The sequence below is a fragment of the Camelus bactrianus genome, chromosome 17, assembly GCF_048773025.1.
Source record: "Camelus bactrianus isolate YW-2024 breed Bactrian camel chromosome 17, ASM4877302v1, whole genome shotgun sequence".
Lineage (NCBI taxonomy): Eukaryota > Metazoa > Chordata > Mammalia > Artiodactyla > Camelidae > Camelus > Camelus bactrianus.
Window position 1 is genome coordinate 15,427,691 of NC_133555.1, and position 64,742 is coordinate 15,492,432.

Genomic DNA, 64,742 nt, shown 5'->3' on the forward strand with positions numbered 1-64,742 from the left:
GGGGTGAGTTGTCATTTCTCTTCTGTGACCAGGTAGTTTGACCCTCATCTCTTTCCCCAAAGAAGACTGACTGTACCTCTCACAAGAAGGAATCCCATGTAAAGGAAGAAAGCAAATTTCACTTGGAAGAGAAAATAGACTTTAAATCTTTTGTCAATGGTTGTAGAAATTATTTCTCCACTGGATACATTCTAAGTGTTTCAGTTATCCATTGTAGCCCTTCAAGGCTGTTTTTCTGCAATTTTTTCTTCAACTTCGGTTAGGTTATTAATTGTCTTCAATGTAGGATTGGGCTAGTCATGAGTGATTACAAACTTGGAAGACAGACGTTTACACAGAACAGAGCTTGGCAGACGTTCTCTGTAGAGGGTCAAAGGGTAACTATTTCGGGCTCAGTGGGCCATATGGTCTTAGTCGTAACTCTGCAAGACAGGAGCCAGGACATAAAAGAAGGGGTGTGGCTGTGTTCCAGCAAAACTTTATTACAGACACTGAAACTGGATCTAAGTGTGTCTTTATGGCCCTTTGTTGCATTTCAAGTAATATTTCATGCATCACAAAATATTGCTTTTCTTTCTGTTTTTTCCCCCCAACCATTTAAAATGTAAAAACTATTTTTACCTCACGGGACACACCAAAACAGGCAGTGGGCTTGAGGTCTGCCCACCCCTGGGTTAGAAAAACAAAACAGATAATGCATTCAGAAGCAAACTTAACAAGAAAAACATGCAAAACCCACATGAGGAAATTTTTTTAAATTTTGAAGTCACAAAAGTAAAGTTGAACAGAGAGATATCATGTACTTGATTAGAAAGATTCAACATCATAAAGATGCCCATTCTTCCATAGTTAATTTAAAAATGTATTATGATCAAATTAAAATACCAACAGATTATTTTTCTGGAATTATACAACCTGATTCTGAAGTTCATACGATGTAGCTGAAAATACTGTGTTGTATATTGGAAAGTTGCTAAGAGAGTAGATCACGAATGTTCTCACCACAAAAAAAGACGTGGTAATGAGATGTTAGCTAATACACTACGGTGATAATCATTTCATTTTTGCAATATGTAAATGTATTAAATCAACACACTGTACACCTTAAACATCCACAATGTCATACGTCAGTTGTATCTCAGTAAAGCTTGGGAAAAAAATTAAGTTCACATGAAAAAACAAACAAGCAAGATTAGGTCTGGAAAACCCAGGAAAAGAGCAGTGAGGAGGAATCAGCTTTTCTAGAAAGTAAAATACACTACAAATATCAGCAGTTAAGCCAACGTGGTATCGGCTCACATGTGGACAGACAGAACAAAGCGAAGGTCCAGAAATACACCCAAATGCACCCAGGGATTTACTATGTGATAAAGGCAGCATATCAAATCAATGTGATAAAGGTGAACGTTTTGATACATGACGTGAGGCCATGAAGACACACTCAGATTCAGACTTCACGCAGCACACCAGTATAAACACCAGGTGGACCAAATACTCCATGTAAGAAATGAAGCCATGTAACTTCCAATGGGGGAAGCCTTTCTAAAAATCAATTTTGAAAGAGTTTAAATCCAGAAAATATTAAAAGAAAAAAACTCATAAATTCAGCTGCGTAAAACAATGTTTGGCTTACGATTTTTTTTTTCCAAGCAGAGATCAAAGGAAAAAGATAAACTTGGGGGCAAAATAAAAAAGAGATTGTAACTCGTATCATTAGAGTAAGGCTTAATTCCCATAATATATAAAGAGATTCTGGAGATTCAAAAAAAAAAAAAAAGGAAAAAAGAAAGAAGACCAACCACCCCATAGGAAAATGGGATAACGGGTGTCAGAGAACACATAAGAAACCCACATGGTTGGGGAGGCCTTGGGAAGCGGATTCCGTCCCTCACTGCTGGTGAGAGGACGGAAGGGCATAAGCCCTGGGGAGGGGAACTTGCCGGGAACTACCCAAATTTCCACACAGTTACCATTTGACTCAAGATCCCACTTCTGGGAATCCACCTCTCAGACACCGCTGGGCATGAATCAGATGGCTTATTTGCAAGGTGATTCACTGAGGCATTATGGTAGAAGGAAAAAAAGACTGGAAACAAGGGTCCATTGCCCTCCGGGATGCAGTGAAGAGGAGGACGATCTCGGTGTCAAGCATGGGGCGCGCACCAGGATCGATAAAGTGAAAAAAGCAAGGAGCACACGTGCATTTAGCAGGACACCTTTGGGTAGGCCAGGGAAATCAGGCCAGATTCTCTGAGAACCTTCAGATACCTGGAATGGCTTCCTCTCCTGCCCTCACACTAAGTCTACAGGCCTTCCAAGACTAGACGGCACCTAAGCATAATGGATAAAAACCATTGAGCTTTGGAGTTTTGACTGTCTACTTTCAAAGAGTCCCAGGGCAAGTTGCCTTTCTTTACATCTAATACTTCATCTGTAAAATGGGGATGATATTAAGCATCTCACAGGGTTGATGGGTTACATGAGAATGCATCCCATGTGCTAAGGATACGTGGAATATGAAGTGATCAGTTGGTGCTTGCTGTTATTACCCCAGGTATTGACCAGGATTGAAACCTTGAATTTGATTCCAGTAAAGCTGTTGCATTCCCCAGGGACAATCCATATTTTCCCCCTCCATGACTTTCCTCCTTAAAAAAATGTCAGGTCCTGGACTAGATCTAGCTTTCTACCCATAATTACCTTGAATGCTCCCAACAATCCTACCAGGTAGATACTATCATTTTCTCTTATAAATGAGGAAACTGAGGCTCAAAGAATTACTGTAACTTACCCAGGAACCTCAAGTGGGGATGGTGAAGTTGTGACTTAACCCATATCGCCAGCTCCCACGCCTCTGTACTCTGCCCATTATACCATGCTACCTCCCTGATTGTTCTGCTCACCTCTCAAGGCCAGAATGAATCCCACCTCATCTGAGAAGCCTCCCCGGACTGCCACGACGGCACTCCTGTATGTCCTGTGCATCTCTTCAAGTCACAAGCCACCTTGAGCTAAAAACTTGCATAGTTAATTGTTCTCCAGATGACTCAGTAGACTGAGTCTACTCTTGTAGCCCCCTCCAAATACACAGCAATTCATACAAGTTGCCACCTGAGAATTCTAGGTGCCCAGATTCAAAGTGGGATATATCCTGTGCATCCCTAAATGCGTATGGGAATTGTTAGTCACCATCAATTAAGCTTACTCTTCCATTCTGTAGCACTGCAAGCAATGGAAAGGAAAACAATCCAAAATGAAGACAGTGAAATACTGACCATGTATTTATCCCTCAAAGTCTCAGCAAACATAGATACCATTAAAAGACTTGCAAACCTCAACTGCAAAGATTTCTTGAAGCAAAGCATTATTGACCGAGTATCAAGTCCCATTGTACCACATTAAAGAGGGACTTCACTAGTTTAATGACACAACTTCCCACTTTCAGAAACACCTGCCTCCTATCAGGCAAGGGTGTGGTATTGTGCCTTTCTATGGGCCAGGGGGAGCTGGTCATACAGTCAGAAGTCTGTTACTGGGATGCACATTTTCTGTGATTCACAATCTTAACTGCCCAGGGACTCCCTGGCAAGGACATCCAGGATGTGTACTGCTCCCAACTCCACAAACCTAGCAGCAATGGAAAGCTTCAGGGATGGACTTGGAACCCTTGAAGTGGGCAGAAAGTGTTCCCAGGAACCAAGTGTCTGTGTACACGTTATCACAAAGCCCACCTGATTTGAACTGTTATCACTTGCCAAGCATAGGACCAGCTGAGATTATTGAAGTGAGTAGAACAGTCGAGTATATGCACTAGGGCAGAGGCAACTGCTGGCATTTTTGTGTATTTGTCATTACTTTTAGTTTACAAAAATGCACTGCCTTTGGGAAGGAAAACAGAAAGCTTACAAGTAAGTCCAAAGACCACATACTCTACTGCTGTATTTTAAACTTTAAACAAAACAAAAAACCCCGACAAATCCGTGGCTCTATCACTGTTAAAATATAATAGTGTACTCTTTATTCTAGATGCGCAAGTGGCCAGAGATGACGCATCTTATTCCTAGTCACTGGAAGAATCAGTCTATCATTAACTGAAAACTCTGCACTAACTATACATTTCATAAATAATGAAGTGAGGTAAAGATCAAATATGAGCAAGTTGAAACTCAAAAAATATTTAAATTCAGAAATATGCTGATCAGTACTCCTGAGTTCACAGCCTAAGGTGTCACTATTTACCATCACCTACTATGCAGCAACATGCATGAAGACATGGGAACCCAGAAAATGAAATCCATCCTCTTCTCTTAGGGCAACTCTACACTTCTTACCATGTAGTTCTCTGAAACTGACACTTCTAAAATGAATCTAATACAAATGTTGTACACCTGTGCACGCCAGCTAATGCCCAGTTGTGCCAAGAGGAATTTTTCCTTGATAAATCTGGATTTCTCAGTATCAGGTTTGAGTTGCCCAGCAAAGAACAATGATGCACTATCTCTGCAGAAATACCCTGTTACCACTTCAACAGAGATGTAATGAAGTCATGCATTAAGCTCTTCTCCCTATAGATCAGGAAATGCTTGTGGATCCGGACCTAAGGCGAGGAGGGGACGGTGGAGGGAGGGGGTGTGAACTGTCATGGCAAATAAAGTAATTCCACACATAAAAGTATTCTTCTAATTTATATTTTATTGCATTATGAAAATAATACATTTATTTGGCAAAGTAATCTAGGCTCCAGGTTGAAATAAAATTCTGAAGAAAGTGTACTGATTATTTTTTAAATGTGAAATATTAGATGTATTCTAACCAATACATACTAGCATTATTAGGCCAATAATCCAGTAAACCTAATCATAATAATTGCATATGAAATTACAAGGTGTTTTTGCATTCATCCATTTTATGATAAGCACAAATCTCAAGAGAGAACTGAGCTTCACTTAATCAAAACCAATGTAATTAAGAAACTCCTGTTTAAGACATTTTGAAACACTATCCAAAATTTTTATTTCCTTTGGTTCTACAAGTTGCATTTTCATCCTTACAAGTTACATTTCTCATAATCAAACATCTTAGCAGCTTTAGGTTCTGCCCCAAGTACCTTTATAAGTAAACTAGCATATTACAATTACATTATTTGAAAAATTGCTGATTTTACAAATGCAAAAATGCATTAGTACATGCCTATCTACACCAGCAAAACAAAATACTCTGAACCTCCATGCTTTAATAGGCTACATCTCTGACCCAGGATTTCTGGGCTACCTTTCCAAGTCAGAGTTTACAGCTCTGACGAGCAATTCCATTGCTCCATCCATACTTTTGAAAGGTGGAGTTACAATAAACCCTAAGTGGATTAAATTTATCTAGTAATCAACATTTAAAATATGACATTTTCCACTACTCATTTCTGTTCTCCTACATTTTCAGAACTGAAAAGATTTATATACTTTTAAATGTACAAGGTTGTTTTCATTTTCTTAAAAGGGAAAAGTGCGAAAAACACATTACATATGATTTCTCTTTCCTCATCAGCATTTCAAGTTCTTTTTACATGTTGGGTTCAGAGTCTAAAGTCTAACAGGTAAACCAATCTGCTCAAGGCCAAGAAAGAAAACAGTTATTTTTAATTATTGAGGTCAATTCTTCCTTTAGATTTTTTAACATGACTTTGTATGTGTGTTAAGAAAATGTGCCTAAAATTAGCCTTTTAAAAATACACATCTGAATCAGTTACTATTAGAACTGACATTTTCAAGAAGCACAGTCTGTGTAAGTGCACCTATGCATACTTAAGGAAATTTACTTCCCAACGGGCATCAACATCTTAAACCAGCTGAACAAGGTTTCCCAGTTTAACTACCGAAGTACTCCACCTATCCTAAAGAAAATATTCCATGAGCATTCTACATTATCTGTATAAACAGCAACAAGTCTGATCTATGATCAACATAATATCTAATAAATATTAAAACTATTAAACTATAGATTAAAATGCAGATCTCTCATAGAGTTGAGTGATGGCATTTTGGTACATTCATCATTGTACTTTATTTAATAAAGAAATACATTTGCTCTTGCAAAAATAGCAATTGCAAGTTTACAAATAAAACCACAGACCTCAAAGTCATGATGCTAAATCTTCAACTTATATCCAACAAAAGTAAATCCGTTTACAAATGGTCCATGGCACAATTAAAATAAAAAATATCAAAAGGTCACAGGATCTTAAAGAACAGGTTTATTGACAATAATTTCATAAATAGTCTAAAGAAAATTTCAAAATTTCTAAACTTAAAATGTTTAAAATCTGTTCTTATTGGCAAAAATCCCTCAACAAAATAAAAGACTAGGTCACTACAAATGAATGTCACATTTAAAATTTGCTTCATTTTAACATTTCTGTAAAATTTTTTAAAAAATTTACAACATGTGATTTCTTTCCTCTCTTGGATACAGTTTTACTTCAACTATTAGACATATTCACAAATATATCACCTAGCTGCTGTGAACCTGACAGTCAAGTCAGTCAGTAGTATTAATACCCTAGAGACAGAAATGGAGCCAACCCATTTTGGTATTTTTAGTCATAGCAATTGAAGTAGTCAAAATGCAAAACTTGTGGCTGCTGCCCAAATCACCCCAGAGCATATGATACAGTGTCAGAAAATGTTTGCATCAGTTTTTATAAGTTCATCTGTGTACTTCAGGTATCTGAAATTAAAAAAGGGATTCTTGTATATTTTGATAAAAATGTACTCAAATATTTCATAACATTAATATTTATTGCTTTATATGAATACTGTATTGAAAGCCCAAGCATTCAGTTTACACACAGGAAATTATACAATTATATACCGCTTCACAAAGGCAGTGAACACATTACATTCTACAAAACCTACTTTACAGAAATTTAAAAATTCTAAATATCAAAAGGTACAGCTGAAGAAACAGGTATAAATTTGGCAGCCAGTAATTTAGACAGGGAAGTTGCAGCTTGCATGACTTTAAATATGTGAATTTGAAAATATTGAGTTTAGGAGTAATCATTGTGCTTTGTGTTGATCTGAAAAATATAACACTGGCTGTCGAAGAAGCATGTTCAAAAATATTTAATTCACTTCAAAATGTCATACAAATTATGGTGGTTTCTATGCACCTCTAAAGCTTTAGTCATTTAGCTCCGGTACATTACTAAAGTAATATATTAATTCTTCCAGTACAGTGGTGTTTCATACCATTGACATTTGCATACTCTAGAATAATTTAGAAAGAAATGTGTAATATTCACAATGTTCAGAAAAGCAAGCAAAAGGTAAAGGAACCTGCCCGGTTCTTCTGAGATGGTCTCATGTCAGCTTTATAAGCATTCATTCTACAAAACAGTGAGCTAATGTTTGAACACAATTTCCAAGATAAAGCACATTTTCTCATAAATAATGAAGTCTTTTTCTCAGGCACCTCAGAAGTATACAAAAGAATTTTAGTTTGAACAGATCTCTTGGAATGTGTTTAACCTGGTATTTCAACAGACTTAAGATTTCCAGGGTTTCACAAGGGCCAGATTTTATCTGAATTACTCAGGAGAGAAAGAAACTGTCTTCTGAAAGAGGTGAACTCAATTACCAATAGAAAAAGTATCCACTGTATTCATCTCTTATAGAAACAGAAAAATAGAACATTTCCCCCCTTAGAATAATATATATTTATATGTATATATGACTTAAAGTTCCATTGTACATAGTCAAACAATAAAATCTGGAAACCAACATGAAACCCTATAATTCACATGTTAAAATGTGGAAACTATGACCAAAATATGAAAACTGCTAGAGCTGTCAGAAAGAGACAAGACAAAAAGCTTTCTTGCATATGTATTAACTAAATATGATAATCTTCAAAAAAGTTTTCAAAATTATAATTATCTTCCAGTTTAAAATTTTTAATTCTAAATTAAAAAAAAAAAAATCTATACACAAACCACTGATTTGACCAGACCAAAAAAAAAAAAGTCAGCGGTAAGCAGGACCCAGAGGAGCTGATATTCACAGTTCTTACATGTACAACTCTTTCAGGATTTACCCCATAAAGTACTTTATTTTACAACCTGCTTCTCTTGTAAAACTAAAGGTCCACTTTATTACATAAAAGTTTTATACAGTGTAAAACCAGAACTGTATGTAAAATACTGCATCTAAATGTTTCTAAATAGTTAGTCTTGTTCCATTGGTTCATCTGTGACTTCCGGGGCTTCGTCATTTTCCATGGATGATTCTGAGAGAATCTCTCCAGTTTTACTGGAATTGGATCCTACTAATTCCTCTGCTTCATGGCAGTCGGAACCACTACTTACAGGGCCTGTATTTTCACTACCTTCAGAATGTAAATCTCTCTCAACTTGAGTCAGATCAGATTCCTCCATTTGATTATTTTCCTCAGAAGTCTCTTCATTCACAGTTAAGGCATCATCAGATTCTTTTTCTTGATTTTTCCTTTCTGGGATCATTTCTCTTGATGTCATAAAAGACTCTAAAAATAAGCAAACGTTGTTGTAGTTAAATTTGATTTTCAAAATACCTCCACAGTTAAGTTTCACGAACTCTGATATTCTACAGTTCAAATAACATCCCCTGAAACAGCAGCAACTACACACAGGTGGGAGAAAAGCCCGACATCAGCCTCATAAGGAGTTCCACTACGTCACACTCTCTCAGGCAAAATGAAGTACAAGAATGTGAGGATCTCCTTACTCCACCCTTTTACAGATGGCCTCTAAATACCTTCTTCCTCCTCTTCCTCCTCCTCTTCCTCCTCTTCTGTACGGTGCTGCCTGGAACAACTGCTTTCTTTGTCTTTGTCCTGAGATGAAGACGGAGCTGCTGTTTGCTCTACCGTAACTGAAGAAATTTCACTGGAAGATGTCTGACTGGCCATCTCTCTGACTTCACTTTCTTTGTCAAACCTGAGTCTTTTTACTTCGTGTCCCTCAGCTTCCACAGCATCTTCGTCTGGATGTTTATTTTTTATAGGGCTCACTGAGGAACCTTCTGATTCAGATGTTGAAGAGTCACTGTAAATGTTTTTTTAAAGTGTCATTAATGATTGCTTTCTTCATCTTCTACATTTTCATTTTTAAGGACTAATAAAGTTTTAACTGTATTTCAGTATCAAAGTTAAATAATAACATCTGGGCAAAGAAAAACACAAGAGAATAATTTCAAGGAGACCTAAACTGTTAAATAAGTATTTCTCACTAGGAGCTAGTCAGTAAGTTACACAACCTTTCTGGTCAATTCTCCAAGTAAGTTAAATGTCCTCCTATAATAAAACTACAAGTCGTCCATAGGGACATACTCTAAGTCCTCTCACTCAGTTTTCTTTCTCTTAATGTGATGCAGAAAATTTGAGATGGGATATAAATTAAAAAATTATTCCCAAAATTTCAACTCACTTACAAATATCTTCTCTTTTTAAGTAACTTTCAAAAATAAGGGAAAAAAGGTATCATGACCACTTTACTTTCTTAAGACCCTATTATAAATAGAACCGCTCAAACCAGCCGTTTTAAGCCTTTCCTCTGACCATCGTCAGCATGTGCTAATGCTGCAAACAGAAGCCTCAGCTCCTTTAACTCCTTTTCCATCCCTCAAAACAGTAAATTGTAAGTAAATGAGTGCTAAAAAAACCCCATCAATAAATGTTAACTGTTCATGAAAACATTTTTTGTTTTTAAATATAAATCACATACAAACCTGTGATTTTTGTCCTCATTTTGCTTTAAGTTTGACTCTTTGCTGTCTGTGCTCTCAGGCAAGCCATTTGTTGTCATGGGGACTGACAAAGAAACCTTTGGTCGATTAAGTGGCCTGGGTGTTCCAGGTCCATTTATATTAGACCTATGGTAAAATAAATGAACATCGTTTTCCCATGTTTGTAAAAAGTCATCCCTCCCAAAGGTTGTTTATATGAACACAACACAGAACTATCTGCTATAGTTTTGACTTTCAGAACCATGGGTTTACCAAGTTAATTAATTTTGTTTGGTAAATCACATATCCTCCATCAAATGCCCAATTTTTTAAAAAAGTATATTGAACTTCCTACTCAAAATTAAGAAACCACAAACTCTTTGAATAATAAAAATCAACAATCTCACCTCTCAGTGTAACTTGGTGAATTTCCAGGAAACATAACACCATTCATTCGATTTAAACTATTGGAATTGTTCTTCCTATGAGAAAAGAAAAAAAAAACACTTTTATGGATAGTTCAGTTCTTTAATTCCGATGAGAATCATGGGTCTAAATGATCTTTTGTTAAGACCTGTCACAAAACCAAATGAAAGACTTCTAACAGAAATAACATAATTACAGGATTATCTTAGTATCTTATTTAATACAAGTCTAAAAACAAATTCATCATTACTTTTCTATCAAATCAGAGATATATTAACCATTAAACGAATGTTTCTCAACAGGGGGCAACATCCTCCTACAACCCCCCTTACCTCAGGCCACATCCCCAGGGGACATTTAGCAATGTCTGAAGACATTTTGGGGGCAACTGGGGGACATTACTGGCTTTCCGTGGAAGCCAAAGCCACTGCCAAACCTCCTGTAATCCCAGGACATTCACTCATAATAAAGTATCAGTAGTGCCAAGGAGTGTGCCCTAAAGTGCTACCTTAATTTACTATAGAAACCTTGACAACTGGAAATACTTTTTCCATCATGACATCACGTTGTTATCAAGTAGCTATTACAAACCTAGGAGTTATGCCCTTGAAATGCCCTGTAAAGGTAGCTAGCATGGGATCCCAGGGCACTGAGTGCCCTGACAGTACATAACACAACAATGTTAAGACTGTAGTAAATCATGAAGCTCTTTAATCCGAATCTCTTCACTGGAAAAACATACAGGTAAGGTTGTTGGTAACATTCTACTTTGGGGACTGGCCGGTAGGTTCACAAGTATTAATAAATGTTAATGCTTAATTACATATAAAATAAATGCAACCTATTTTTAAGCTTAATATATTAGAAATGATATAATTAGAATATAATAGAAATAGAGAAACAGAAAAATCTCTATACTTACTCTGAAGAAGGATAAACACAGCTAACAACCATCACATTCTGCAATAACAAAAACTGGTGATTGATATGAGGAAAAGTACTATAACGTGCAAGTGTAATTATTTGTTTTCAATTTCTCAAAATCACCTTGGTATTAAGTTAACATTTATTCCAATTTTACTAATAAAGGAAATGGTTAAAAATGAAAATCAAACAGCAAAAAAAAAAAAAAAAAAAAAAAAACTAAAATAGCAAAAGACCAAAAATCTAATACCTGAACTATTCATTTTGTTTTGGGTTTTTTTTCTTTTAACTTCACTCTAGTTACTTTGGAGTCCTGACATTATTTTATGTATTATTTAGGATACAATGAAACTATACTCTCTTATTTAAAATAGAATCATACCAAGATATTCAGAGATTTATTTAGGCCAGCTATAATGAATTTTCTTATAAAGTAGTCCAATCAAGTGTGATATGCAGCATCATATACCTAAGAGAATCAAACCTTTTTACTAGTATTAATCTTCCTGGTAATAATAACTTTGTTAATAGTCAGCGCTCATTGAAAATTTACTGAGCCAAAGTAAATGCTTTACATTGAATTCTCCTCACAGCCCTGATATGATTCACACTTCACAGATGAGGAAACTTGAGACTTAGGTTATGTAACTGGTCCACGGTCACACAACTATGACTATTATGGCACTGCCTCTTCATCCAAAGATTGCCATTTAAAAGTCTGTGAGCTGAAAATAAGTGGTGAAGAATAATCTGTTTCCTGTCCTTCAGGAATCTTACTAACTTGAAGGCACAGAAGCTCAATAAAACGTATTAATCCAGTCCTAAAGATCCATTGTAAATCACTAAGTAATGATTTTGGATTTCTTTTCCAAGTATAAAGGAAACTGAATTTGAATTAGAACCTAAAAGTGAACACTGGACTATGTTCTAGAATCAATCACCAAAGGAATTTACAAAACCAATGGTCCAATCTGGGTTCCCACAGGGCTCCTCCATTCATTCTTCACTCCAGACAAGTCAATTTCTTGCTTTTCCTTCCTTCAAACATTTTAACATCTTTGTTTCCCACAGTTTCCTCTGTCCAGCATGGCCTCCCCTTTTAGCATTCTCTATCCCACAAAAAAACTTAATGCTTCTCTCATTCTTAAACATGATCTACATCTTTCTCAACATCTAACTTAAATGCTTTTTGTCAGCAATTTTTCCAAGTTGTGTACTCCTGAACTCCAGAAATGAAAAAATAAATTCTGCTAACAAGTTTGCAAAACCCTCTATTATTAAGATATCGATTATAGAACTTCTCAGAACTGTTAATATGTTGAGGTATACTAAGAATTTCCAAGGGACAGTAATAAATTGCTTTTCCCAAACTTAATTAATCTCAAGCATTCCTCTCTCTCTCTCTCTTATGAAACCTTTCTCTGAAACTTCAAACACAACTCAAAAATCATTTTGGAAAAACTTCAGGTAGACTGAGAAACCGATTTCAAGAAAAGGTGCCTGAAACAGAGCCCACTCAATGCTCTTTTCTGAAACCTATTATGCTACAGTTTAATAGAATTCCAATAATAAAATAAATACCTTTTCTACTCCTCTGAGAAATTTGTCTGTTCCTGTATAGTTTCTCCTTGGATCTGTCAGCAATTCACATAGTCGCTGAATAGTAAAAGGTATACTGCAAAAGAATATAATTTTATAGTTTGAGGTGATTCATTATCAAGAAAATTAGGAACATTATTACTCTTGCTAGTTAAAGTTTTATCTAGTCATTCGTGTGTTAAACTACAAAAGAAAATGCTACCACAGTGGAATAAATCACTTAAAAACAGAAGAGACAATAGGCACACCTGTCCTCTTAACAAGAAAACAATGTCCCTCTCTTACCTTAAAAAGCAATTTAAAAAAACATCCAAAGTTAACAGAAAGCTTCAAAACTTAGAAAAAACTTTAATTCTTAATTCTAGTAATTCAGTTTTAAGTTTACAAGACAGGCAACACAAATAATAATCAAATCAGACTTTATTTGAATACAGAAACTTTCTCAAGTATTCTTTTGCACACAAAGATTTCTTCTTTACAGTGTTCAAATTACAAATGTTTTGTTATCAGACATTATAAGACAAACGATTCCACTGAAAAAGTTATTATAAATACGGTTCTGCTCCATAATTATAATTTTATATACGACCAACATGTTTCATCAAACTTAAAACACATATATTTTGTACAAATACACTCCGTATTTTGTTAAGTACTTGTTAACTTTACCAAATACTTCAACCAGAATCAAATTTTCACTTGATCATAGCAAATACAAAACTGACATAAATTGAACCTGAGATCATTTTATACATGCAAAATAAAGTTTTGATCTCTCATACTACGAGCATTCCTCAGAATTACAATATGAATAGCAAACATCTGAGCATAGACATGACAAATGCAGCTAAAAAGTGCAAACAAAACTTCAGACTTCAGTATTTGCCATATAAATCTATTTATTCTCCTCATAAAATACAATTACAAAGTCTCAAATTAATAGTTATCATTCACAAAGTTATTTATAGTTTACAGGCAGTTCTACACAAAATTCCCTCTTGCCCACAAGGTAAGGCAGCTACTGATTAATAGTGCAGGACTCAAATTCGGTTTCTCTAACTGCAAATCCCACGCCCTCTCTACTATTATAACACACATACTTAAAATACTATTTTCTAACTGGACAAACGATGTTTAGTTCTCATAAACAAACATGTTAGCTATTTGAGAGGCCAAGAATCAATCTTCTCTCAAGTAGTATCAAAGCCTAAAGGTCAGAAAACTACAGTTCTGCCTAAAGACTAGGCATTAACTAAAAGACAAAATGTGTGTCTGATATTCTGAATATTCAGAAGCAGATAGAAATACAAACTTCTGATATTCATCGTAACTGCTATAAGGAAAGTTCTTCTGTTTTTGAGAAAGAATAATACTTTTTGGTACTTTTTACTCGAAATTCAAAATAAAGGATGCTGCCATAACTAGTATCTTTGTTTCTCCAAATTGTATCTTTTTTCATATTTGACTAAAAGCTTCTTAATGGCAGGATCTCTTCACACACGATACTCAATATACAATTTATATACACCTACAACTGAAATGCAGCGCCATCATGGATTTCAGAGTATTCATGGTATACCTGCACCTTAGACCCTCTTTTGAGTTAACTACTTTACAAATCACACACACACACACTCTCTCCAATGCTATTCTCTCATTAATGATCTCAGGCTGATAGTGTAATCAAAACAAATAAGCAAAATAGCACCCATGTTAAGCACAAATATTTAATAGATACTTAAAACAGATACTGTCTTGTTATGTCTTTTCCTTCAACTAATTTCTCTCACACACCAATAACTAGTATTTTATCTTAAAATTAACTTTAAAACATAAGTATCTTCCAAATTTCAGCTTAACAGTGTTTTTACACTAAGTGTTTTGGCTAATTTTCTTTAGGAAGGTAGGTAGAATTGTAGTCAATTATTAACATTGTACGTGCAGGTGAATATTAACACTGCTTTAGGAGGAAAAATGTATTATGTTTGGATAACAATGTCAGCAATAATAGCCTATGATAAAATGAGTTTACATTCTTAAGACACTTTCAGAAGCTTTTAAAGTCATTTTACCAAGTGTCCAACAGATGGCACCAAAATGTTATACAACTCTCCCCGTCCTCAAGTGAATAGGCTTAAAATGCAAGCATTTCTTATAAGTGAAAGGATCCACTGGAAACGTTTTAATTTTGACAACTGGATTGAAGGCGTCTTCATACAGTTTGTACTTTTTAACCTTTTAAATAAACGTGAGAGCCTACTGTAAGCTAGAAATATTTACTCAATAGCAGACCTGACAGACATGTAAATAATTAGAATAAAAAACCCAATTACAATAATAAATGTTAATAAAGTTGTGTATACAGGGCTATGGAGACAGAAAAAACTGTGTGCCAGGGAATCAAGCATAAACGTGGGAACACTTAATCTGAGGTGGGTCTTTAAAACAGGTTTAAGAATAAACCAGATAAATCTGAAATGAATACTTGGTATAACTATATGAAAGGTCTGCTTTCTGTTACTCTTCAGTTACACATTAAGCACACAAGATAGTTTATTCTAACTCCTGAAAATGTTAATGTTTCCCCCCAAAAACATCACTAGCTAAATTAAGACATGTGCTAAGAAAAAAAAAAAAAAAGCATGCTACTAACTCTCAATAAAAAATGTGAACCAGAACCCTTAAATTTTGGAGAATGGCTAGGGGGTGGGGGAGATGTTCATTAGCATGTGTACAGTAAAGTAATTTAGTAGAAAAATATTTTTGTTTATTTCAAATAAAATGCATTGAGGTACTCTGCAATATATTACCTATACATTACCTTATCTGCCCACACTGTAAGATGAAAACTGAGATCACATAAGCAACTGAAAAAAATTTTTTTAAAGGATATAAGCAAACAAGAAAGTATGTCTACAATATCCAATAAAATTTTTTTAAAAAAATTAAGTATTTCAAATGGTCTTACTCAGAAACACTACAGCACACAGTCAATGAGTCCACTTTTAATGCACACGTCACCTACGAGGTAGTGCGCTAATACTAGCTAGCCCACTGGGAGACCTCCCCCAAGTTTACCTCCCTTAAGTCTCCATGTCCTTTTCTGGGAAACAGGGATTCTGAAAGCGCACTTCTCATGTGGTTATCACAAGCACTAAATACATATAAATCATGCATATAAATCACTTAGGGCCTGAAACATTTTATAAAGTGTTCGATAAATCTTAGTTCCTCTCATCATCCTGATCCCATCTGATGTTTAATGTAGACTGTGAGAAGGCACAAACCCCTGAAAGACCAACTACAATGAAACAAAACAAACAAAAAAATCTTTTAAAAAATATTCAATTCCAAGGAAAGTAGTTAACCCTAATGAAACAGCATCACGAATTTTTACATTAGTTATTTGTCTGAATCTGACTGCAATCTGTCCCCATCTACTGATTAAAAAAACAAAAATCATCTTGCATACCTAAGAGCTATGGGAATTCAAATACAAAGAAAGCTGAAAATCAGAGAAAGAAATTTTAAAAAATAAAGCCCTAAAGGTACAATTTCCTACATTTTGTATTTTAACCCAAGAAGGATTATAGTGACTTAAAATTTTATTATGTTTTTAATTTATCTTATCTGTTTAAAGATGTGATCAAGATGTGCCAGTAATTCTAGATATAAAGTAAGGTATTCAGCTGGAAAGAAGGCATGAAGAAGGAGGAAGAAGGAAAAGAAGAAATGCACATTTCATTTAGAGTCTAAGATTTTTTTTTAAAAATCAGAAAACCTATACCTTACCTCTGTTATGTAAGCAATGTTTCTTATAAAAAAATGATAAAAGGAGTATAAAATAGAAATGAAAGGCCATTAAAGTAAAAGGCCAAAAGAGATAACCATAAAATCATTCTATTTAAAAAATGCTAAAATAGCCAGTTCACTTTTGTTTATGTATAAAGATGTGATTTTTATTATGTTTTTATTTTCTGACTATTAATGGCCACAATTATACTATGTCTTAGTTGTTTACAGAATTACTTGAGTTTGACATGAACTATTCAAGTGGAAACTAACGGAAATTTCTCTTATATATCAAAGGTTAAATGGATGGAATTTTATTTACTCAAGTCTTACAGAAGTCAGAAATAGCACTGGAACCTTGTGATATTACTTAGAGCAATATGATCTTTCTGTATCAAGTTTTATTTAACATTTGTATAAATATACATATCATAAATATTCATATGCATGTATTTTACACCTCAAATCAAACGTTAAGAAATTCTGAGATTTACTGAAAACAGCACTGGAAAATGATGAGTAGAAAAAATTAAGAAAATGGAAGAATTAGGCTCTTCCAATAATGGTAAGTAGCCCTAAATTAGTATCTGTACCATATTCCCTTCTCTAGAACAAATCTACAGCAATTGTCAACATTTTTAATTAAGTTAACCACCTTCTGTAATACCTGAATTATTTTACTTGCATCAAATAAAAATACTAAGGTTAATTAGATTTCTGCTATTTCCTCTCTTTCAATTATCTAATTTTATTAGAAAGAACATCACATCAAACCGTATTACCCCCAGACAAGGAAAGGCGAAAGCAGAATACGGAGGGAAGGTTACTAAATAATTCCTGATTCTCAACTAGTTGTGCTAAGAAAAAGGAGTGAGAAAAACAAAACATCTTTCAGCTGATTCAGTATGCTCAAAAAATACTGACACTAATAATTAACAAAACATGCAAAAATTCTATTTTCCCCAACAGAGGAGCAGAAAGTCCAGCTAGCAATAAAATGGGTCAAAGGAGTAAAAGAACAAAGTAACAAAAGGTTAGAATCCATTCTCTTATCCCCGAATAACGTCGAGCTAACTGCACACAACACAAAATCAAAAAAGGAGTAAATGTTTTATAGATTTAAAAGTATTTAAAAAACCTTGTATATGATCCTCTTTTTTAACAGTATTAAATGGTAAAGTCTCAGGTGTAGAAACTTTAAAAACACCTGCATTTGTGCACACGTGCAGACAAAACAATCAAGTAAAGTTTCCAGGACTGAGCAAAATCCAGTTACTTATGCACATTAAAATAACTGGCCAGACTATCATGCCAAAAGATAAGCACTCCTCAGTTGTGACTGACTGTATCTGCCTTAGAAATGTTAACAGTGAAAGATTTTTAGGTACCAAATGGTTCTGCACCTTTCCTAGATCCCCTCATAAATACAGAGCCATGCCATTGTGGTCAACTACCCACAATAAGTGAAACGTACTGCTTATTTTACAAAGGTCTTGGGTCTAATAGCACTGTCAAAAGAGCAGAAAGACTTAAGTAATTTACATTCATTATTTTCCGATTTCAAAAATTCAGAGGATATAAAATGATTTTTTTAAAACTACAAGGAATGTTAAGTTATATTCTCTCTACTTCTCAGAATCTCTTTGTGTACCATTACAGGAATGAACTACTAGCTACAATTGGTTTCTGAAGTATATTCATGTTGTCTATGACAGAAAAAGGATTTTCATAAATGGCCCCAGTTTGAGTAAGCCCATAAACTTTTGTTCATTATAATCCCACATTGAGGGCAACAAATGCCTTTTAAATGACAATTCATCAAAGTTTCTAATTTCGTTAATTTTCAATTTTTGGTGTTTCTCACCTAAGAAAGTATAACTTTAGTTCTGGAGAGTAGCTATAATCCATCTTCTATAAAACTTTAAAGTTCAAAAATAATTTTTAAAGGACAAGAAAACATAAAATTTTTTAGAAAGAACTTAAGTATTCAACAATGTAATTCTATCTACTTACCATGCCCCATTAAACCAAAAATAGATACAGAAATGTGGTTTTATTCCTTTCATTCACTCATTCAATACCTGTTTGAGAACCTACTGTGTTCAGGCATTCACTGTTGTAGGCCTGGTAAGGAAAAGTCACCCCTGCTCTCCAAAATCTTACAGTTCAGGAAATCAAGCAAACGAATGAACAATTTCCACTTCAAAGAAAGAAAATTTATATGCTGACAATTCTAATTTTAGGAAACAGAAAGCTTTTCATGCTAGAATACTATGAAGCATTTAATATAGAGCTTTCACTAATTAAAAGCAAAAACAAAAACTAAATGAACTTACCAAAATCACCAAAAGAAAACCAAAGATACGAAACCACAATTCATAAAAGAGCCAATAAGAAAATGGATGTTCAATTTCACTTGCAATCAGAGAAATTCACGTACATACCCAGAAAAATATTGAAAAAATAAACTACCTGCATTTAGATACACACAGAAGCACAAATGAACACATTTTGTGAGGTCAATTTGGCAGTAACGTATGCATACACTATGACCTAGCAACTCCTTTTTTTCAAATTAAAAAAAAAAGAAGGCAATCTATACCCATATTCAACATACGACATTTATCAACACAAGAAGGTATGTACAAAGATGCTCACTACAAGCACAACTTGTAACAGCCAAAAAAATAAACGCCCACCACCAGTGGGAACAGAGAAAATGAATTATATAATCTGTTCATATAACAGAAAATAATGTAGCCATTTCAAATAAATAGACAAAGAAAAGACAAAGCTATACATGTACCGATATAAAGATTTCAAAGCTCTTCTAAAGGTAAAATACAAGTAGCATATAACATTATCCTACTTTCTCTTCTTTATATATATACCTAGGACAGTTGGGGATCTTTTTAAAACTACAAATGTACTTATGTCACTTTTACAATTTAAAAGATGATCTATTACAAATAGCGGGAGAGGTATACTCCCAAGGAGAAACCCTCAAATTAGAACTGAAAAAGAACAAAATGCTACTTCTACTCATCACTCTTCACAAAACATTTTTTCAAATGCAATTTATGTATATTCAAAATACAACAGTAAAACTGAAAAATACTATAGACATGTTTCAAAGTACCATGTATCACTATATAATGATAGACAAAAATGAGTAAATTAAAAATATTAATTTATCACTGATTAAGACTTGGATTCTGCTTAAGGAAAATAATTCAAAAACTACCTCTGAAAAATCAAATTAAAAAACATAAATTCAAAATATCTATAGTTCAAAGATGAAAAATGTTTTACAAGTGATTATGTTTAAGTATTTAGGCATTTAATTATCGTTCAAGTCATTTCAGCGGTAGGTCAATTACTTGTTTTACAAATTAAGAAATTATGAATATTTAGATTTAACACCTACATAACTATGTTTCATCCAACTTAATTTGAAAGAAATGGAAATGGCATTAGTAATTCAGAATCACCAGTGAAGTAGCTTCACATTCACAAAGCAGTAGTACAGTTTGCCTTATTTCACTGTAAGTCTTACTTTTAAATGACAGTCATAATTTACTGAAATAAAAGAAGAGTTACCATAACATCTAAGTATCTACCTCTGCACTGTTTAGAAATACCCCCAAGTATTCTTAATGCAAATTCAATTCAACAGTAATTATTAACATAAGTAACATACTTCTAATACACAGCACATGGCTTCATCTAGGCACGGGCTTTAAAAAAAATTAGTATTGATAAGAAAATATATGCAATATGGTTAAATAATTTTCAACAGCACAACAGAGTACACAGTGAAAATAAGTCTCCTACCCATCCCAAGTGTCCCAGGGCAGGTCAAAGGTAAGGCTTTAAACTGTCCCCAAATAAAAGTATTTCAGCAACATACCTAAAACCAAAGCTTAAAGATTTGATATTTTAAGCCAAACTGTTTATAAAAGCAGGGGAATGTGGCATGTAACAAAAGGTTAACTGAATTACACTATCTTGTTGCAAATCCCATGTGATTAAGTAGCTGAAGAAAAAAATGAGACCATTTATGCTACCTAAAAATATTCACAAATAAAAACTTCCCCTAAATGTGAATTCATGTTAACATATCCACAATTCATTAAATTAGATAGTCACCCAACACTACAAATTTTTAATGCCAATCTAAATACTGAACAACTTCACGAATAGTTCTTCCCTTCAATAAAGGGAACCCTAAAAACACAGTCTTAAGAAAGTATTTAAAATAACAGAGTATGACACACAGCAATATGTTTTCAAAGGTCAGTTCCATTTTTGTGGAGAGAAACTTTTCTGTGCAATGCTTTACAAAGGATTAAAATGGTTTCTTGTTGGAGGAAAAAGGTACTCCAAAAAAAAGTTTTTAAATAAAGAGTCATTAAGTAGAATCCTTTCATAAATTGTTATTTTTCATTAAAAAAAAAGTTATTTATATCAACAATATACAGGTTCTAAACAAAATATAAAGATGTATAATATCAAACATAAAATGGAAAGAAAATTTAAAAAATATTTTCTGATTCAAGTTTCCATTGTTATACACATTTAAAGTCTAAATGCCACTGAGCCATATAGGTGGTTCAAGTTTAAAAAAAAAATTTTTTAAGCCATATGTATTTTTGAATACTTGTAAGTTGGAAATCAATATACAAGACATAGAACTTATTCTAATGGATAATCAGTTATCAAACAAGACACATCAAAACAGAAAAATCTGTAATACTCTGCTAAAAATTAAACCTTTAAAGTAGTATTAAATGCATACCCATTAAATCCAGTGACAATTTTCAGTATTCTTTCCTTCATTTCATCAAAGGGAATATATTCGACATTAGGGTTGGGAGGACCTCTTGGTTCAGGAGCTGAAGTTCTGAAATCATCCATCACTTTCTCCAGTTTGAAAATAAAATAGCCTTTGAATTGGGACCACTGAATCCTATAAGCAAAAAAAAATTTTTTTTAATATACCATGTAGCTTTACAATTCTTCAGCATAAAGCACAAAAATACAGAATTTACCATGAAACTACACTAACAAAATTAAGATCTGGAAAAGTAGTAGTGAAAATATCTTTGTTCAGCAGCCTGCACCACACGTGATCAATCTGACTCACAAGTTCCAAGCTGGTTCTATCCAATTCTCCCAACACCTGACCCAAACAAAACCTAAATCTCAGACTAAAATCTTTAAAATTAACTACTCTGGCAGAAAGTTTACTAAATGCCATTTTCCATATATTTAAAACATTATTTTGTTTTGACTCTGTCCTTCACAACAAACCTAACCAGGGAATGTGTTACTGCCCACATTTAAAAACATGTTATTAGAAACTGGCCCAACTTTATTTTTATAATTTTAAGGGGACAAATCAGAATGACTTCATACCCTAAGCTCTTAATATCCAAGCTATAATACTTATGTAGACTAGTAAATGTTTCTTGTCTTTATCTTTAAGCAAAATAAACTTCAATCTCTCCTTTTTCTTTTACTTTCAACTAAAATTTTTAGTATTTTGTCATTTAAAAGGTATATATCATAGGATCTACCCAAGATATATCTTGCAAAGTAAAAATACATAACATCCTTAGGTATTTTCATATATGTTCATGAACTCAATATAAACATCTTTTTAACCCTGTCTCCTCATATTTTACCACTAACATAACATTTTGTGATACCTGCCTGAATAGCCTAAATTCAAGAATGCCATTTCTCTAAACACTACACTTGTTAGTGGGAGCAGATCTCTTACAGAGGAAAACTACCTAAGCAAGATAAGACTGCTCATCTGCAATCACTCTTCCATCCCATCCAGCAACCCTATAAAAACTAAGGCAGCAGTTCTCAAAGTGTGGCTCAAGAGATCAAAGCTATCTTCCTAAGAACAGAGTTGACTTTTTCACCGAGTTGACATTTGCAAAGACTGTAGGTGCAAAAACAGCAGTGGGTAAAAACGATGACACTTCTGCATAAATCAAGGCAGCAGTACCAAACTATATAGTAGTCATTATTGCCTTCTTTATCACCACAAACTCAGTTTTTAAAAACCTGTGTCACTTGAAAGTTAAATAGAACAAAACAAATTTACTAATTTAATTAAATCTCGACCTTTGAATACAAACACTACTTTAATAGCCTGTGTAACAAGATGAGATGTACATCTAAAGGACTTCTGCTGCATAACAAAATACTACGGACATCTCATGTAATTATAAGTTAAATATTGCTGCCAGCTATTTTTCATAGAAAGCCATCTTCACTTGAAAAAAATGTCACACAAATAACGCTAATTCAGAAAAGGAGAATTTGGTAGACCAGGAGAATTTGGTAGACATTTGATCAAATATGAATAAGTGAGTCTATCACTTCAAGAAAATCGACTGAAATATTTGTGGCCACTGATAAAATTTGAACTTCAAAATAAAAAATTTGAAGTCTAGCAATGTTTACTCCTCACCGTGAACCTGAAAGGTTCCTCATAAATTTCCAACACATTTTAAAACCTATCATTGTTGATATAAAAGATACTGCGTGACCCCTCCCCAAAAAAGTACAGGGAAGAAAAGAAACAGAACTTCATCAAAATAAAAAACTTGTGTATCAAAGTACACTATCAGCAAAGAGTGAAAAGGCAACCCCAAGAGTGGGAGAAACTATTTACAAATCATCTATCTGGTAAGATGTTAAATATCCAGCATACATAAAGAACTCCCACAACAAACAAACGAAACAACCCTGTTTAAAAATGGGCAAGGTACATAAATAGACATTTCTTCAAAGATATACATGTGGCCAACAAGCAAATGGAAATACGTTCAACATCACTAATCATTAGGGAAATGAGTATCAAAATCACAATAAGATAGAACTCCACATCCATTAAATTGATGGTTATCCACCCCCTACCCCCGAAAAAACCCCAAAACCAAACCAAACCAAACCACTACTGGCTGGAAAGGATATAGAGAAACTGAAACCCTCATGTATTGCTTGTGGGAACATAAAATGGTGGGGCCACTGTAGAAAACAGTATGCAGGATCCTCAAAAAAAGAAAAAAAAATCAAAGAATTACTATATGATCTAGCAATTCCATTCCTGGATACCCAAAAGATGTGAAAATAGAAACTCAATCAAATACTTATATGCAATGGTGGGAACTACCTCAATGTCCATCAACAGATAAATGGATACACAAAATGTGGTAGAGATATACAGATATATCTGTATCTATATATACACAATGGGATGTAGCCTTAAAGAGAAAGGAAATTCTGACACATACTACAACAATGATTAATCTTGAACACATTATGCTAAATGAAATAAGGCAGACACAAAAGAACGAATATTGTGATTCTATTTGTATGAGATACTTGGAATAGTCAAATCCAAAGAGCAGAAAGGCTCTTGCCAGGGGCTTGGAGAAGGGATGCGTGAGATGTTTAATGGGTACAGAGTTTCAGAAAACATATAAATGGCCAATAAGTCCATAAAAAAATGGTTAACACTGTTAGTCATTTAGCCATTAGACAAATGCACATCAAAACCACAAGACACCATTTCACACCCATGAAGGTTCTAATAAAAAATGACAGACAGTAACAAGTGTTGGGGAGGATGTAGGGCAACTGGAAACCTATACATTGTTGATGGGAATGCAGAAAGATGTAGCCATTTTGGAAAATAGTTTGGGTTGGCAGTTCCTCAAAAAGTTAAAAAAGAATTGATGTGTATGATACTATTGCATTCTGTTAAATGAGTAAATTATAAGGCAAATAAATTTTATTACTATTATTTTTAAAATTGGGTGAGGGTGATTAATTAAAGCTATGTGCATGATTACCTTTTCCCTCCTTTCCCTAGTCTATTATGGGAAGGGGATTTAATGTTTAACAAGCAGAGGCAGCACATTATAATTTATGACATGCCTAATATTAGTTTAAATAATATACAATTGTCAATGGTTACTAAAATTTATCTTTAGACTTCACTAGACTCCCTACAGGCATTTAATACATAAACACATCAGGGAAAATTAATGTAATAGGAGTCTTACACTTTTGATTTCTTAAATTAAGAATTCTTCTTGTAGTTTTAATAATCACCCACTAAGTCGTAACCCGTTTTACTAATTAGGATTTCCACATACACAGAGGTTTTTTTTTTTTAAACCCATCTTTCCATTAACTGCTTGCAAATCCACCCGTGACATCCAAACAACAACATACTAATGGGAATGGTGAGACAAGAAGTGATGGAAACTAGGTAAAGCAAACTAGGGGGAGCTTCAGACTCTATCTAGGTCAACTAGCTTCAGGTCAGACAGGAATTAAGTCCCATAAAATGAAATGAATTGTGTACAATTTATATTTTTAAGTTTAAAAGTATCAAGTAGTTACTCTAAATCAGATCTAAGAGATGTAATTTGAAAATTACTATGTCATATGTATGATTGAAGAAAAACACACTTCTATAAAATGTCAAAAGATAATGCTTTCTGATACAACACAACTATTTGGTAAAAACAAAAGCAAAAAACTTCCCTGAAAATTATGTAATTTGAACACAAAAACAAGCCATGAGTAAACCAACTAAAAATTTGGCAACAAAAATAATTTTCCTATGAATGTACTCATTGGATGAATAGAAACAAGGAAGAAAACCAAAAAACCCCTTATTTTTCAAATGAAAATTAAATTACTCTGAACAGATGCTCATGAAACAAAAACGTTTTCAACTTAAGGATCAATTCCTCCACGTTAAAACTTCCTCCCCAATTAAAATACATAGTCAGACTTTAAATCTGCTTTGCTAAAATTAACAAGAATTTACTGAAATTCATTACCCATTAATTTTTTTTTAAAGTTAACTTCACTTCCCTTCGCTTTTTTCTTCTCTTTCCCTTCCATTTTCCAATTTACGCAGTTTATCCTCTAGGAAGGCAAAACAATTCCTATCACTAATAAATATATCCTCCTACTAAACACCGTACTGACCTTTTTTCTCCATAGGAACTCAGAAGTTCACATTAAAACAAACATGTTTCCCTGACAATTATCAGGTTAAAGGTATTTTCAGAGGCTCAAGGGCAGAAAACCCATCCCTTATTTCCCAGCTGGTTCTAAAACATTTTAGTGGCCAATAGCCACAATCTCAACTTGTTGCCTCTTACAGTTCCAAATTCTATTAAGATTACTTTCTACTCAGCTTCATTGCTTTCCACATAAAATCAGTGCGAGAAACTAACACAGTAGGGCCCTAAGGGATAGCAGATACTGCACCATTTGTAAACAAGGGGGAATATGGAAACAATGAATTAATAAAAACAAAAAGACATTTAATGGGGCTGACTGTTGACAGAAGGTGACAGGCGTTGAATCAGGAGACTGTGTCACAGAATTCAGTCTTAGCTATGTGACTAGAGCAAAGACAAGTAAATTTAACCTGAATGGTGAAGTGAAAGATGGGCAAAAATAAGAATACAATTGATTACATAAAATCATGACAACATATTTAAGAACTAACTTTAAAATACAAATTACTAGCTTAGAAAACCTCTACAAGTGAGGTCCCAATCAGGACATTCCTTTTGTGTAAAAATACCTTATAATACATCATACTGTATTTTATCAATTAACTGAGCAAACATTAAAATGTATCAGTGGAAAAGAGAGCCCAGAAAAAGACCCATACATAAATAGAAACTTGATATATGAGAAAGGATAGACTTTTCAGTAGATAGTCCAAGAAATGACAGTAGTACTACTACCAAACTTCATTAGAGTTTAAAAATTTTAAAGATGTCTGTTTTTTCCTTTTCTAGTTATATAATTAGGATAGTCATTATAAAAATTACAAAACACAGAAACAAAATGAGAACTGTCCACAATGTGCCCAGTAATCATTACTAAAGTCCATTTTCTGGTACATTTTTCATTAATGTATATTTATTAATTAAAATTTGGCATCCTAGATTAATTCCCTACGTTTCCCCACCTCATTCACTGTGTGTATTTTGTCATGGGAAAGGAGTCTTTGAAAGTAAGATTTTAAAAATGTGTATCACATATTATGCCATTATTTAATAACCACTATCTTAAAAAAGAATGTAGGCTTGCTTCCTGTTCATTACAATTAGAAATAACTGTGGTTAATATCTCAATAATAAACTTTGTAGACATCTGTTTATTATCTTAGGATAGTGTCCTGTAAGTACAACTACTGAGGCAAACGTAAGAAGTATAAATATTAAGACTTTTGATACATATTTTCAAAAGCCCCTCAAGAAATGCTATACCACTTCATAGTGCTATCATTATAGAAATACCTATTTCATTCCACTATTACGTGCTTTCAAAACTCTTGTATATTTAATAGTACAAAAACACTTTAATTTGCCTTTCATTCATTGCTAGCGAAACTGATTATTTTTACCTATGTTTACTGGCCACAAGACACTTCTTTTGGTTTTGAATAGGTCCTTTGCAATCCCTTATTCTGGGGTTCCTCAATTTTGGCACCACTGACGTTGTAAGCCTGGTAATTCTGTCAGAGGGTGATGTCCCGTGAACTGTATATAGAAAGTTGAATGGCACCCCTGATCTCTACCTAGAAATCAGTAGTGGCCAACCCTCACTCCGCAAAAGGTTGTGGCAATAATAAACGTCTATAAATGTTCCCCTGGGAGACAAACAGCATCCCCAGTTAAAAACCACTGCCCTACTCCACCCCTTTAAAATGGTCTTTTTCTTACCCTCAAGGTATCATGGAAAAACAAAAATTACTACTAACACAGGTATGAACATAACTTTCAGGTTCTCATTTTGTACCGACTGCTGCAAAAATAAAAATTATTGTTTTTATATAAAGGTTGAAGTGACACTGAAACATCTATCTAATTGTTCCTATTTTGAAATTATCTTTGAAATGTTATACATTTCCTTGCTCAGAGACTCCTATCTGAGGATGGCATGGTACCTGCTCCAAAGCAGTAAAATTATGACACAAATTCTGAAGGGAAAGTATCTGCCACTAAAAGTGAATTTTTCAAATTAAGAGTGCTAAAATATCTGATGATTGTACACATAAAGGATCCAATCAGATGAAAAAGAAAGCTTCAACAGGTAACACTAACATTCAGATAGTAACTGCACTGTAAACCTGGGTTTCTTCTTGAGCAACTTGTATACTGATGATAAGGATTCTAACATGTCTGAAGAGTCAAGTTACATTCCTCCACTCAATCCATCTCTCTCTACCAATTAAAATAAAACCAGGACCCTTGAATTCTAAATTGGCTGTCTTCAGCTTGAGTCATACTATTAGAGGAGATGTATCTTTGGTTCATCTTTGTTTGGTTCAGCCGTCTATGCGGAAGGGAAGGGTTCATGTTGGTATTAATAAACTTGAGAATGATTTTCAATAAAGGGTCAAAAGTTAGCTAAGAGTTAAGCATAAATCAAGTTAATCAGAACACACTATTTCTTGAACTTTTTGTTTTAATTGGTAGGAAGATCTCAAAATATTAAAAATAGAACTACCAAGACAATAGAAGAATGGATCAAGAAATGTAGTGTATGTAAATAATGGAATATTATTCAGCTTTTAAAAAGACAGAATTCTGTCATTTGCTACAACATGAATGAACCTGGAGGGCATTATTCTATTCTAAGTGAAATAAGCCAGGCAGAGAAAGACAAATACTGCAAGGTGTGAGTGAAAAATATTGGGGGGGAGGGTATAGCTCAACTGGTAAAATGCATGCTTGCTTAGCATGCGTGAGGTCCTGGGTTCAACCCCCAGTATCTCCTCTAAAATTAAATAAATAAACCTAACTACCACTCCCACAAAATAAATAAAATAATTTAAAAAAAAAAAACCAAAGAAAAATATTGCCTGCCATATCAGTAAACAAAGGATGCTGCAGCCATCAAGTCATCAGCTACTGGGAACTCAGAATAGAGACAAGCAGACAGCCTGGCCTCTGCTGCCACCCGCAACAGTGAACCATGAGGGAACTCAGGATGGTAAAGAACTGATGGGCTAGGGATACTGGCTAGCATACCCACCTAGACAGCTAGTGGATGTCAAAGGAATGATATCAATGAGCCCAAACTTTTGTACCTTCCTACACATAGAAAAGCACTAAATTCCTTAACTTGAGATATCTAGTTTTCTTTATTAAACAGTATTCTTTTTAATGTTACAACTACCTGGCCTTTGCTGCAAAAACTCCTATATATCCTGGCTCCTCCCCTGGCATCCTCTCCCCTCTCTGAAGCAGTCTCTCAGAGATATCAGAGAGGCTATATCCCATGCTTAAGTCCTCAGAAATGTTCGTAGAATAAAACATAACTCTCAACTTTAACATTTTGCATTTTTTAAGTCATCAATGGCATCACTTGTATGTGCAATCTTAAAAAAAAAATCAAACTCATAGAAACAGAGAGCAGAAAAGTGGTGGCCAGGGGCTGGCAGTTAGGGAAACAGGGAGAGGCAGGTAAAGGGTACAAATGTGAAACTCTGAGATGAAGAAAGTCTGAGGATCTCATATATGACAAGATGACTACAGTTCATAACACTATTATATAACTGAGATTTGCTGAGAGTAGAGCTTAACAATTCTCATCCAAAATAAGTAAATATACAAATGTGAGATTGCAGATGTGCTAATTAACTAAATAGAAGGAATCCTTTCACAATATATATGTATATCAAATATACAATATATACTATATAGTATATCAAATATACATCAAAATATACAATATATATGAATATCAAACCACAACATACACTTCAACTATCTTAAAATTTGATTTGTCAATGATACCTTAACAAAGCTTGAGGGGAAAAAAGGAATGCACTGAGCTCAATAAAACGGTTAATGTTTCAGGGAGAAAAAAACTAGTGACAGTTATCAAGTAGGATTAGGATTTTTTTTTTAAGATGAAACAATTAGAGGAACAGAAATGTCTACTAAATCTTCTCAGTATCTGCATAATTCTGCACAAAAGTACTAATTCAATAATGGCACCATTTAGCACACTTTTTAGAAAAGAGGGTATACTCTTTAAGAAACAGAAAAGAAGCAAGCAATCAGCAAATCAGGGTAGCATGAGAAGTTCAAGGTCTAAATGACCAGAGTTCAAACAGATAAGGATGTAGAAAATGGAGAAAGAATCACCAATTACTTTAAATCAGAAACATTTCCCAAAACAGAAAATAACAACCACTGGCAAGGATGTAGAGAAACTGGAAGCCTTTGAGCACTGTTAGTGGAAATGTAAAATGGTACAGCCACTTGTAACAGTGCCTCAAATAGTTAAAACACAGAAATACAGTAAAATCCAGCAACTCCACTCCCAAGTATACACCCAAAAGAACTGGAGCAAGGACTCAGATACTTGATCACCAATGTTCAAAGCAACATGATCTATCTACAATAGCCAAAAAGTGGAAACAATCCAAATGTCCATTTACAGATGAATGGATAAACAAAATGGGATGTGTATATACATGTTTATGTGTGTGTATACATATATATAAAATAAATGTTCAGCCTTAAAAAAGGAAATTCTGACACATACTATAATATGGATGAATCTCAAAAATGTTATGCTAAGTGAAATATGCCAAGTTCACAGAGACAGAAAAGTACAATGGTAGTTGCCAGGGGCTGCGCACTTTCCAAGCAGATCTAGGAAGTACATACAAGCAACTGTTTTAGCAATAGGAGCATAGATTCATATTTGAACTACAACACATAAGAGTGATAGCAGCAAACACATTACCACTAATGACAGACACTGTTCTAAGCATTTTATACTCAGTCCTCACAACAACCCCATGAGTTAGGTAGTATTATTTCATCCTTTTTATTATCAATGCAAGGGGGTCACTGATGATTATTATGATTAGTCTGAATAATGAAGGTGGTGAGGAACAGTAAAAAGGTGATAGGATCAATGGACTGGAGATCCTGGTAGAGTCAAAGAATTTTTAGGGTAAGTGCAATACACTTAAATATCTTCTAGTTCATCCAGAACTATGTGTGTGTATATATATATATGTATATATATATATATATATATATATATATATATATATATGTATATATATATATGTATATATATATATATATATATATATATATAAAGACTAGGTAAGGTTTGACAAAGCTGAGTGATGTATAGTTGTTTTTTCCTTTCCTCTATTCTTATCTGTTAGCTAAAATACTGCATTTCTTTATTTTTTATTAAAGGAAGTAAGTTTTGTGAATGGGTGAAGAAGGGATATTGGGTAAATTAATTTTTTCCTTTCTCTGCAAAAGGGAATAGAGACGTTCTAGAAGTGCTCTTAGGCTGGAGAGATTGCCTCAAGTTGTTACTTATCTGTTACATGACAGTACATAAGATAAACCCAACCATCTTATCTAACGGAGGGCTTTCTCACAGTTTCAGTTCTTTCTTAACACCTGGAAAGCGATCTGTAAAGCTCTCAGCATATATACGGCATTACTCAGATTTTCTCCACATCCTGAGTTTCTTGAGGACAAACAGCCACTGAGTGCTTACTAGGTGTCAGCCGTCTGCTTACACTAATGTAATCCTCATAGTTCAGTGTTACCCCATTTTCACAGATGGGAAACACAGGGAGACTAGAGTTCTCTCTCTTAGGTCATACAAAGGAAAAAGTGGATGAACTAAAGTGGTGGATCACACTCCCTCATCTTAGTACCCAGGCATATGTTGTTTCCTCTCCCTAGAACAAGGACCTTTGTTTTCCTTTGTGTTCATCTTTTAACATACATACTAAGGGTCAGGAAAACTTTCTGACTCTGGGGTAGGTGTGCCCACTTAAAATATTTCATGATTGCTTCTATCATTATATGTATATTTTGTTATTTTTTGTTTAGATTGTGAATTCCCTGAAGGCAAGTAGACTCTCTTTTTATCTTTTCCTACTACAGAATAGCTTAGAGATGCATAACTGCATTGGCTTTTTTTGATGGAGGGGGGCTTATACTTTTCCTATAATTAAATTTATTGACTTAACTATGAATGTGGATTCTGAAGCCAAAATGCCTGGGTTGAGATCCAAAGTAAGGTTCAGGATATTCACCAAATAATTATTGAGCACTTATGCACAATATGTCAGACATATTATTGGTACTTGTGATATATTGGTGAACAAATATGTGTGAGCAATATATATCTCAAGTACCAATAACGTGTCTGAGGAGGTACACAAATGGAGAATCTGGAATGTAAATAGATGCATGAATAGTTTATAATAGGTGGGAATTCAGAGTGTGTGCATGAGCATACTAGTAAATGTGGGACTCTGGAAATTCAAGGTCATTAATAGTGAGAGTGAGGAAGAACTCAATGGGGGTTTGAGGAGAGAGAAAATGGGAAATCTGTAAGAGTCTGGGAGTGAATAAACTAGGGAAATAAACTATTAATTTGGTAGCATTAGTTGTGTACTTGAGACCAGCCAGCATGGCAGTGCATTTTTCTATAACTTTGTACCCATGTACGCTGCTGTATAGGCACAGATTTGGTGGGGGTTGTGTTTTACCCAGTAAGGTTGATTTGTGAGTACAGTGAAGCCATCTGTAAAGCTTAAACTCCTGTAATAGCCTACTGAGTGACTGCCCTAACGCCTCTGAATTAGACTCAAGCCCCTCAGGGCAAAGCTCGCATTTCTCTCTCTCTCTCTCTCTCTCTCTCTCTCTCTCTCTCTCTCTCTCGCTCTCGCTCTCGCTCTCGCTCTCGCTCTCGCTCTCGCTCTCTCTCGCTCTCTCGCTCTCTCGCTCTCTCGCTCTCTCTCGCTCTCTCTCGCTCAAAAATCATCAATAACTTGTCAAGTCTTTCTAAATGCAAAACCCTATGTATTAACTCTGATCTATCCCAAATTTACCTTCATAGCCCTACATTTCTCCTGACTATTTCTTTGCTCACTGTTCCTTTTAGATGGACTAAGCGTGTCTCTCACACTACAAAGCTCCCCCTAATCCTCCCAGCCGGAAATCAGCTTCTTACTCTAATGCTCCCAAAGCATTTTGAAACAACAATTGTATTTTTTGCCCCAGACCATAATTAAAGTTACTAGTTCTGTGTCTTTTTTTTTCCTTACAAGATCAGGTTAGGAATCTTAGGAGGCTAAGAATCATGCTACAAAATTTCTCTTTTGGGAGGGAACTGTCTTTGTCATGAAAACACTCTGATACTAATTTAACAAAAGCTACAGCTTTAAATCATGATTAAGCATTTCAGCAATTCAGAGAGGTTGGTAAGAACACCGAATTTCTCACAATAACAAAACAGGGGTTCACACCAACTTTATCTAGATCCTTATATAGGTCAAGGTAATTTCCTGCTGACATATAAGTCACAGTTGTAACTTCACAGCAGTTTTAAGACAACTTGAATACACTACCTGTATGATGAACTGGGGGTACTGTATATGCGTAAGTGGTGATTACAACATATATCAATGAGTTGGCTCCCCAGCTCATGGTTTTCACTTTCCTGGAAAAGGATATAATACAAGGATGGGCCTACAGTAGCCAGATGTTTCCCTGACCACACCATCTACTCCCCTGCTAAAACTGAATTAATCCTGGGTTAGGCCAATTAGACATTCTCCCCCCAAAATATGAAATAGGGATAGCCCAGAGACAGGAATTTATTGGAGCTAAGTTACCCCTTTGGCAGGGGAAGTAAGGAAGGATGGAAGGAAGGATGGAAGGAAGGATGGAAGGAAGGAAGGAAGGAAGGAAGGAAGGAAGGAAGGAAGGAAGGAAGGGAGGGAGGGAGGGAGGGAGGGAAGGAAGGGAGGGGGGAAGGAAGGGAGGAAGGGAGGGGGGAAGGAAGGGAGGGAGGGAGGGAGGGAGGGAGGAAGGGAGGGAGGGAGGGAGGGAGGGAGGAAAGCAACTTCTACTGCTGATGCCCTGAAATACCCCATCCTCATATCCCTGGCTTGGTGGTATAGCTTAATCTTTGATTCTAAGCACTGTCTCAATATCCTTCTAAAAAATCTTTCTCTTATTTTCTTTTGGGCTTACATGAACTAAAAGCAGTTTGTGATTCTTGCAAGCAAAAGTTTTCAATTAATTTGATGCTTCCAAAAAGCTAAAGATTCTTTCAGGATTAAATCTTTAATGCTCTAGTTCAAGCAGAAATCTGAGCTGTGAAAAAAGTCTCTTCTGGGTATCAAATTTGCTTTTCCTTAAAAAAAAAAATTCAAAAACAACTTAAAAGTTTCTTATATTTTAGTATTTAAAATGCTGTGACACTAGTAAATTAATTCAAGTCTGAGTGCACCTTCACAAGTGAGCCATTTGAATATTTGGTCTAGCAGAATACTCACAGTATTCAGAGAATTGGGGTTTTAAATCTCTCTGCAGGTATGTCAAAGATTGTGTATACACACTGATAATCTCTTTTACGACGTATCACTTAATGGCCATCTTCTTCTTTATGAGAACTCTATCCTTGACTATAGTTCAGTGAATTTTATCTTTTTTTCCAGTATAAATACCTTGGCCCTTCAAAATACATAAATGCTCCTGCATCAGCCCTAAAGCTTGATGTTCCTACATTACAAATGAGATTTGAATTTATAAAATGTATGTTATTTATAAAGTTGAAAGACTAAAGACTGTACATTTCAACCAATCATATCTATGAAGTTTCTTTTTAATGTGAATTTTCCTCACCTTTTAAAAGTGGAAAAAAGGTAATTAATTGCCTAAAGTCAGTGAAATTACAAATTTAGAAAAATTAAGCTACAAATGGTGAAACTTTGTAATTCAGGAAGAAAAAGCATTCAAACTGAATTCTAAAAAGCAAAGTTGATCCAATTATATTTGTAAAGAGCTACTGGCATTTTTTTTTTCAAGTATGCCTGAAAAATCTGAACTTAATTCCTTAGAACACAAAGGTTTGATCAAGTATACTTTAGCTTTTTCTGAAGACTTTTTTTTAAAGCTAGTTACTAACTAAATTCTCACTTCCCTTTTTATTTTACTGAGAGCATATAAATATTAAATAAATTTGGGGGCACAGGAATGGGAGTGACTGTTACTTCTTTTATGAAATAGTGCACTGTTCAAACTGTTCTGAATAAGGTATAATATCCTACTCTTATAATTAAAAAATACATTTAAAAACTCAGCCACATTTCTTAATTATCACATCAAGACCAAATCTGATGGAGAAATCAAAAGCTTCACAGATAAACAAAAGATAAAATTTTCAGCACCACCAGCTTTACAACAAATGTTAAAGGAACTTCTCTAGTCATCAAACTATAAGAAAAGAGAACAAAAAGAGGGGAAAAAAAAGACCTACACATGAATACTATGGCAGTTTGGGGTTTTTTAGGTTCCATAAAATCCTGGAACTGTTTGTTCTAGTTCTGTGATGAATGTCGTGAGTATTTTCACAGAGGTTACACTGGATCTGTAGAGTGCTTTGGGTAGTACGGCCATTTTGATAAGGTTGATTCTTCCAATCCAAGAGCACAAGATATCTTTCCATTTCTTTGTATCATCTTCAATTTCCTTCATCAGTGTTTTACAATTTTCATAGTACAGGTAACCTCCTCGGTTAAGTTTATTTCTAGGTATTTTGTTGTTTTTGATGCAATGGAAATGTTTATGCCAGTTATAAAATTCTGGTTTTTGAAGTGGAAAAAAAAAAGTGAATGAAGGGCCTCAAATGGCAAAATATCCTTCTTTCTTATGGATGAGTTGTATTCCATTACATATATGCGACATCTCCTTTATCTATTCATCTATTGATGCACACTTAGGATGCTTCTATATCTTGGCAATTATAAATAATGTTGCTGTTAATAGTGGGGTGTATGTATCTTTTTTAATTAATTCTTATTTTGTGGTTGGCTTTATTCCTTTGATAACTATGTAAGTTTAAAAAGCTAAAGCTCTAAATGTTCTTAGAAACAATGGACAGTACATATATGTAAATTTTAAAAATATGTGCAGTATATTGTGTATATGTATTTACATGCAATACATTATGTATGTGTAGTCAAACTAACAATTCTACCTAATAAAACTGAAAAATGAAAAAAATAAACAAGGACCTACTGTATAGCACAGGGAACTATATTCAATTTCTTGTAATAACATATAATGGAAAGGAATCTGTAAAGAAAATGTCTATATGTATGTATATGTATAACTGAATCACTTTGCTGTACACCTGAAACTAACATTGTAAATCAACTACACTTCAATAAAAATTTTTTTAAAGACTAAATTTAATAATCTTAAAAATGAGCACACTTAAGAAAACTTGATCCCATTAATGTGACTCTGTAATTTGAAATTTTTGTAGTTCAACTAAAAATGTTTTAAAAGCAAAACCTGCAAATCGCAAATTAGGATACGACTTTAAAGGGGGAGGGTACGGCTCAAAGTGGTAGAGCCCATGCTTAGCATGCAGGAGGTCCTGGGTTCAATCCCCCAGTGCCTCCTCTAAAAAATAAATAAATAAATAAACCTAATTACCCCCAAAAAAAACTTTAAAAAAAAATACAATTTTATGATTGTACCCACAAATCCTCATATCAACCTTAACTTTTAAAGCCTACCAACTAAATATAAAAGGAATACAAAAATGTTTAAAACCTTTTCTTACTTGAAATGCACCAACACTTAAATCAGTCTTACACTGTATATTCAGAAGCCTTTCTTTCAAAATAATTCTTCCAAAATGCCTGTACTAGCCATCTAACACTTAAATATGTGCTTTTCCTAAACTTTAAAGAGCTAACAACACTATATTCATCAAATCTAACTCAGTATCAACTGTAAGTCTCTCCATTACTTTTTTAAGAATTCTAGGACACTACTGATGTTTGAAAGACACTGAATTTCAGAGACATTAAAACAAGAAAAAAACACACTGGTGAGGAATATTTATAGAAGTTTAATTTTAAAATATCTTTCCGGGTAGCAAAGAAATTCTACAGTTAAACCTTTATTTTAATAAAATTTGTAATTATGTCAAAATTTTGGGAATATCTGGAATTTATACATACATAAGCAGAAAAATTCAAGTAGTAAAAATTTAAAGCAATTTCAATTTTATTCCCACCTAATCTAACCAAGCTATATCCCACTTCATACATTATGAAGCTGTATTAGACACTAAAGCTTTCACCTCCCCACCCAAAATTTAAAAACAGAAATGTATATCAAAAATAATAATTATTATTGGTTGATCTCTTCTATGTCTGACTAGTCTTAGGCTCACAGCATATGCTGACTTAAGGAACAACTGGAAAAAAGTATTACTCTTAAAGAATTACATTGTTAAGGTTCCCCTGTCCTAATTTAAAATATGAAGTTAACATAGTTGATACAGGCAAATACTGACAAAAGCAGTGAGCAAAATATTAAATACAATATAACACTTTTAAAATAATAAATACTCTAAGGGACTGTGGTTGTGTGGTCACTGCATCCAAAGGTACCTAGCACAGTAACTGGCACAAAATATATGCACAGCAAGTATTTGTTGTCATCTCAATAAAGATGTGAAAGAACTTAAGCAAACAATGCACAGAAACTACACAAAATCTAACTTGGCGAACACTGCATAACAAGGGAATCTCTGTATTCAGAAAACTTTCACACCAGCATTTTTTACATAAAATGTCACATAATACGCATTTACTATCACATAGTATTCATTCAATAAATCCCAGCCTCTTCTTCCCATTTTCTTTTAAACAGTGTACACCTAAAATGTTTACTTCACAGAACTCAATTAATATCAAACTTTATGAATGTATCTGCATAAAACAACCCATAGCTGAATGTAATCAGTAAATATAAAAAGACATACAATTCACTGCCAAATGTTATGGATTGTGTTTGTGTCCACCCAAATTTCTTATGTCGAAGCCTCTAAACCCACAATGGGACTACTACTTTTATTAGAAATAAGAGGGAGGGCAGGCAGGAGAGCAATCCCCAAGCCCCTATCCCCTCCATAAGGACACAGCAAGAAGGTGGCATTCTGCAAGCCAGGAAGAGAGTTCTCAACAGAATCCAACCATGCCAGCACTGTGATCTCAGATTTCCAGCATCCATAACTGTAAGGAAATAATTTCTGTTGTTTAAGCCACCCAGTCTACCATATTTTCTTATAGTAGCCCAAGCTAAGACAGCAAGTCTACTATTTCAAAGAACAAACACATGATACAGAGTACATTGATCAAAAAACAAATCATGCACTCTAAGGGCCTAGCTTGGTAAGAAAAGTGGTATTTATATTAAAATACCCACACAGAATAGAAAATGGTAAAATGAAAACTTTAGAAAGGCAAGATTACTGTTTTGTGAGAAAGGGTAAGTACAACCTGCACATACGGAAACTGAAAGGGAAGAAAGCAATCAATTTTCACACACACAAAGCTCAAAATTCTGATATCAATAATATTTTCTATTATTTTCTAAAGTTAAAATATTTAATAGATGAAGGCAAGGTTTTGATTTGTTTTTCTCCCATTTACACATTTAATCCAGCTCCTACTTTGCACCGTATTTTCAGCAAGGCAATTTCAGTCCCCTCAAAGCTTACAGAATCACAAGTAGAAACAGACTAACAGAAAACATGATCAATGCATGTCAGAAATATGGCAGTTTCTATGGAGAAAAGGATTGGATCCAAGAGGGCTTTTCAGTAGATTAGTATGCATTTGAATGGAGCTGTCTGAACAGTCTTAAAAGACAAGCTCAAGTTATCCCATAAGGAAAAACGTCAGAGGCAACCAACAGAAAGATGCTATTAGAATTTAATACTAGCAAAACAGAGAACTGAATATTCAGTGAACTACAAGTCGTGGCAAAGTTACATACGGTGGCAAGAGACAAAGCTGGAAAGGTAAAAAGAATCCAGATCAAGTATTAATTTTAGAGAATAAAACAGTATTTGCTTCACTAATGGGATAAAAGCATAAGAATGATACAAACTAGTAATGCTATACCAGGGAAACTTCAAAGGAAACAGAGTAGAGCGACCATACTTCCTACTGGTCTACATCTGTTCCTGGTGTTCTACCCAGTTACCATGTGTATCATACTTAATTAAGTGTTATCAATAATTACAATAAAATATGCAGGTTTGGTGGAGCTCTCTACTTTGTACTTCCAATTTCTATGATCTTGTCAGATTGTTCATGATATGCAGTGCAATGAAGAGAGTCCTCAGTTTAACATGCAGTTAAATCTGAAAGATGACAGAAATAGCCAATCTCTGTCTCACCCATTCCAGGCTCAATTTATCTAACCCTTCCCTTTCAAAGACAGTATGCACGGGGTGGCTAAGGCAGCTAACTCCTCTGGAGTAGAAGTGGTCAACATTGCTGCCAATAATGTTCCAATGGCATACTGGCCAAATGTGTATGTAGTGGCCTGTGACTTTGTGAGATACACATAGCTGCTAAGCTACCAGTCAGTAGAGTTCATGGGTAATCATAGATTAGGTATATGCAGAGCAGTTAATGAAAACATAAAGCTATCAGTCCATCAATGAAATGAGGAATTAAAGGTTCTCTCTCTCCTATGCATAAGAATGATCCAATGAAGCAAGCTGATGGATATATTTGTCAAGTAATAAGAAATATGCATTTGCTTTCTGCTCCCAGGTCCTAAGAGAGCTCCTAAAATCCTTGAAAACAAAAGTGCCAGGACAATCTTTTGTTTTAATATTTAGTCCCTATCCCAAGTTCCTGATACACAGCTACTAAATGCCTTGCAATTTCCTGGGTGATAGAAATGTCTTTTATTCTAATGAAGGCCCTCTTGGCAAGCTCCTAGATAGGGGCTGGTCACCAGAAAGACCACATCACCATTAGAAGCTTGGAACTTTCAGCCCCACTTCCCACTGCCATTCGCTGGAGAGAGGCTATAAGCAGAGTTAACCCATCATGCCAACATGATGAAGCCTCCATAAAAATCTGTAAAGTAGGGGCTCAGAGAACTTCGAGGTCAGTAAACCAGAATGTATCCACATGCTGAGAGTGGTGCACCCCAAACTCCTCAAGGTCAGAGGTGTCTATGCTCGAACCCTTCCAGACCTTGCCCTACAAATCTCTTCATCTAGCTGTTTATTCATAATCTTTAATACCCTGTGTAATAAACCAGTAATCTAGAAAGTAAACTGTTTTCCTGAGCTTTGTGAGCCATTTTAGCAAATTAACAAGAACCCGAGGAAGGGGTCCTAGAAACCTCTGATTTGTAGCCTATTGGTCAGAAGCACGGTAACAACTTGGACTTGTGACTGGCATCTAAAGGGGGTCAAGGGGCAGTATTGAGGGACTAAGCCCTTAACTTCTGAGATCTGACAGAAAAATGTCAGAACTGAATTGTAGGACACTCAGGTGATGTCACAGAATTGCTTGGTGTGGAAAAACCCTCCCCACAATGTAGTATCAGAAGTGATGTTGAGTGTGAGCATCAAGGAGAAAAAGATTTCTACACAATATTTGATTAGATAAAAGGCAAAACATTTGGAACTTTCACCTTAACTGAAAACTAGAAAGGGAACACTTTAATTAAACTATCAATCTTTGACAAGTAGTATTTATTTCTCAAAATTAGACTTTCCTAAGTTCTCAAATAGAACTGTGAAAGGTAAAACTAGAAGCTTTGGTTAAAGACCTTGATGGTCTTATACCCATCAGTGTTTCACTTCACAGATCACGGAACACAACTACAAAACACTTTTTAAAGCTTAAAGTATTCCTTTTCCTATGAAGCAGAAAACCTCCCAATCTCAGCACTACTGTCATTTTGGGTCTGACAACCCTTTGCTGTTATGGGTTATCCTGTGTAATGCAGGTTGTTAGTAGCATTTTTGGCCACAAACTACACGCTAGTTGCACCCTCCCCCCCCCCCCCCGCCAAACAACCAAAAATGTCTCCAGATGTTGTTACCCTTGGTTGAGGACCACTGTTATTAAGTGCTGAAAAGGAAAGTAAAAACAAATATAGAATTAAATGCAAATTTGAAGATAAGTCCCACATCTCAAAAATCTTGCACATCTTTGATTACTTTTATTTCCAGTTTACCACCAAGGCTTATTGTTTAAATATACACTGTAAGTCAAGTATTTTACTTACATTTAAATAAAGTATGTATTTATTGAGAGCTAATTTTAAGATAGTAGAGAACAATCAAAAGACGTGTCAAGATATTTTTGTGGGTAGTGTTTTCACTTCTTCTGCTTAATTAGGACTTTATGACATTTGTGAGATCTCAGCATGTTCTCAGTATTCAGTCAACCTAAGGGCAGAATGTAGTTTTGTGGGGGTTTTTTTCTCTCAAACTATGCTTGTTTTGACCTATTTATAAATAAATAGATCAGGACCACACTGCAAAAAAAGAAATTAGCAGGACAAAATTTCATATACAGTCACAGAAATTAAAGACATTACTCATACTTTTTATCAGTAAGAAAAACTTCAAATACATACAACTACCTGTCTCTGGAATGTGAGCGAAGAAAGATACATGCCAGAAGTAACAATTCAATTCACCCATCATTACAAAGATTGTCCTTTGCTATACAGTCAAGACCATCCTTTTTAAATAACTTGCTTGCCTGAGATTGTCTTAAACTCAAATTATTCTTAACACAACAAAAGAATAATTTATTTAGTAACTTTATCAAGCTACTCTATTATTTTTATCAATAAAAATCTAGCAAAAAAAACTCAAAAAGGAAAGAATCATAGCTTAATAAATGAGGGGGGAAGAAAACTACAAATGACTATAAACAAATGGAAAGATGCTGGCATAGAACAAAAGAAAGCAAATTAAAATGAGATAGTATTTTTCATATATCAGATTTTCAGATTTAAAAGCCTAATAATGCTCATTACTGACATCGGACAGGTAACTTTCATATACTGTTGGTATATGTTGAAAAAAAATTTTTAAGGCCAGCTGGCATTATCTGTCAAGATGATAATGCACATAAACTTCAACCCATAAATCCCATCCTTGCACCTATGCCGACATAATCAGGTACACATAAGCATTATTTCAATTGTTCTACCTGTAAATAACAAAGACCATCAAAGAGGACAGGTTAAATAACTTACAATATACTCGAAACAATGGAATACTATGCAACCCCCCAAAATTGATGTGTTTTGACAAGATGTTCAGGTAATCAAAGGCAAACTGCAGTTTGATACTATATTTTTTTAAAAAAATTAACATATATACACATATATGCATAAATTCTATTAAGAATATACACAGAATTGGTTAACAGTAAAGCTTGAATTCTTTTTTCCTATGAGCACTTTTATAATACAAAAACTTTTTAAATTAATTTCTATAATCTTTGTATACGAGTTTTTTCATATTACGGACACAATAATAATTATTTAGTTTATGTGATCCACTAAACTCAAAATGCAGTTATTCTCACCCAACTTCTTGTTAACCAATATGGAGAAAGAAATTTAAAAACATGTATATGGTATTCTCCATCTTAAAGATACTTTAAGAAAGACTGAAAGCTCTAAAACAAGTACTTAATATTTACCATCTGTCCATATACTCACCTAATAAATTTTGAAATTTTTTCAAACTGGCCACATCCTAGCTATGGCATTCACTTCTGCCATATGCTAGAGCAACTAAGATGGCAAAACCGAATGCTATGAACAACATTTACAAGAAAAGTGGATGGCAAGGTGATAAGGTATTATCCCCATGAACCTTCTCAAGATTAGAGAAGTATTAACATCTATACAGGAAGAAGAGAAAGACAACTTGTCTAACAGCCTATGAACATGAAAACCCGGAGTTCACCAACAATTCTCACCAGGAGAGAACAGATCACATTCTACCCATATTCAAGATTACGCCTCACACAAGAATATACAATGGAGAAAAGACAGTCTCTTCAGCAACTGGCGTTGGGAAAACTGGATAGCAGCATGTAAATCAATGAAGTTAGAACACTCCCTCACTCCATACACAAAAATAAACTCAAAATGACTTAAAGACTTAAATTTAAGACAAGACAACAATAAATCTCCTCAAAGAAAACATAGGCAAAACATTCTGACATAAATCTTAGCAACGTTCTCCTACGGCAGTCTACCCAGACAACAGAAATTAAGCAAAAATAAACAAATGGGACCTAATTAAACTTACAAGCTTTTGAACAGCAAAGGAAACCATAAGCAAAACAAAATGCAAGACCAACTATGGAATGGGAGAAAATATTTGCAAATGATGTGACTGACAAGGACTTAATTTCCAGAATATATAAAACAGCTCATACAACTTAATAACAAAAAAATACAACCCAATCCAAAAATGGGCAGATGGCCTAAACAAGCAATTCTCCAATGAAGACATACAGATGGCCAACAGGCACATGAAAAGATGCTCAATATCACTAATTATCAGAGAAATGTAAATCAAAACTGCAATGAAGTCTCACCTCACACCAATCAGAATGGCCATCATCAGAAGTCCACGAATGCTAAATGCTGGAAAGCACGTGGAGAAAAGGAAACCCTCCCACACTGCTGGTGGGAATGTAGTCTGGTACAGCCATTATGGAAAACAGTATGGAGATTCCTCAAAAAACTGAAAAAAGACTTACCATAAAATCCCACTTACCAGTAATCCCACTCTTGGGTATGTATCTGGAGAGAACTCCAATTCGAAAAGATACATGCACCCCAATGTTCACAGCAACACTATATATAATAGCCAAGACATGAAAGCAACCTAAATGCCCATCAACTGATGACTGGATAAAGCAGTTGTGGTATATTTATACAATGGAATACTACTCAGCCATAAAATAATGCCATTTGCAGCAACATGGATAGGCCTGGAGATTGTCATTCTAAGTAAGCCAGAAACATTAAGAAAAATACCATATATCACTTATATGAGGAATCTAAGGGGGAAAAAAAGAAAAAAAAAAAGGACATTATGAACTCATCTACAGAAACAGACTTGCAGACATAGTAAACAATCTTATGGTTACCAGGGAAAGGGGGTGAGGAGGGATAAATTTGGGAGTTTGAGATTTACAAATGTTAACCACTATATACAAAAATAGATTTTTAAAAAGTTTCTTCTGTATAGCACAGGGAATTATGTTCAAAATCTTATAATAATCTTTTAACGAAAAAGAATATGAAAACAAATATACGTATGTATGTGTATGACTGGGACATTATGCTGTACACCAGAAACTGAAACACTGTAACTGACTGTACTTCAATTAAACAACAAAAAAAATATTATGCCTTGCAGAACTACGTTAGTGCACAAAGGCCCTACAAAAGGTGGACTAGTCTCCAATTAAAGAACCACTTTGAGACAAAAATAGCCACAATCTCAAAAGTTACCCTGAAGTCCTCATGGACACTAGTCTTAAAATAAGACCAGTATAAAAACAATCTCCAAAAATACTAAATTCACTTTAGTACAAACAATTCTGAATAGAAATATTTTGTTAACAAAAAGCACCCTCCTTCCCAGCAATACACAATAGTGCAAAAATTACAAAAACACTTGTAAGAACTTCTACATTGCTCAAATTTCAAATCTTTCTACTGCATATATTTTCTCCAGTTTCATCACCAGTAAATATTATTATCTACCTCCCGACAATGCAGAGCCAAGATTTTTGGGTGACTGAGAATAAATCCAAGATGCATATATTAAAGAGGTTTACACATTCCAGCTAAAATACATCGGTTTCACCACCTATATGCTTCAAATTTATACCTCTGCAAAATTACAATTATTGAAAGTTTTCCATCTTTGCGGTCACCAGAAAATGGTCAAAATTACAATAGTTAGGGTACATCAAGTTACCTACCCTTTCAGTAAATATCCCTTAACATAGTCTTTCTTAAATCACAAACCACCAGACCCAACCCTCCCATACCTGCCACAATCCCTTTACCAAGGAAACTATCTGTGGTATCAGTGCTCAGAAGGTCATATTATGATGTACCACAAGGAAAGGAGGGCTGGACAGGTACGTGGGGTCTGGCTTAGGTAAGCAGCATCAAAGTCTCAGAAATTACAAAAAACAACAGTGATGACAGATCCCTACCAGATGTGTAGCTTCAAATTCTAAGCAGTTCTAAAGGATTCTCAGATAGCTACAGTAAAGAGGAAAGAATGTGAGAAGACAACTGAAAAAGTAACAAGTGGTATAAAGTACAGGTTATGGGAGTATCTGAAATCAGAATGCTTGAGTTTAAATCTCAATTCTGTCACTCACCAGTTGCACAATCTTCAACTTTTTTAAGTTCTGCAAGCCTCAGTACCCTTTTTTTAAAAAGGAGAGGTATCTACTTCAGAGTAGTAGTGAAGATTAAAATCGGATAGGCATATGAAACATTTGCTACTGTCTGGCAAAAAAAAAAAAAATGTTCTTTAAAAGTTTGCCTTTCAGGAAGAAAAAGAACGATGGTAACTCAAAACTGAAGTTCTTGTGCGAAAATCCTAGTCCCTTAAAGATCTCTGGCTAATCATTTTAAAATCAACCAAAGACTCTAGGTAGGAGTACTGACAAGAACCACAGACAACAAAAAATAACATTAGGAGAATAAGACTTAAAGAGTCAAGAATCATCAAGGGGCCCCAGCCCCCGCAGGGACCAGACAAATCACAAGGAGGTAGTACAAGTACAGGCACCGCACATCTGAGTCTAAGTCAGACATCGTTATAAGAAAGAAGGAAAATGTTAACAGGTGAACCAAAGTTTCGGCAAGCAAAATGAAGGGCTAGCTCAGTTGTAAGTATAAAGAAGCTTGATGAGATTACGGAACTCCTGGACCTGGAGACAGATCACTCTTAGTGGTCAGTGTGTTTTCATTCTTAGGATTAGTAAACTGTAAAACTTTTAGATATCAAAATCAGTGGTATTAAAAATTATTCTTACTACTAATTTTTATTTTTCATATCACAGTGTGTAAACAAAGTAAGGAATCTAAGATTTGCTGAATGTCTGCTATATAGTGACCTAGGTGTTACATTTTCAGTTGGGGGACAAAGAAAGAGGGCTTAGGTGACTAACTTGTTCCGTCACAGTCATTAAGATAGGTTATAACCAGGATTGCCTGCTAACTTAGGATCAAGCAGATTGTAAGCAGAGCCAACGGAGATATTCTGACATAAACAACTCCAAGTGAGTGTTCACTCTACAGCAGATACTCAATAAAACATTTCCCCTCCCCACAAAGTCAAACTGGTAAGTGATAACAAAAAAGACCTACTTGAACTGTCACATACACAGCACAACTTTTAAAAGCAATGGGTCACTATTATTTTATATCTATTAATCTGAGACTTAAATTAGCTATTATACAGTTTACATTCAGTGGTGTAAGTTCTCAATAATATTCAACGTATTTTGGCAGGAATGGAGTTTGGAGGGTGGTTACAAAAGTGCCTTTTACACAAGGTAGATTCCATACAAGCAGTGTCAAACCCAGGCAGCCTGATTCAACATTCTCTTCTTCAACAGTGTATACTCAGTTTCAGTCTTTGATTAAAGTTTTTTTTTTTTTTGCTATCGACAATGAAAACTGATTTATGTAGACAGACATAAATACACACATTCATTCACTCACCTACCCACCCCAAAAGCAAACTTTCATATCAGAAAGGTAAAAGACCTACAGTCCACAGAACAGAGGGAAACCGTTTTTAAATTATGAACCATAAATTCTTTTTTTTGAGGGAGGTGTTATTATAGATTCATTCATTCATTTATTTAAAATGAGGGTACTAGAGATTGAACCTAGGACCTTGTGTATGCTAAGTATGCACTTTACCACTGAGCTATATAACCTCCCACAAGGACCATAAATTCTTTATCTTCTTAGTAATAAGATGTTTTGAAACAACATGAAGTTGGTGATAGGTTTCCAGTAATAGTCCATAAGCACAGTGAACTCACACTCATTGGCAGGCACAAAGAGGATCTCTGGATGTAGATAAAAGCCACACATACACATACAGGTAACAATGATCAGCATTTGCAGAAACTCTTTGCGGCTCTCATGAGTTAGTAGTTAACACTGACTGGTCTCTCTTGTCCAAGTATAGACAAATGATTCTCAATTTTTTTTTGAATGTCTCCAAACCACTCACTCATGCAACAGAGTTCCAATAATTAACATCTTCACCATCAGCAGACATTTTTAACAACCACCACCATCACTGTGCCCCACCCTTAATCACTGCTGCTGCACTAACACCCCCTGGTAATTACAGACTCCTCTGGGCTTTTGAGCTGGAATGGAACTTGGAAATCATCTTTTACAAGCTCCTCATTTAGTACCTGAGGGAAACGTGGCCCACAGTAATTTCAGTGACTTAATAATGGAGACCAAAATAGGAGCTGGGGGTGGGTCTCTATGCACTATAGTTATTGTGTTATGCGCTTATAAAGTACAAACTCAGTGAATCCCCATCACATCCCTTGAGGAAGATTTACTTTATTACCCATATTTTATAGATTAGGAAATTAAGGCACACAGAAGTTAGCCTTGGTGACAGAATAACTAGGTGGTAGAGCTGGTAATTCAAACCCTGGTCAGTCTTGGGGCTCTCCTAACTCTCAAACCAGAGCTCTTTCCATAAGATTAAGTACTTCAAACTTCTTTCACAAGGTAAAGGCATTCTATGTATGCCCAACACAGAGACAATTCTAATATTTATTCTCTCCCAAAGTTTATTTTCATTTATTTAAATCCTCACAATACCTGAGGCAACTACCCAGTATAAACCCCATTTTTCAAGTGAGGAACCAAGCTCACAAGTGATTTGCCCTAATTCACACAGAGAAGCTGCCAAGCTAAATTCAGAATCAAGCCATGCGCCTTCCAAGAATGACATTACCACATGCTAACTTTCATAAAATTAGGGAACTGGCCAACTACTGGTAAAAATCTGGACTGAACATGGAAAATATGAACTCACTTGCACACTAAAAAGATTGAAGACTTGAAGTTAATTCCAGTCAGAAAACAAAGCTGGCATGTCTAGCTTCCAGTGCATCATTCAGTAGATTTTGTGCAGCATACAAGACACATCAGGTTTACAGCATGTGATGAAACAAAAGAAAGCAACTATAATTTTCTTCATGTTCCCATCTTAATCACTGCAGTTACTAAAATATTTATATGCAGTTACTTTAAAATTTTCTGAAAATCTACTGTGCTTCCTTTGCGTACATTGTGATAATAGTACATGAGAGAAATTTAGGTAACACATGGATAATTTATATTAATTATTTTGGTATTTACAGATTTTAAAATGATGTAGAAAGATACAACTAATGAAACAAACCAATGGTTTCAGACCTACTTCTCACAAGAATAAGGGGAAAAATTAACATATTGATTATACCTCTAGGGAGGGGTAAAATGAGAGATTAACCTCTATCTGTAGTGTTTTTCCATCTTAAAAAAAAATGAACAAAAAAAGTAAGCTGACCTAAAAAAGAGCATTAAGGAAAGAATTATACAGATGTTAGAAGGTTGTGGCAAAAATCATGAAAGTAGTATGTGAAATGACATTTTAGAAATAATGTTCAAGTGTTCAATACATACTGTTAGATAAAACAAAATTCATCCCTAACGAAAACCACAGAAGGATCTAACAGAAAGACTTCAGGAGACTTCATTTAAAATAATGCAGATCTCAGTTGTTGATTACTACTACTTTTTAAGTAACTTAACTTTTCTTTTTTTACTGATACGTCAAAATTGTTGAACACAGAAACCACAGGGGAAAAAAAGTAGACTCAATATAAGCATTATCAACACAATAACAACTACTATTTACTGAGCATTTACTGTTTACCACGCACTGCCCTAAGCTTCCCATGTACTATGTACTCATACTATGAGGTACTATTACCATCCCTATTTTATAGATGATGAAACTAACTTAATAGGGACTGACTTAAAAAGTTCTCCTAAAAAGTGAAATTCTGAGAGCACGGCAGAGGTGGTAGTTTTTCATCTCTCCAAAACCCCATACGTCAGACATAACTAGACAGAAAAACCCAAAGCCAATTAAAAAAAAAAAAATTTACAACAAAACTAGCTGATAAGGTTGTCTCATAAACCTCAAAAAATAAGTGGATGAGGACAGACTGATGGTCACACGACCTGTAAATTATCAGAACGTATACAAGAGAAAAAAGAAGTCATAGTGCACCCAAAGGGCCTAAGAATAGGAAAACCACAAAATAGCCAACAGGTATTCATAAGAAATCATAACAGATCAATCTGACAGCAGCAGCTGAAACTGAGATGGGTTTTGCCACTGCCACTCCAGTACTAAGTGAATCAGAGACCTCCAGAGAGCTGAAAGGGAGAAGGAGTCATGCTCCCACCAGCTCTTGAAGGTAACCCATCAAGTCCCATCCAGAGGAGACCCCACAGACAAGAGGAAGGGAGAACAGAGATGAAGGAAAAGACAAGGTCAAAATAAAAGTAACAGTGGAGAACAGAGCCTAGAAATTTCAGAAAGCAAGCTCCATGTTCTTATCACTTCGCAAAAACAACAAGCTCTGTGAAATTAGAACAGCTACTCTGAACCATGTCTCCTCTTCAAAGTTCGGGAAAATTAATTTCACATAAAAATGCACAACAGAAAAATATCAAGGTCAAATCTAATAGGAAATCGTCTTAAGAGAAAATGAGAATAAGGAGCAAAGTAAAATCCCTAAAGATAGTGAAGGGAAGCTAGAAAGACTTGCTTAAAAACAGATCAAAACCATGTACCAGTTCAAAAGAGCTAAAGACGTTGAGAAAAATTATATAAGTCAGAATTGAAGAAACTCAGAAAATGAAGCAACAGAATTCAGCAAAGAATTAAAAGAGAAAAAATAATTTCAGGAAATAAAGACTAATCTAGGAAGCACACAAGAACAAATGATCACAATGATAGTGCAGGAAGTCTTTAAAAGGAGGAAATTTTTAAAAGTCAAAATGGAATTAAATTTAAAATTTCACTTTGAAAGACACCATTAAGAGAATGAAAAGATAAGCTACACAGTGGTAACAAGCATTTGCAAACCACATTAGATAAAGAAACTGTATCCATCGAACTCTCAAAACCCAATAAGAAAACCTCATTTTAAAATGGGCAGACTGTGAGGAATCAATTTACTATAGATATACAAATGGCAAATCAAGACACGAGAAGATCCTCATCATTAAACATTAGGCAAATACAAATTAAAACCACTATGCAATATGCACCTATTAGACTACCTAAAGTGAGAAAGACTGACCATACTAAGCATTGGAAAGGATGTGGAGAAACTGATCTAAACTCCCTTAATACTGGTGGAAAAGCAAACTGGTACAATCATTCTGGAAAAACAGTTTGGCAGTTTCTTAAGTTAAACATACACTCACCATATGATCCAACCATTCCACTGCTGGGTTTTTATCCAAGAGAAAAGAATGCATATGTCTATACAAAGACACGTACACAAATGTTCATAGCAGCTTTTTTTTAAATAAAGGAAAAAATGAAAATAACTCAAATTTCCATCAACAGGTGAAATGTATTAAAAATTGTAGGATATTCATGTAATGAATACTACTCAGAAATAAAAAGGAATGAATTGTTGATAAGTGAACAACATGAGTCAACCTCAAATTATACTGAGGGAACAAAAAGGCAAAGAATTCACACTGTATGATTCCATTTATATAAAATTCTAGAACACAGAAATTCATCTACAGTGACAAAAAGCAGATCTTCAGATTTTATTTCCAGCCAAACTGACCTTCAAGAATAAAGGAAACAAACTGTTAACACCATACAAGAACTCAAGGAATATTGTTCCCACGAGCCCTGCCAAAACAATCTATGAAAGAATGAGCTTCAGGCAACCAAACTGACTAAAGGACACTGACAAAAGGACTGGTGGTATTAGCTACTTAGCTACTGCAAAACTAAGACTAAATGACAGTTAAAAGGGAGAGTTATATAACAGCTATATGCTCAGATAACGTAGACGCAAGTAGTTTTTTTAAATGGGAACTAGAAATCGGGAGATAAGTAAAAAAATTTTATGTTCTTACTAATCAGGTATCCTGATTCTCAGACTTTTTGGTGTGTACTGTTAAATATAATCAACAATTACAGGATACTCTAATTCTACCAACCCCTGAGTCCCTGAGAGCCAGAATTTTGGATGTGGAAGAAGTTAAGTTAAAGACCCTATAGTCCTGATTTTGAACTGGAAGTATCAGTATGAATCATGAAATATTTTATCTAGTTCTGCCCCCTGAAGAAGCTAGAAACAATGACCAACTCAGTAATAAGTTTCTCTAGTACCCAGGTTGTAGTCTTTGAACACCATAACCCACTAAAAAAAGACACGGCTTCTTGAAAAATGGTTTGATTTCAGGTCAGGGACAGGAGTGAGCTTAGAATATATTCTCATAACAGAGAATAAGGATGCCATCAAAGCCTACTAGGATCAAGCCAAAAGGACTCTGGGAAACAACTGGAAGAGGCTCCCACTGGCCAAAGATGAGGCAATTTGACCATCAAGAAGAATAATTACAACCAAAACCCATCAAATGTTCAAATTTATGATTGAAACCTACCGCATATGTTTCCATTTATTCAGCACATAATTTATACTTGACATTAAGAAAGAAACTGTTACCTTCAGGAAACTGTTGCTCAAGGAAAATTCCCATTTTTAGGAGAAAGTAACCTTGCCAACACAAAGATAATTTTTTCAAGTGGCCAAAAACAACTAATTTGGGGATTAACTGTTTCAAATAATCTCCTTCGTAACAGCTTAGTAACCCATGTCTTGGCATCTCTCCAAATTTCCTATATTAGACGTTTACAGGTAATTTTTAATAGACTAAAAAAGAAAATTGTTCCAGTGCTCTTAATTTTCCCTATAACCTCCTCCTGAATAAGAACCTATAATTCTAGAAACCCTCTAAAGCTAAAAACACAAGTGTCAAATCAGTTGTTTTTTCAAATAAAAGATAAACACCCTAAGCTGTCACTGATTTTCATCCACAAAGGTTTCCATATTTCTTCTTAGTGATACTTTACTATATTGCATCAATGAAAATAGAAAGAGAACTATGGAATTCTCATCTTAAGAAAGCTATCCATTCTAAAACACCAAAAAGATCTAAACAGCTATTCTTCAGATTTTCATCCCCATGTTTACAATCTAAGCAGTTAAAGCTCAGTTTAGCCAAAAATAATTACAGAAACTATAAATTTCAGCACCAAAGTTAAGGCATGCCCATGTTGATTAAAAAAAAAAAAAAACAAACAGGCTAAATAAAGGTAAATGTGAAAACACCAGCTGTTTGAATCATAAATTTAAAAATATTTTCCAAACTTCATAAAGAACTGACAACCAATCATTTTAATACAAACTATTCTTAGTAAGTGTACAAAAACCGAAGGGGGAGAGGGAGGGGAACAATTGACGACCTTTTCTCAAAGTCCTCTATCAGGACAAGTTACTGTCCAGAAAAATCAGGTTAAATTTCCCTAGCCACCTGGTGATCCAGTCAGACAGGATATTAAAAAGCTTTCTTGCAGAAACTTTTAACTATTTATACATTTACAGCCAATGTATTTTATCAAAATGGGAGGGCAGTTTGCACAGGCTTGGTAAGAGGTTTTAAGTATTTAACTCCAAAAAATCTTTTTTACCAAAACTCTGAAAGTAAAATGCTTTTCCTCTTGATACTGTAGAGAGGTATAAGTTTGGACAAACCAGCAATCAATTTAAGCACAAATTACTTTGCATAAATTTTTGAACAATCAAGATGTTCTAAGAGACTATAATTCAGAGGCAGAAATGACCTTTTGTCCCTAAAGGGTCCCACCTTTTAAGTGTACTAAATAGAAATTTAAGATTGAAGACATCACAGTCATAAAGTTAGCTGGTAATTTTAATAAGCACTAAGGAGTTCCAGCTTGTTTGCACAACCATTGAAGAGTTTTTTTTTTCTCCTTTCTAAAATCGAGCTAGTCATCAAAAGGCTATGCTACAACCATAAGCAAATCTTTTGAGAAATGAACATTTGTTAATAAAGCCAAAGAAAGTATACATCACTTGCTGAAGCTTACACTCCTTTATTGGGCCTCAAAAAGAATTTTACAAACTAGGCCTGAAGTAGAGGAGCCAAAAGAAAGCCCACCTTTTAACACTACCCATAAAGAAGCCTCTCCCCTTCCTGCTCCCTACTCCCTACACAAAGACCACACTAAGTCACCAAATCTGTACTGCCCTCTACAAATAAACTTAGCCTGAGTGGAAACAATTCCTGCCAAACAAACTACACACACAACAATGAACTGAAATGTTCCTTTGAAAACAGTTCTAACTTCATAGTTTAAGTTTCAGATTCACAAGGTTTGGAAACAAGCCTAATAAAATGCTGAGCATATGTTAACAAGTCAGCTATCCTAGAAAGTTTACAGGACAGTCAAAACTGCAGCATCTGGAATTTGTCAGATAATCATCCTGAGTTCTCAAGAGAATAAACAGAAGTGACACTTCAAGCACCCACATATATAAATATGACAACAAAAGGTTGGATACAGGACAATATGAGAAAATAACACTAACAAAAGAATCTGAAACAGAATCTAAGCCACAAAATTCTGGAAACAGGCCTGTTTGTCAGGGCCAAAAAGGGTCATAATGGAACATGCATTCTTCCTTTCTCTGGCTCTTCCAGACTAATAAATTCTAAATGTGCAAAAGCATACATAAAAATAAAACCTTAACAAATTTTTAAAACTCATTTCAGTGCATGTATGAAGTAAATAAAACCACACATTTAGTAAATGCTTTAAATCACCAGGGCTTGTAGGGTTTAGACAGATGGATCATTCAATGCTTCTGAATACACTTTTGTCCAGTTCCTAAGCAATTACGAAGGATACACAAGTCTGTAACAACGATTACAAATTTTCAACTCACATTGTTTCTCCAGTCTTGGCAACATGACAAAGAAACTGATCCAGGACCGGACAAACTTCTTTTTTCCCCCTCTTCTCAAAATCTAGATAAGGGAAGAAAGAAAAGTTATCAGTATTTCTCAAAGTCCACCAACCATTTCCAATGCCCTCCAAAAACAAACTTTCCCCCCAGTCCTTCCTCATATCCAGCAAATAAAAAACAAAAAATTTAAAAATCAGTCTTTCAACCAACTATCCACCTCTGACTCTCTATGTTCGACTTCGAAAGTCACTCTCGTCACAGGTAACAAGAATCCTTCTAAAGAGGATACTCAACTTCTCTACAAACCATCCTTACTGCACTGCTTCTCAAAGTGTGGTCCGGGGGAACACCAGGACCAGATTCATCAGCGAGACCAGTTAACAAATCCCAGGCCCTGATTCCTACCAATTGTTTTTTTACGTTAGGTTCATAAATCTGCGTTTTAAGAAACACCAGCCAACAGTCTTGTAACAGTCCCCAGTGATCCTGGGTGTCAAAGCCTAATTCTCAAACCGCTGAAATCATGCTACGCTAAGTTTGAGAACCACTGGTCTCAAAGCCTGTTGCTTGGAAGGCGACCACCTTAGAATCAGGTCGCGTGGAGAGACTTCAGAAGCACTGAAAAAGGCTTCCTGAGACACTTTCAAGTAAGTTGCTTTGCCACTCAGTCTCCTCCCGAAACCTTTGACTTTTTCTCTCCCCCCGAGGTCGGCGTGCGGGTGCCTGATGGAGAACGAAACCTGCCTGGGAGGGGGCTGCGGGCCCACAACCTGACCCCGGGGGGGGGGGGGAGGCCGGGGCCCCTACGAGAGCTTCCTGGCTCCCCTCCCCCAGCCCAGACGCCGGCGGCCGACACAAAGCCCAGAGCCGGGCGGGAGGGAGCTGCCCACGGGTCTCCCCGCCCCTGGGGAGGTGGGAGGGGGATGGGAGCTGGAGAAGCGCGCCGCCCCCCACAGCCCGGCCCGGCCTGGGCCCGCGGAGCCACCCGCCCCGAAGAGAGAGGAGGACCGCGGCGGGTGAGGAAGGGAGTGAGGGCAGCTACCCCCACCTTTCAGCGCCTCCTGCAGCCTCTCGACGTCCATGGCTTCCCGAAGTCCCTCGCAGCCTCCGCCTCCTTCCGTGGGTCTCCCGGGGACCGGATGGCCTCCCCCCACCCCCCCGCCGCCCTCCCCCTCCCTTGCACACACTCCGGCACGCAGGCGACCGGGGGGGGCACCGAAGGGAGCCGGGGGAAGCGAGCGAGAGAGCGAGACCGAGAGAGCGAGCACCTCCCGGAGCCGCTACCACCAGCCCTCCAACATGGCGCCCGGCACGTCACCGCGCGCACGCTCCCCGCCACCGTCCTCGCGCCCGCGGCTCGCCCCTACCCGGAGCCCGAGAGCGCGTGCGCGGCGGAGGCGTGCCGTCCGGGCCCGCCCCTGACCCGCCAGGCGCAGCCGCCCCGCCTCTCCCCTGGGGGGTGGCTGGAGGTGCCTGCGCGGAGCTGGAGGAAGAGTGGCCCAGGCAGGGGGTGGGGCCAGGCCCCCTGGATGTGAATCCGTGTCATTTGCTACTTGTGTGACCTTGAGCAATTTACGGAGTCTCTCTGAGCCTCCCTTTCCCCATCTGTAGAATAAGGGCACTAGGGTGGACCACCCTATATAGTTGCTGTGAAAATTGTGTGTACGCATAGCGCTTACAGTATGCATTAAAAGACTCTCAATATTATTAATAATTGTAGCTAAAATACCTCACTGCCTGAACCCAAAGCTCGTCACTGACCCACCCTTGAAGAGAAACAATGCACACAGCAAAGGGATTAAAAGCTTAGGTAATGGAACCAGCTGGATTTAAAGCCCAACTCAACTACTCCCTAGGTGACCTAGTTACTTAAAACTCACCTAGCCTCAGTTTCCTCATCTACGAAATGGCAGTTTGCAAAACAGCCCCTAGGCTTAAGTGAAATGGTGACGATGAAGCCTTGAGCGCAGTGCCTAGAACTCGTAAGCATTCTGTTATGGTGGCTGCTGTTTTTATTATCATTATGATTTTGATTACATTACATAAGCGCCCAGGAAGTTAGAGAGGGCGGAGACCTCAGAAGTCCTCTCCCGCCCGTCACTACAAGTGGTATCGCTGAGCCGTAGAGAACTAGTCTGACAAAACAGCAGCAGAACCCAAAACACCTGGCAACCAGCTAGTGTGTGGACATTTTTATTAGCTTTCCTTGTCTGTGAACTTTTCAAGGAAAAGATACTGAATTGTTCCACCTTCTCTTCTCAAAGCTTAGCTTAAAGCCATGAAAGGAAGGGAGAAAGGGTAGGAGGAGCACAGTAGACTTCTCCTTGACTGGTGTTAGAAGGTGCAAATTTGGATACAGTCATCTCAACTACTGACCCTCTTACAAGACAGTGGCTCTGACCTTGACCCTAGGTGGGAGGTGTAGGCAAAAGCCCCCACCAGCCCAAAATACTTTTCTCAATTTTGCCATTAGAGGACCAGTCCCTAGTGTCTTTAGACCCTTTCATTAGTCCAAGCATCCCACTCAATTACAAATAGCCTTACAGGGGGATGTATAAGGGTGGTATCATCACACCTGGCCAGCACTTTCTTCCCACTGCATTTAGTTTATTGTTGTCCCTTCCAGTCCGAAGGGGCCTGTCCTCTACATAGCAAAGCTTGGCCTCCACTCTCTATGCCACCCTGTAGTTTCTTCTGGCAGGTGTCTTCCTGTAAGAACTGTGGGGGACAATACAGTTACTACTAGCCATGTATGGGTGTTTAATTCTGAACTAATTAAAATCAAATAAATTAAAAATTCAGTTCCTGAGTCCTTCAATAAAATTCCGTTCTCAGTCACACTAGCCACATTTCCTGCACTCAGTAGCCCCACATGGCTAGTGACTTTCATATTGTACAGCCCACAGAGAGAAAATTCCATGATCGCCAAAAGTTCTTTCGAAATTCTCCATTAGAGACCATACCATCCCCATTTCTTCCACACCTTGCTTTGTCCTTTTTCGTCAGCAGTTCCCCTCACTTGGAGATGCGTCGACTTCTGGAAACTGGATAAGGTCCATGAAAGGAGACAAAGTACACACAGTAGTGGCAGCCCAAGGGAATCAGGGAAAGTTTCCCTAGAGGAAGTAGTAGCGTTTCAACTGAGACCTGAATTAAGAGAAGAAAGTAGCCAACTGAAGAGGAGAATCTTTCAAAGAGAAAAACTGTAAGTGCACCGGCCTTGAAATGAGAGAGCAGAGCCAAGTGGCTTCTGAAGAGCCACAAGAAATTCAACCTGGCTTAAGATTGCACCATGAGAAGAGGCAAGGGATAAGGCTGAAGAATTATTTTGTTTGGTTCGTTTCTTCCTTCTGCCTTGGAATTCTTTTCTAGCCAGCATGCAACCCAATGTCTGCGATTGCTAGAGCCTCCTACTGGTACAAGTTCCCTTAGAGCAAAACAGAATAAAATATGACCTCCAGGCTCCATGATTGCCCTCAATCATCCTTGCCTCCTGGGGTTCATACACCAGTGTAGTTTCCTTTCATGTGAACCAGAGCAGGTCTGTGTGAACAATAAGCATGGTAGAAGGGATGACACTTGACTTCTGAGGTTAAGTCATAAAAGGTGCTGAGGCTTCTGCTCTGGGCTCTTGGACTGCTCTCTCTAGACGAAGCCAGCTGCCATGTCACGAGAACATCGGAGCAGTCCTGGGGAATTGCCCAAAGGGAGAATTGATGCCTTTAACATGGGTGCTCCAGCCCCAGGAAATCCTTCGGATGGCCGCAGCCCCAACTGGCATTTGGACTACACCTTTATAAGGGATCCCAAGCCAAAACCACTGCTCTAAGCTGCGGCTCAATTCCTGATGCACAGAAACTATGAAAATGACAAATGTTTATAATTGTGCTCAGCTTCTAAATTCTGAGATAATTTGTTACACAGCAATAGGTAACTAATGCAACAAATGAGAATACTAATTGTAACAGCTAGGATTTATTAAGTATTCTCCATGTGTCTAGCCTTCTTCTAAGCACTTTATAAAAATATCCAATTTAATCCTTGCAAATAGCCTATGAGATAAGGGATATTATTATCCCCACTTAAAAGAAGAGGAAACTGAGATGTAAAGAAGTGAACTAACTTGTCCAAGGTCACACAACTACACAGGCAAGTGACAGATCCATGATTCAAACCTAAACTGATATCAGAGCCCCAGGCTTTTTCATGTCCTCAAGAAGTTTGCAAACCACCAGGAGAGATAAGACATAAGTATAGACTCCAATGCAAAGTAGAAGGCAAGTATGCAAAGCGGGTGGTCAGAGGCCAGTGAAATCTCTTCTAGGCTAGGATGGAAGTTGCTTTTTGGAAGGAACTCACTTAAAGACTGGAAAAGATTTGCACCGAAAGAGAAGAGGCTTCCAGGCAGAGGAAATGGTATTTACCAGGCAAACAGTCCATGAGGGCCTTCTTGGTGTGGGGACAAGACAAGTCTGGGATCTCTTTCCCCCACAGAGTCATGGTGTAATGGAGGAGATGGACCTTAAACAAATGTGGACTTGCAAGAAGACCAGCCCATTGCTCTCAGGGTGGGCAGGAGGGGAAAAGCTTGAAGACGGAGAGTAGGAAGTAGACAATGCAGACAGAAAGAAAGGGGGAAAGAGAAACGAGCTGGGACTATGTCAGAAGAAATATGCAAGGATCTTCTTGTAACCCCAGGGAGAATGACCAGAGCTGGGCCATCACTCTGAGATGAGTCTGTGGGAAGGGGCAGGAAGAAGGATTGAGGAAAGGTCTAGGAAGACCCACACACCGTCTACAAGGGCTGAAGAACATGGAATAGGCTGAGTTAAAACACCTACAGAAAGACTTGGAGGCTCTTTTGAGATTCATGGTCTTTAATTCATGCTTTTGAGTCCTTATCTGTAATCGCAACAGGTACCAGGAGGAAGCTGAGGTAGGAAAGTGGACAAATTAAGGTGAATACAATTTTCTAAACAAATGAAAGGGTAGCTTCACATATCAACTGTGTAAATTTTTTTTTTTCCAGAGGTTTCCAAAAGCTAATAGTTTTTTACTGGAAATAAGGGCAACCAAAGGTCTGCTCCAAAAGACCCGGGGTTGTTTTCTGTGGTGCCACTGCGGTGTGGCTGCTGCTGGCGGCGATGCGGGGTCGAAGAGCAGAGTTGGAGAGGAGGCTGCAAAGAGTAGTCAGTTCTGCCTAGGTGGAGGCCTTCATTAAGTTTTACTGCAGTCAGGGGGCTCACTTCAAACCGTGTGAAAGAAAATGGGAATTTATGAGGAGAGTAGGGTGCTCCATGAGATCCAGGACTCTCGTGAACCCAATAGTCCTTCTCTTCAGCCGGGCACATTTCTCTCTCTCTCTCTCTGAATCACTGTTTACTGCTCACAGGTAGATGTTGTTTCCAATGACTTGCTAAGACAGCTGATCAGCATCTCTCAGTCACAACCAGACTATCTGACCCAACTTGGACCAAGTGTCCACTCAACTGTGGCCTGGAACACAGAGTCTCCCAGGGTGAACTTGAGTACTCTGGCCGTGGATGTGGGGACAGAGAGGCCAGGCACTGGAGAGTTTCCAGAGAAGGAGGAGGAGCAGTGACCAGGGACCCCCAAAAGATGAGTACAACAAGGCCTGACTGGCCCAAACCAACTCACACAGGAGGCCAGATGGTGCCATATGGAGTTCAACCAAATGACTAATCTGAGAGACAGTTCATCCAGACTGTGGGTGTTGTTTGCAAACACCATCCCAAATCCATCCACACACAGACACACACACACAAACAGACACACACACTCCTTGTGAGGAGTACACTCCTCCACTCTTCCAGAGTGTGCAAGAAACACCATTTCTCGCTCTCCCTCAGGCAAGACTGGGTAGCACTTAATTCTTCGCTATCAGATATCCATTTTTAGCCTGGTCTCTCTCTATACACAGACTCATAGACAAAGACGCAAATATAAACCATTATGGTTAATTATATGTGTCAACTTGACTGGGCCATAGAGTGCCCAGATTTTCAGTCACAGTCAAACATTATTCTTGGTGTTCTTTGAGCTACATTTAAATCAGTACATTCAAATGAGTAACTTTTAAATCAGTAAAGTAAGTAAAGCAAAGTGCTCTCCTTAACATGGGTGAGCCTCATCCAATCAGTTGAAGGCCTGAATAGAACAAAAGTCTGACATCCCCTCTCCCTGACTGTGAGAGAATTCTTCCCACCTGATGGCTTTCAAACTGGGACATTGGCTTTTTTGCCTGCCTTCGGACTCAAATGGAAACTTTGGCTCTTCCTGGGTCTCCAGGCTACTGGCCTTCAGACTAGAACTACAGCATTAGCTCTCCTGGGGCTTTAGACTCGGACTGAAATTAAACTATTGATTCCCCCGGGCCTCCAGCTTGCAGACTGACCCTGCAGATCTTGGGGCTTGCCAGCCTCCATAATCACTGATTATTATAAGCCAATTCTTTATAATAAATGCATACCTATGCACACAGGCACACACATACTCTCTCTCTCTCTCTATTCTGTTTCTCTGCCAAATCCTGACAAATACATATATATACACATATATGGACACATACATGTACACCCACAATATTTAATAACTGAATATGGCAAAATTGAATAGTACTGCTTAAGAGAAAAAAGTCTAAAATCAAACAGATCTGGATTTAATCCCTGGCTTATCATGCCCTAGCTGTGTGAACTCTGGTGAATGATTAACATCAAAATGCCCTAGTTTCCTCATCTGCAGATTGGAATTAATAGTGGTACTTGACTCCTAGGTTTGCATGAGAATTAAGCAAGTCATCTGACTCGACCAAAATTAACTATTGTTGTTACTTAGGTCAAGAATAAAATCAAAATAATATTTGTGATTTGGTTTACTTTTTTTTTTTTTGGAAATAATTTCAAACTTCCCCCCAAAAGTTGCAAGTACAGCACAAAGAACATTTTTTTTCTGAGCCATTTGAGAGTTCAAGTTATTGAATACATATCGTGAAATCCCCAAAATTTCATGCTCTTTTAGTATGCAAATCTGGGGATGCTCTGCTACTTGACCACAATTCTAGCAAGATAAGGAAATTAGCATTGATATGTTACCTCTGTCTGATCCTCAGACCTATTTAAGTTGTACCAATTGACTCAATAATATCCTTTCTATGAGAAGGATCCAGTCCTGGGTCGCAGGTTGCATTCAGTAGTTACATTGCTTTGGTCTCCTCCAGGCTGAGAGGATTCCTGTCTTCCCTTGACTTTCTTTACCTTGTCCCATTACCAGTGATGTTCACTTTGAACATGTAACAAAGGCAGTGCCTGCCAGATTTCTCTTCAGATCACGCTTTTCCCCTTTGTAATTGTATTGGTTTCCTGTGGCTGCTTTAACAAGTTACACAAAATGGGCAGCTTAAAACAACAGAGAGATCTGTTCTCTGGCAGTCCTGGAGGCCAGGGTTGGACACGAAGATGTCAGGAGGGCCACACCCTCCCTGGGGGCTCTAGGGGAGAGTGCGTTCTTTACTTCTCCCAGCTTCTGCATTCCTTGACTTACGCGTGCATCACACCAGTCTCTGCCCCTGCCGTCACACAGCCTTGTCTGTCAAATTTCCCTTGATCTTACCCTTAAAAGGACATTAGATGCTGGATTAATAGCCCATCTGGATGATCCAGGCTGATCTCCTCGGCTCAAGATTCTTAACATAAATCACATCTACAAACACTCTTTTTCCGGAGAAGGCAACAGTCATTGGTTCCAGGGATTAGGATGTGGACATACCATTCCGAGAGCTACCATCCAGCCCACTATAGTAATTAAAAGTGTTTTGTGGGAAGGGACTTTGAAACTTTGTAAATATCCCATTTCTCATTAAATTTTCACTCTTGGAGTTTTCACATCCATTGATGTTGCTTGGTTGAATTAATTATTACTATGATGGTTGCCAAAGGTGTCTTCTAACGCCATCATACCTTTTACATCCTACCATAAGGGAAGTGTCATCTTCTCTCATTTATTCATTTTTTATTTATAAATAATTTAGACTCACTGATTCCTATTTTATTCAATGGGTTAGGATTCATTGAGATCATTGCTTGTTTTGATACCTCAATTTTCCTAAATTTGGCCAGTGAGACCTTCTTCAAGCTGACTTCTGCATCCTTTTGACATGTCCGCATCACACATGGAGCACTTCTTTATTTTCTGGTACTAAAAGGTTATTCCAGGCTCATCTTGTATCTTCCTTTCCCAGCCTGGAATTAGCCATTTCTTCAAGACGTCCTTTTAGGTGAGGAATGCTATACAGGAATGTAGGTGAGGCTGCTAGGGTGTTCATCGCCATTGGGGTAGCATTGCTCCCAGGCCCTATTGGCAGACAGATATATCCATGCATATATTTATTTCTGTATCTGTCTATATAAATATATATAGATTTTTTTTTATATACATATAAACTCTGAGTTCACAGCTTCCAGTTCCAGTCCAACACTAGAGGATTCATTCCAGCTTTCTCCCTTTCCATATATATATAAAACTCTCCAACATTAAACAATCTGGCTGCCATTCTCCTCAATATATACATTTATTCTATCAACCTCCTGGGTGCACATGCGACCTGTCACCACTGCCAGTCCCTTTTTAACAGCTGCCCTTCACATCTCTCTTGGGCTCTGACACTCAGCACCAGGCCACCTTCTCCACCCTCCCTTGCAGATTCCTACTTTTCTTGGCCACACTTAACTGGTTTGAGACTGAATTATTCCAGAAGGAAGGGTAAAAATGATTAGTATTTATAATAACAATAATAATAATTTTAAATTTTCCAAATAACTGATAAAAAATGTTTTATAAAGCAATTCAAAGAATACAGAGCAAACAAAAGCCTCTTGAGATGCTGTCCCCCAACCCGATACCCACCACTGCTAGCTGGAGCTTTATGAGTTTGTGGAGTCTTTCCAGATGTTTGTTAGGGGTTTACGTGTCTCACCTGTATTACCACAGCAGCCTCCAACTGTTCTGCCTTCTATCCTTGCCTTCCCATAATTGATTTTCAACACGGATTTTTAATAAGGAGATCAGATCATGCCGTGCCTCTGCTCCAACCCTGCACTTACTCCTCATTTCGCTCAGAATAAAAGCCACAGTCCTTACCGTGGCCATACTTTGGTCCTACAGACACAGTGTGCCACTCCCCTCCCCCAACTTCATCTCCTACCACCGCCCCTCTCTGCAACCCTTCTTCAAGCTGCTCATTGGCCTCCAGGGTGGATCCTTAAGCTGTGAGTATGCGCCCCACCTAGAAGATGCCCTAGCTCCTCCTCCTGCCTGGATCCCTTTTCCCCAGGATATCCACAGGACCTCTTCATCTGCTTGAGTCCCAGCCTCTCAATGATGTCTCCTACTCAGGCCACACTTAGTGACTTGGCACCCTCACCTTCTCCTGCACCCCTGACCCACCCCCAACCCCATACCCTGCTCTGTTTGTTTCTTTTGCTCATGGCCCTGTTCATCTCGTAACATATTGTCATTTCCTTTTTAAAATATGTTTATTGCCTATGTCTGCATTACTAGAACATAAACACCCAAGGACAGAAAATCGTTTTGTTCACTAGTTTTTCCCAAGTGCCTTGAAGCCTTGTGCAGTGTCTGTATACTGTTGGGGGGCTCGATAAGTGCCTATTTGTTGCATAAACATATATTGAAATCAGTCATTTTGGGCTTAAATTTCTCTCTTTCTCTCAAAGGGGAACATATTCTTCTGCAATTTGATTTTTGGTTTTCTACTTAACAATATGTCTTGGGATCTTTCTGTTTTATTTTTAGAGATACTAATTAAATTATTAGTTTGCTTAGTACTTTGAAGTATGGATGGAATATTATTATTTAACCAGTCGCCTGTGAATGACATAGAGGGCTATCCATTTTTTTTCTCTGTTAAAAACAAGCCTCGCATAAGTCAAATCTCAGTGTCCTCTTTTATAAACTAGAGACAGTATTCACTTCATAAAAGACTGAGGATTAAAAGAGATCCAGAGTAGTGCCTGGCAAATCTTTGATTATGTTTTTATGCTGTTTTTATTCATTTTGGTTTCTTTTTTTTTTTTTTTTCAAATGGAGGTACTGGGAATTGAACCAAGTACTTCATGCATGCTCAGCATGCGCTCTACCAACTGAGCTATACCCCCACCCCCTTTACGCTATTATTATTACCTGTGCTCCTACTGCAAGTGTCTCTGTGACTATGTGACCATTTTTCCAGGAGAGCAGTTCTTGGATGGGCACATTTTTCATCGACCCTGGCAATCGACTTCCTCAAACAGCACTGTCACCTTCCAAAATTATGTGCATGCACACACTCTTGTGGACTCAGTAATTTTTGTCAATCTGATGAGAAAAAAAAAATAATATCTCTGTATTGTTTTGATTTTCATTTCCAAGATGTTAGTTGGAACATTTTTTCTTAGGTTATTGTTTGTTTTGTCGTTGTTGTTTTTGCAGAGGGAGGTGAATAGGTTTACTTATTTATTTACTTTTTTAATGGAGGTACTGGGGATTGAACCCAGGGCTTTGTGCATGGTAGGCACGCACTCTACCATTGAGCTCTACCCTCCCCTCAAAAGCTGGCTGTGACTTTTTAAATTGTAGTATGAAACACAGCTCTAGTATACCTTTCTCATACCACACTATAATTATTTTTATATTTATCTCCTGAATTAAAGTATATCTATTTGAAGGTTGGCATTGTATCTTATTCATCATGCATCTCAAAGCCTACTAGGGACTTTAGCACTTAATAGTTAGTTGGTAGATATTAAGTGAATCAATGAGTGAATGAATGGATACAAAGGCCTATTGCCTTTAATTGCCCTTATTCAGTATTGATCCACACATTAATATTCAGCTAGACACAAGTCAGTTGGGTCAACTGTTGAATCAACTGATAAACATACAGAAATCAATGAATGTCAACCCTTATCTCTTGCCGAACATAAAAATTAACTCAAAATGGATTGTGTGTCCTCACATGGCTGAAAAATAATGTCTCTCGTGTTTCTTCTTATAAAGGCATTAATCTACCCTCATGACCTAATAACCTCCCAAAGGCCCCACCTTCAAGTGCAATCATAGGG

At 36.5% G+C, this 64,742-nt stretch overlaps 1 protein-coding gene across 1 annotated transcript; it reads right to left on the reverse strand.

The window, feature by feature from the left end:
• Positions 1 to 4,672: 4,672 nt before the first annotated feature.
• On the reverse strand, positions 4,673 to 54,927 carry PPP4R2 (protein phosphatase 4 regulatory subunit 2). The gene is made up of 9 exons (XM_074344459.1): positions 54,656 to 54,927; positions 53,587 to 53,668; positions 21,295 to 21,465; positions 12,687 to 12,780; positions 11,104 to 11,141; positions 10,163 to 10,237; positions 9,759 to 9,902; positions 8,787 to 9,076; positions 4,673 to 8,535 (listed from the first exon to the last, which is right to left on the reverse strand). Exons 1-9 carry the CDS (start codon positions 54,687 to 54,689, stop codon positions 8,219 to 8,221), a joined length of 1,245 nt encoding a protein of 414 aa, XP_074200560.1. The 5' UTR covers positions 54,690 to 54,927; the 3' UTR covers positions 4,673 to 8,218.
• Positions 54,928 to 64,742: the final 9,815 nt, after the last annotated feature.

What these genes read in the sequence shown, in the direction of transcription:
- PPP4R2 (XM_074344459.1), bottom strand. Translation starts at nt 54,689, where the DNA reads ATGGACGTCGAGAGGCTGCAGGAGGCGCTGAAAG. An exon ending in TCACCAAGTTACACTGAGAG is followed by an intron (nt 9,903 to 10,162) that starts GTGAGATTGTTG and finishes ATTTTACCATAG; the next exon opens with GTCTAATATAAATGGACCTG. An exon ending in GGAGGAAGAGGAGGAAGAAG is followed by an intron (nt 8,536 to 8,786) that starts GTATTTAGAGGC and finishes GCTTATTTTTAG; the next exon opens with AGTCTTTTATGACATCAAGA.